Source organism: Equus asinus, chromosome 2 (assembly GCF_041296235.1).
Source record: "Equus asinus isolate D_3611 breed Donkey chromosome 2, EquAss-T2T_v2, whole genome shotgun sequence".
Classification (NCBI taxonomy): Eukaryota; Metazoa; Chordata; class Mammalia; order Perissodactyla; family Equidae; genus Equus; species Equus asinus.
Window position 1 is genome coordinate 162,504,341 of NC_091791.1, and position 72,089 is coordinate 162,576,429.

Sequence of the window (72,089 nt, forward strand, 5' to 3'; positions counted from 1 at the left end):
TTTGATTATTTGTAATCTTAATATAGGAGAACATGAAATAAAATCAATGATGGTTAGGTCAGATTTGCCAAAAGTCATGTTCTTGTCCACATGATGCTAGTCAATTTAGCTGACTTGAAAAAAAAACAGAATAGGAAAAATTAATGTGTTAGGTCTGGTAGATTTATAAGCACAAGGGAATAACAAATTTTTTTGAAAACAAAAGTGAAGATTACATTCAGCCAGTTTCTTCTTCTTAAGTAATCACTCTTTGGCATGGATTGGGAATGCTGTAAAATTTTGACTGGTAATGATGTTGACATGATGTAGTTTAACATGGAAACTCTTTAGCAGATGCAAAATAAAGTCACTTGAAGTGTATCAAAGTATACAACTTTATTTAATTTGTCCATTATCACCCTTATAATGAGAATATGCTATATTTCTATAACAACTAGAATAATAATGTCCTCTAGAATTCTATAATTTTATCATATTATTCAGCTTCTAAATGACTTTTCAAATTTAATTCTACTTATGGAAAATGTGATTAAAAACCAGTATCTAGAAATGATTCTCTATTGTTTTACTGTAAGTTAAAATGTGTGCCATGACTTACCACTTCTACAAAGTATTTCAGAACATTCCTTGACTCAGGAGACGTTGAAACCTGGAGAGCTTCTGTTTTCAAATATAATGGTATTATCCCTAAAATAATGGCAAATATGAATATTTTCTCTGAAAAAAAGGGTCATGAATATTGAGAGGCTAGTAACAAAGAAATGACGTATTTTGAGACCTGATAATACCCAACTGATGATCAAACACCAGTGGGAATTATTAAAGATGGCATGTTGTTTTCCCTGAATTACAAGAGAAAATTCTTTTCTGGCATTGCATAATTACAGAAATTTATGTTTTACTTATGGAAAACAATTAAGAGGAGCAGTATAAAACCATATAAAAATTTATGTACAGAGTATTAAAAATCCATCAATCACAGAAACATAACTAACATTTACTGTATGTTAACTTCAGGCTTGGTGTTATTTTAACCACAACTGGTCCTATCAAAACAGAAGACACAAAAGGTATAAAGCTCCTATTTCCTCATTCTCATCTCCAGTTCTAAGAAAATTTCCTGTCAAGTATCCCCTTTGTTCGTTCTTTCTTTTCTTTTCTTTTTTTTTTTTTTTGAGGAAGATCAGCCCTGAGCTAACTACTGCCAATCCTCCTCTTTTTGCTGAGGAAGACTGGCTCTGAGCTAACATCCATGCCCATCTTCCTCTACTTTATATGTGGGATGCCTACCACAGAATGGCTTTATTGCCAAGCGCTGCCATGTCCGCACCCGGGATCCAAACCTGCGAACCCCGGGCTGCGGAGAAGCAGAACGTGTGAACTTAACTGCTGTGCCACCAAGCCGGCCCCCCCCCCCCATTTGTTCTTTCATATCCAACTGAAGAACACATTTACCCAATAATTTCAGCCGGACTTTTCATGCCGTTATCCACTTCTGTTTGAAGTAACTTTAAATTGCTTGTTTCAGTTTTCAATGAGACTACTGCTCTAAGAATGATGAGAAATGTGAACTAGCCATATAATCCAATGTTTCTTTGCTCAATTTTGTATACTAATAACAGTGAAGTGCCTTTCTTGATCAGAGGAATTGTATCCACATAAAGTACACTGATAGACTCTCCAGCGTTATAAACCTTTAATTGTATTCTTGGTGATTTCTTCTGTTAGAGGATAAGCAAATCCTAGAGCTGAACAGGTGTCAATTCTATTGAAAACCCATTTTTAGACTACTGGGGTTTCTGGAAGGAGTCCAAAATAATCTGTTTGCTGGTTCTGCATAGCCCCTTGTCTTCAGAGAACTCTGCTTAAAATCATCTTCAGATTTTTTCCCCACTGTGGATGCTGATTTCAGTCCAGGGTAGTGTCTTCATTGGGTGTGAGAGAAGGATGTCATCACTCAGTCCATCTTTTCTTTGTTTGGATGTTCCCATGTTCTTTTATTTCATGATCCCAAGTAACTGGTTCCAGGAATCCCTAAAATATCTGACTAGGACCTTAGCATTCCAATCTCCTGGCTCAGCATCAAGTCTTTTTTGGGTGGTTTCTACGTGACTTGTCTTAATCTTCCTCTAAGTTCCCATAAAGGTTTCCATGACCGAGTGCTCAAGATGAGAGTGGTTTATTTTCCATTATCTAGGGTCAATTTACTTGCAAGACCACTAGCATAAGAGACTGTCAACATCTAAAGATATCACTGAGCCTCTGAGTCTAATTCCTTCTGCCATGCTAAATAAGGGGCCCTTGATAGGATCTACCATGAAGATTTCCCCTTCCCTTTTTCCATCTGAGTTTTACTGTCTTCAGGACTTATTGTGGCGGATTTACAAACAGCAACATGGCCTTCATTCTGGAAACCCCATCAGTAACCAAAGCACCTATTTTGATTTGACCAGGAAAGAATCAAATTATTTAGACCTGGCCTGACCAAGTTAGTAGTCACTAGCTATACATGGTTATTTTAACTAAACTCTGCTTTGTCTGGATGTTTTTCTCTTGGTCTCAACATTTTTCAACCCTAACTATAATATTGGCTAATAGTTATTGTTACTACCTTTAATCAAATTGTGGGAGTTCCCTCTACTTTTAGATTACTGAGAAGTTTTTTTTAATTATAAATGGGTGATTGAATTTTATCAAATGGTTTTTAAGCATCAATTATAGCAATTATATGTTGTTCGCTTTTACTCTGTTAATGTGATGAATTACAATAATTGCTTTTCAAATGTTAAGTGAACTTGGTCATGACATATTTTATATAATTGATTTGTCAATATTTTCTTTATAACATTTTGCTTTATGTTCATGTAGTTTTCATATCTTATTATATTTTCAGATGCTTCTTAGGTTTAATATCAGATTTATTATAGACATACAACTATTTGTGAAGTGTTTCTTCTTTCTCTGATAGAGTTTATGTTATCTTATCAAACATTTTAAATTGTGGTTTTAATTTCTTTAATACATACACAACATCAAAATTTTTTTTCTTCTTTTGTCAGTAGTATAAGTTTTGGTTTCAAGGGATTAGCTTATTTCATCTAAGTTGTCAAGAATTCATAAGGTTTGGACAAAAAGTTCAAAAGATAATTCACAAAAGGCAATATTTAAATGGTTAATAACCACATGAAAAGGTGTTTGGCCTCATTAATAATCAGAGAAATGTATATTAAACCACAATCAGTACTGCAACATGCCGAAAGAAATAGCTAAAATTAAAAAGGCTTGAGAGTATGAAAGTCTGTTAAGTATGTGGAACAACTGGAACCCTTGTACATTGTTGGTAGGAGTGTAAATTGGTACAACCACATTGAAAACTCTTTGGAAGTTTCTAAAAGATAAGCATACCCCATGACCCAGTAATTCTACTCCAAGGTATATACTCCGGGGGATCAGAATTGTCCAACCTAAAATGTGTCTCTTTGGCATAAGGATCATTTTGGGCTGGCTAATTTTAAGAAACTGCAGACAGGAGGGAAGCTCTGAAAAGCAGAATTTGCCCTTTATAAGATACATTTACATTTGTAAGGGAAATTTCATCAAAAACTCTCCCTCCTTCACTACCAAGCTATCATTTACTTCAAAGATACTAGCTATTTTCTGTTCACTTAATATGTCAGAATATTCTATACTTCCATACCTTTCTACATATAATTATCTCTGCCTAAAGTTTTCTTCTTGCCTCTCTGTACAGTAAAATTTGTACCTATCATTACAACATCAGTTGTCTCTTTTGGGAAAGGTGGCCTCTTTTGTGAGAAATTCACAAACTCTATAAAGCAAAGTTTGACTTATTGCATACCTGTATCATCACACTTAGTATTTGGCTATTTGGGGTCAGTCATTAATAATAAGATTCTGAGATCCCAAAGGGCACATTCTTGACATACAGTATGGGCCCAAGAAAGGTTTGATTCTTACTGAATTCAATATGTATTTCATGGCCCCATTTTAGCCACTTGAGAGCTAGTCATGAATAAAGAATTTCCTTATTTCTTGGAACAATATCTGTACTATAAGCAATTATGCTCCCAGAAAACAAATTTGAAATTAGAACATCTAAATTTTGTCCTCCAGAATTTTCCTTAGAGGAAATCAAAGGATAGTATATTCAACACTAGAGAGTTGAAGGAAATTAGAGAATAGGAAGCAAATGCACTCAATAAATCAACCAAAATTAAGACATTAAACTAGAGGTAGCAGTGTACGCTAAATACAATCCTTGGTACCAGAGAATATACAGTAAAGTTAATATAAATTGAGAGTATTAAACCTTTGAGGACAGAGAAGGCATATTTCAATAATAACAGAATTTTGCCCTGACCAGTAACTTAGGGTGAATATTTAACCAAGAAGTAAAGAACTAATAGTACAGAAACTGGAGGAATATTTAATTGGGTCAGAATCCATAGTTGAAGTAAAAGAGAAGACTGACTTACACAGTCATTAAAAAAGTTATTTAGGAGCTCACCCCATGGCTGAGTGGTTAAAGTCTGTGTGCTCCACTTCAGTGGCCCAGGTTCTCAGGTTTGGATCCCAGGCAGAGACCTACTCCACTCATCAACCATGCTGTGGTGGTGTGGAGGAAGATTGGCACAGATGTTAGCTCAGGGCCAATCTTCCTCAAAAACAACAAAATTAAACCCATTATCCCAAAGGAAGATGAATACATTTTAAGCTGGCTGTAACCAATCAATCAGGTATGGGAAAAAAATAGGAACATCTGTATATGACTGTTTAACTTGAAAAGATAGGTTAAATAAGTTTTATTAATAATTAATGCGCGGAGTATTTTGGGTACTCTAAATTAATCTACATGTTACCTGGTCATGTTCTATATGATATTTAAAGTTTTCTGAAATGTGTGAGTTTTGGAGTCATTTGCTTGGAACATACTGCTGTGTATTATAGCCTTGGTGACCAAAGTAAGGGGGGAGGAGAGATGAACTCTATATTATCTTATTTTAATCCAATTTGTTCTTCAAAACTTTACAATAGACTTACAAAGAATTCTGCAAATAAACCTTGGATAGAAGATAATTCTAATTATTAAAACTCACCTAAATGATTATAAAATAGCAGAGTTGACAATTCTACCCATAATATAAACTTTGTCAGCTAAACCACAAAGTAAAAGAACAGTGACTATCAGAACTAACTATAAAGGGGACTAAAAACATTCTAAAGTTTTAAGAAACATTTCTTTACAATATGGATGTATTTCCATTATTATTAAGAATGAACTTGACAATCTGTACTGTACCTTGATAGATTAGCTAGTGATCATGATTAGCAAAACATTTATAAAAGTAAATGTATAAAACATAAAATAAATCTCTATAGTTTTCTTTGCAATATTAATGGTCATATGATAATCAATGGAAGGCTTTGAATTTTTCACTAAATATATTAAAAAGTGCTGTTGAATGCTTCTTACTAATAACAAAATGACAAAAGCCACATTCCATCAGGAAAAAAAAAACATGTTTCCTGCCACTTTAAACATGGCTAAAATAAGCAATAAGATAATAAATAAAATGCATTCCTTATTATCAAACTCTATAAAAAAAGCACACAGAAACCGTTTGTAATGATTTGCAAATCAAGTGATAGAATAATTATGTCTTGTGGGAAGGACTTTTGCCTTATATAAAAGTATGGATGATTTTTAACATTTGTAGATAAAAAATTCTCATCCACTGTAATGACTCTTGTAATAAAAGCAATGCCTATGACAAAAATCTACATTAAGCCATGGGTTAAGTGGTGAGTTTGACTGGAATTAAGTAAGGACTTGGAGATTACTGACAAAGTTGTCAACCAATTTGAAAGTTACACATGACATCCTTTGACGGCAAGCTATTGAAACAGACTTTGAAGTCGGTGGTGCACTGTACACCAGGATCATCAGTATGACTAATTTTGTAAAAGCAACATCTTGTAAAGCAGGAATTTATTTTATAGTAAAAGGGGTAATGATTATAAAACTATTTTGTGCCATATAGATATTCTCTGAAAATCTCATAGGAAGGTAATTCGATCCAAAAAAATAATGATTAATATTTTAGTGAGCATAAAACAGTTAGTAGTGCTATTAATGCATAATATCAAATGTTAAATTATCTAACATAACTCATTTAAAATTTTTAAATTTCTATTTCCTGAATATGTTAATGCTGTATATAATACATCCTTTTAGTTGTAAATTTATAACATATACAGATCAATTTTTATGTTGAGGATGTTATATTCAGAAAATTTTGGAGATTATTCCTCTAAAAATTACCCACCAAGTTGTTAGAAGGAAGGTAAGAAGATAGCTTGGTAGGAATGTGAGGGGAAGGAAGCGTCTTTTAAATCAAAGATACCTAACTTACTATATCACAAGCAATCAACCAATGCTCTCATGCCTAACTATTTCAATCAAGCCAATGCTCAGAGAAAATGACAGCATATTACAGGTCCAGAAATTAAGTGTAAACATCTCTCCTGGTCACACTCAGGCAGCAGCCTCAGTGTTTTAACAACTCCCACTGAAAGCTGGATTCCCAGCGCTCCAACAGATCTGCCTCCAAAGGGGTTCACATCTTTATAAAAGAGACAGAAAATAGTATGCAGAATCATATACAGAGCAACACAGAGAATGAAAAGTAGACTTTTAATTTTGAATAATCCCCTGAATGTGTTATTCCTTGTACTGTGCCTTTAGAACAAGTAAGTGAAAATATTGTAGAGAGTAAACTAGTTAGAAGTTTACATAATGAAGATGGCATTTAATTTTATGTTAGTTGGAAGGAAAAGGCAGTAGCTTTTGAAACATCAAATCCTCTCTCACTGGGAGATCACCTAACTGTTTTACAGTGAGCTATTACCAACAATTTCCATGAAAATTTAAAGGATATATGCTCTCAAAATAATATTGCAGAGTAATATTTGGCACTACATGGTGATTAAGAATGATGAATATTAAGAAAAGTAAATCCCAAGTATCCAAATAACTCATACTATCGTTGATAATCACAGAAAAACTAGCAACTCGTAATTGTTAGTAGAATGGAGAGGGCTTTCTTTTCAAGTTTCAGGTGTTGGCAGAGCATGTAAATAAGAATATTGCAACTAGAGAAAGAGCTGGCGAAGGAGAATTAGTGGCTAGAACTAGAGATTTAGAAAATCTCTGTATAAAAGTTACCTTTAGAACACAAATACAAGTGAGAGCTAAAAGGAAGAAATAGAGAGAAGTCTTTACAAGATGCTCATATTCAAGAGAATGAAGAAAAATGTGAATAATTCAGGAAACTCATTGTGAGTATTCTAAAAAAGTAGGAAAAATATCAGGAAAACTTTGACAAAACAGAGAATAGTAAGTTTCCATGTATAGGGAAAAATGTCCAATCTATACATTTAAGATTTATTCATCTTAGCATTTGTAAATTATTTCTCATATATAAATGCAATCTAAAAACAGCAGGGTGAAAAGAAAAAGAATAACAGAAACAACAAATAAAGTTGTTAAAGTAAAATTGGATGGTATCCTTTCAACAGTAGTGACAATAAAAGAAAACTTTTTACCACATTGTGGAAATGATACTAATTATTATAGAGGCATAACTTACTTTGTTTGTCTACCAGAAATCTCTTTTTTCTCTCCTTTGGTGAGTTTCTAGCCAACTACAAGTTCTTACAGCCAATGACTAATTACATTCTCCAAGGTAAATGTAGGTCTGAGGGAAAGGAATTCTGTTGGCTTGCCTATTAATAGATAATCTTGTTTGTTTCTTATATTCTCCACTCTTTTGCACTTTTGGTGCTTTATTTGTCTCTAATTTTGTCTCACATGTTAAAATTAAACATGTCTATGTCTACTTTTCTACCACAGGAAATAAGGACTTCTTTGTAAGCTACCAAAGAGTTCCTTAGGTCTGTATAGTAGTGCACAATAATTAATAGTATTTTGCAATTCATTATTTTCTTTTCAGCAAAATAAATCCGATTCACTAGTAAATTATTTATTGTGTAGTTCTTTCCTTTTCCCTGGCACTGAAACCTCAATAAATGATCTTATTTTATAAATTAAAATGTAGTGGAGAACATTTGGCTCTTAGTCTATATTTGTCTATAGATGTCAACTTCTCAGTTCAAACTGAGGAATATAATCATTAAAGACATAGGTTGTTTCATATGACTAGATAGATCTCTAGTCTTCTTATTTGACAAGGGAATGTGTCAAGCTTTTGAGTGAAACAGAATCCTGTCACAATTTCATTATAGATAAAGGTGAATGACTAATAAGAAAAATCCCAGAGGTTCTATTTATCTAAAAATATTTTAATTATTAATCGAAGACTTAGTTTGCATATCAAAGTCCATTGTGGAATTGTAGTGGTTCTCTCATATTGAATTATCTCCTATGATGATCTGCTTCCCTCCTCAATACTATTTTTGTTTTAAGAACCTGATAGCTGGTTTTGCGTTATGATTTCTGAATATTGAATTGATTTCTTTTTACCTAGAAATGATAAGACAATTGGCTTCTCAATAGGATCAAACATCCATCTAATAAAAAAAGTGAGACAGAAAGAAAAAAAAAGAAGGAAGGGGGAAAATATCTATACATATAAATAATAAAATGATAAATTCTATTTTTATCTTGTTACCTTAACATGCCTCCATACGTAAACAAGCTAGACTTGAACTTATTTTGTTACTCTATATTCCATACAACTAGTATTAAAGTCCACTAGAAAGATACCACTGCCTGATATGATCTTCAAATTCCAGTGTACAGCTACTACAAAGGGATATTTTCTTAAAATTTTCAGCTTGCAATAAACAAGAACAGATAATTGTAGAGTAATGAAGTATTACTAAGTTCAGAACAACATAGAGATTGAGGAACTAAAATAGAAGAAAGAGAAGGAAACTTCTGGAATGCTAGAAAGCACTGAGTTAACTTGAATCATGGAGGACATGGTTGGAATAGAAGCTTTGGTAAGGCAGGGTAGCACAGGAGAAATAGGTACCAGAGAACCAGCTTGTAGCTATTCCTTTCATTTGTATTGTTGCCTCAGAATCAGCCTGTAAACCTCCCAGTGAAACACCAGACTTGCCAACTAACTCCCATCTCCCCGTCTTCTCTTTAAATCGTTTTGGGTTTATTCTCTCTTTTTTCCTCAAACTACTGATTATCTTTTGCTTTCAGTATCAGCAATTTATGGTAAAATAAAACAATATTTTAAGCCACAGATTGTGTTACACTATCAAGAACCCTTTGACTTGACTAAAATATTAGAATCTCTGTCACCTATTCATACCTTATTTGCTAATCAGAATATAAACACGATAGATTGTTTGCTATTACATCTTGTAAAAATGGAAATTGATTGTTTTTCAAAATAAAGATATTGATCCTTCAACCACAAACTAAAACAGCAAATTTTACTAAAATTAAAAAACGTGAAAAAGAAAAGAAGAAAATAAAAACTATCCTAGAGAAAGGGACTTTTCATTATCAGGATTTGGAGAGATGTAACCCATACAGTTCCCTCTGGGTAGTAATCTAGTTGGTCACTCATGCATCACTCCAGAAACTAATTACCCATTATTAATTAAATGTATGTAGCAGTGAAGCAAAGCCTAAAAACAACCTTCAGGCAAGACAATGTAACCCAAATATTCATGTTTGGGAAAACTGCCACACAAAAGACTACAGACAAATAATTTTTAATTTATTTGCTGAAATTTAAATTAAATTTGTTGAAATAACTCAGCAAATATTCTTTCTAAGGAATCTTTTAGAAGAAATCAAGAATAAACTGCATCTGATTGTGGTAGGTTGCAAAAAATGGCCACATTTCTTTGAAGCTATTCTCATCAAGGTAGAATCCATCTGGTCCGGTTTTGTGACTTAATTAGATAAATGAAATTCAACAAAAGAGTTTTGTACTACAAATTTCTCCCTTCTCTATGTGAATGATTCCTTGCAATGTGATATTGTCATTCCCACATTCAAAAGGTGGATTCTATTTCTCCATTCCTTTCAAATTGTCACTGGCTTTGGAACTGCTTTGATTAACAGAACATAGTGGATGTGGAATTCTGGATTTTCCAACCTTAGGCATAAAGTGTCTTTGAAACTACTTTTTCATGGCCTTAGACATCTGAGAACATCATGTTACAGAGAAGCCCATATCAGCCTTCATTAAAACGAGAGCCCACATAGAGAGGTCCTGAATGATGAAAGAGCACATAGAGTAAGAGTCCAGTCATACCCCAGCTGATGTGCAAGACACGTGAGGGAAGCCATCTTAGGGCATCTGTGCCGAGTTGACCAACTTAGTCACCACCACGTGAAGAAGATTTGGATGTTCCTGTTGAAATCTTGCTCAAAAAACTTTGTGCCTTTCTTGGGAAGCATTTTGGGATTTAATTTATGCTCCAAAAGCCACATTCATAATTCTTTCTGAGACAGATATTTTTTTACTTTAAGTATACCTGGCTCCTGTGGGACTAAATCTGTCAGATTTCTAGAAGGTCTACTTTCTAGCCAAGATGTTCTGCTACACACTGCCTTAAGTCTTTCTGAAGTCTTAACAAAGTGTATTGGAGCCAAATCGTTGATTTATTATTTATTCAGAGGTCATTTCTTACATGGAGAACTTTTTTTTCTGCCATTTGGAGAGAATGTTCTGGGCCTTCTACATCTTCTCTAAAATCTTTTGAAAACTAATCCTAAGCGTTTCTTCTTAAGTTCTCTCTCTCTCTCTTCCTGTATGAGGTGCAAAATATTGTGTATGATATGTTTCAAATGTATGTTCAAAAGGAAGGAAAAAGAATGTATATAAACATTTTACTTATACAGTCACATTTTTGAAAATTCACACAAATGATAGTTTCCTCTCTTGTAGCATGGATTGTGGGTGGGAAATTGCACTGGGAAGTTTTCTCACTGAATATAATTTTTACTTTTAAAAGAATGCTTAACTTTGCAAACATATTTCCTATGCAAATATTAAATCTATGTGTAAAACTTCTTGTGTTTGTCCTATCACTCATCTCATCTTGTCTGAGTCATTTCCATGTCATTAAATTGCAATATTATTCATAGTTACACCACCTAAAATCTTTTGAGTTATTTCAGATTCCTCTTTTCAGACATCATGGCTATCAGTAAGTCCAAATGTCTTGACCATCGAAATATATTCCGAGTTCTCTTTATTCCTTCTACTGTTCTCTCCTCCTCCTCACCCCCTCAACCCAGGCTAAGTCACCAACATCCCTTGTGCATGAGACTGCAAAATCTCCCAACTATGTTCCTTGCTTTTACACTTGTGTGCCTCAAATCCATTCTCCACACAGTAGCCAGAAGGATCTTCAGATTACAAAAGTCCTCATTATAGTTACACGGTTAGAATAATGACCAAACGCCACATCCTATGCAACATCTCTGCCTTCCTCTCTGGCATTGCCTTATACTCTTCTGCCATTTGCCCACAGTCTCTCTCTACCCTAGTCTCTTTTCTCTTCCTGAATGCACCAGCATTTTCCGCCCTCGTGGCCTTTGTTCTTGACCTTCCTGTTACTAGGAATGCCCTATCCTCTGATCTCCCCATAGTTAGATTTGTCTAGTTATTCAGACTTCATTTTAAATATCACCTTCTCAGAAAAGACTTTCTTAATACTCAATAAAAAATAACACCCTATTTGTCTCCCTTCATTCTCCAACATAGTACACTGTTATAGTCTTTTATTCCCCAACATTTCATTGCCTACTTTCTTTGCTTTTTGACTGGTTCCCTCCGCTAGAATGTCAAATCTCTGAGACCAAGGACCTTGTGTTTGTAATGAGTATTAAATGACTGACCCACCAATACAATAAGCCTTCCAAATGATAGATGCTCAAAACTTTTGGTAAAATAAAGAAATTCATTTCCAATTTTTCTGGAAATCCTGGAGGAAGTTTATAAAATTTTCCCCGGAAACTACTATCATGGGTGAAGCCAGGACACTAATCTTGTCTTTGAGTTACATTTTTGTGGTATTTTCACCATTACTGGTGAACTTGTTAGGCAAAATAATTCCGGTAAATCTGAGAAACACACACACACACCCCCCCTTCTTTTTAATGCTATAAAATTGCGTAAGATAAAACACTTTCTAAGCAGAGAGGAGAGGACACCTGCAGACTAGTTAAGATCTTAGTATTACTTTTAATTAATTATAAAGCATTGTGGTAAATTCTGAGAAGTCTATAATTATGTAAAACACAGCAAAAACAAAACAAACACTGCCTTTCCAAGATCTCTCATCCTTTCTCTCCCCCTTCATCTCTCCTCTTCTTTCCCTCCCCTCCTTGTGCTGTATCTTTTTACATGGCTTTGCAGTACATGCGTCTCTGTGGATATGATTTCTCTGTCCCTTCATCTTCTCTCCTATTTCTTCTATGTATGTCTTTCCACTTTTTCCCTCTGTTCTTTTCTCTTTTCCAATTATCTTATATTTCTAGCTTTCTGTCTCTCTGGGAAGTTATCCTACAAATAAACTTTCACATAGGCAAAATGACTTATGTTCAAAGATATTTATTTGTAGCACAGATTATAATAGGAAAAAAACTGAAGACAACATTATCTCCATCTCTTTACCTCTCTCTTCCACTTTTCAACATCTCCCATGACATCTCAGGCTGAACTGAACATAAATTTGAATGAAAGTATACTTGACTGTATATTGTATTTCTTTTTGTGGAAGTTGTTTGTTACATTAATTGTAATGTGACTCAGATTTATCCCATGTTTCTTTCTAAACTAAATTAAATGGATTTTTGTGTGATTAAATATTGTTTCTTCTATGTAGAATTGAAAAACAGAAATGTCCTCATTTTGCTATAGTAGAACTCAAGAACTACGTATTCAAAAGAGTGAATAAGTGTAAATACCAAGCTTTCAATAGAGTAATTCTTTTTTTTTGAGAGGATGCATACCTAGAGGAACTAGTTCACAGAACACCATGAAACTGTCTTATTTAAGGAGAATTATTCGTGAAAAATCTTTTTTAAGTGTAATATATTCTCTCTCTAACCAACTATTCTCTACCAAAAATATGCAGATACTACCATGTTTACCATGAACTTAGTCTCACTACTTACCTTCTTATTAAACATCAATGCCTTCTTATTACTTATATGATCTATAAAATAAGATCTAAAAAAACCTCTTCAGGCTTACTACTTACATTATGTCTAATAAATATGTGTGCCATTCTGTTATCACTGACACTGATAAAATGTCAAATTCAAAATCCTAGCATGACCCAGCGGGGCCTTAGCTGGCACATGTTTTGAATATTTAATCCTTAAAATGCCCTTGTCTTGTCCTTTTCCTAATTATAGATGACATTCTAATAATTCCCGTTGGAAATATTCTGCAAGGTAAAGGTGGCTACAAAATCCCAAAGCACATTTTCTGTTGCATCACACATTAGTAGAGCAAATTTCAGAATCTGTGATGTTCCACCATGAGAACATATATTTAAAGAATAATTGCGGAATGATCAGTTAATCTCCTTTTTGTCAGAAGGAAGGGGATAGCCATTTGTTTGGGGGTAGCACTGGACCCCCAGCAAGGTGAAACTTTTGGTCTTTCTTCATATTTAAAAGAAATTGAGAAGAAGAAGAAATTCATGCTATTCATCTGGAATAACTGCTGCCTTAAGATGCATGAGAATAGAACAATGCTGCAGAAACAGAAAAAGGGTGAGATCTAAATTCAGATATACAGCACTTTCTACCCTGTCTCAGAAATACACCTCTTGCCATATCATCCTCATGGTTAGTATCATTTTAAAGGGGTAAAATATTTAATTCCACTATTATAAAAAAGCAAAAATACTAGTAGCTTTGGGAGATTCACCATCTGGATTTAAATTTGATATCATTCAAATGGCTTATTGTTTTCCCCCTTGCTAAATCAGAGATAAATGGGAGGAGGAAATCAGGTTGCAAATGAGAAGGGGGAGGCTGAGTCCAAGAGATAAATTTCCACTGACTGCACAATGTTCCAAATCTCTTGGTTCCCACACTCAGCTGGCAGGAGTTTTTTCTCTTGCATATGGTCGTAGCATACACCAATATAAGGCTCAGAGTTAGGGATCTTCCAGCAAGAAAGTCTTGATTCACAAACCCTGGCTGACTTAGACAAGAAAACTTCACATGAACCCTTCCTTGAACATCCAGAAGCTCTTATCCTGAAGTAACTCAGATTTAAGCAGTCACTTCTCCTCTGGAATTAAATCCAGGGCAGCAACAAAAGATTTACTGACATAGTGTCAGTTTATCATTTTTTACTGGAATTTGTCTAATCACTGAATGTTTCTCAGTTCGGTTTAAGTAGATATGAATTGGCTACTCTCATTTGCACTTCATGTCAAGCAAGTGGAGTAGAAAGAATGGATATATTATTTTTCCTTTGTAGATTAAAAAAATTCAGATTTTTAAAGACTAAATGACTTGCCTAAAGTTATATAGTTACCAAGTTGCAGAAATAGTGACTTAAATAAGATAGAATAATTTCCAAGCCAGGGTTCTTCCTATAATGTTTCTGATACTGTCTAAAACCTTAGAATATTAAAGGACAATAAAGGTTTCCATTATTCAGTTTAACTATCCTATCTAATTGATAAGTAATTGTCTGCGTAAAGATTTGTGAAATTGAATGTTTCATATGAACTTCAACACTAGTATCAATTAGGTCTTTTCCATGTTCTTCTGCCTCATCTACATTTTTCAAAAACTTGAAAAATATTATTTTTCAACAACTTGAAATATAGAATCAATACAGTAACAGATACTACTTTTTTGAATTTTCATTAAGTTTATTCATGTTGGCAGGGGTGATATTAAGGAGATTTATTTTAAAGCACAAAGATAAATTACTTCACTTTTAATAGAATGAGTTAGAGACAAAATATGTGAAGTAACTAATAAATGGTTGAGGCTGAGTAAACTTCAAAGAGGATAATGTTCAGGAGGAAAGACGCAGCACTGAGGAGCAAGTTAAGCATTTTCAATTTGTAGAGAAATTCATCGGAACAGAACACTTAGGAGGCACCTTCTCACTCTACCTTGGAAGGAGAAAAATAATCTATAATCTCAGAATTAATAGAAAGACAGGCATTGAATTTAATGAGGTAGAATGCATGTAGAGAACAAAGCGATAAAGATCTAAGATTGAAAAACTGTGGGCAAATGAGAGAAAGAAGAAAGAATGGTAAGGAAGAGAGCAATGAGGAAGGAAAAGCAAAGGATATTGGGAGAGACATGGCAAGAAAAAAATAAAACAATAAAAGAAGCTAAAGCAAATGTAAAAAGAATAACTGAGAATATGAGTGTATGAAGATACAGTAGCAGGAAGGAAATGGGAAAAGATAAAAAATACAAAGTAAGCAAGAAGAAAAGAATGAGGAAAGATGAAGGAGTGAGACACTTGCATGGTGATCAGGTCCGCAAACACTTGGCTTCAGGAGCTGGCCTGATAGCAGTTGGAATCCAGGTATGCTCAGTGTTGCCTGCAGATGCTGTGTGTCTACACTCTGAGAAAGGGGAAGGATATGGGCACTCTCTCTACCTGCATGTCTTCGGGGCCAGATGTGTTTTTGTGTCAGAAGAAATAACAAGGAAGGTTAGAGATGATGAAAGCATTCAGGTCTTAGTCTACTCTGACAATATTTATTTGCCTTATCTGACTAGAATTAAAAGCTTGTCCCTGTGAGATCCATTGTTTTGTACAATTTTCTGGAATTCATTTTGTCAGAGTAATGTCCATCTGAAGCACATCTATTCTCAATCTCCTTGATGAGAGCAATTTGAGAATCACTGGAACAAAAGATACGTAAATAAGAATGGGAGAGGGAAAGTGGATTACAGACTTTATGTGGTTTGGGATCCCATCTGTTAGTAACAGATAGGGGATAGAGATGGATGACAGAAAATAAAACAAGGGAAGAGTGCAACAGAGTATAATTCTCAGTGCTCCCTGTGTCTTGGAATTGTCAACCCAAAGAAGTGTGAAATAACTCTAAGTGAGCACCTGGAATGCAAAAAATGTAAGAATAGGTGGGGGGAACTATTGACTTACTTTTCTAAGAGCAAGTTTCCATAGGCTGATTAAGGAATGAATGCAGAGGCCAATAGGTGTTGAAGTGGGTAGAAGACAGAAGGAAGCTCCTAAGCTAATATGAAGGGCACCAAAGAGTTTTTTCCTGTATCAATTTGCTTGGACTCACTATATATGTGTTTCTAGTGAATATGTATTTGTACTCACAAATATGTGCCCACGTGTTATAAATTCTTTTTCCATAAAGTTTGGTTGCTAGTTACAAATGTTACTAATCTCCTAGAACCAATGTTCTGATGTTTCCTAATAGGAGTGCCCTAGAACATCAATGTATGGCCTAAATTTCCCATGAGTTCTCTTTCTGGACTTTTTAAGGTTGATTTTTCTTTATTCTTTTCCTTTTTTTCCTCTTCCTGGCTCCTCTTTCTAAGGATGCTACTAACAATTTCTATTAAAATTCAATTGGGAATTTTTCTCTCTCCAGTCTTCCCCTCTTCATTCATTAGCACTTAAAAAATTTCTTGCGATATAATCAACATATAAAATTTACCATTTTAAGCGTATGATTCAATGGTTTTAAGTGTATTTAGAGTTATTCAAGCATCAACATGATATAATTTTACAACATTTTCATCACCCCAAAAAAGAAACCAACCACATACTCATTAGTAGTCAATCCCCATCCCACCCTAGGCCCAAGCAATGATTACTCTACTTTCTGTCTCTACAGATTTACACTGTGTGGACATTTTATGTAACTTGAATTATACAATATGTGGTCCTTTGTGATTGGTTCCTTTCACATAGCATAATGTTTTGATGCTCATCCATGTTATAGCATATATCAGTAGTTCATTCCTTTTTATTGCTAAATTGTATTCCATTGTATGCATAGCACTTTTGAAGAACAAATATTGTATGTAATTAAAAATCAAGGGATATATTTTTGTATGTTGCATATAAAATGTATACAGCAATCTTTATAATCTTATAACTAAGTCTTTCATTTTTTAAATCATTCATATCAACAGCCAAAGAGGCACAGATATCACAGTGTATTAATATTTATTTATAAAATATATTTCTATAATTAAAGTAATATAAAAACTAGAAAACAATCATAAATACAAAATTTTTTAAAGCATAATTTATAATAATAGAGAAGGTCCGCTATTTTTATGTACACCAATGGATTATCCTGTGCACTCCTCAGGGGTAAGCACACCCTACTCTGGAGACCACTATGTAGACTACACTTTAATTCTGGATGTCTCCAGAATGAATAAAATTCTTATTTAGACCAGATTATAGCCTGAAAAGGGGAAATATTTACACAAGCAATATCATGATTAATGGGAATTATATCATTTGCTTATCATTCTGAGATATGAGGAAAAGTAGGTTATGGATATAGGGTGAGCAAATAAGACTGGATTAGTATTAATTAGGATTTAAGAATAGGGTGTGGAGTAGATGCAGATTTGGGATACAATCAGGGGTGTAACAAGGGAATACCTCTAAGTTAGATGAACTGCAGAGTTCTTGCTTGAGATCCTGGTGACTAGTTTGGAGTAAGAATGCACAAGCATGCCAAAGCAGAACAATGTGATGGGAACCAGTAAGGCACAGATTCAGAAAACAAAGCCTATAGCTACCGACCAGGGACTAGGGATTCTACAGGAACTGAAAGAAAGAAGCACCTGCAACACACTGCTCTGTGGGGATAAAGAGAAGGGACCAAAACCTAGAAACTATTCTAAATAATAGAGACAGTACACCACCACTAACAAGAACAGAAACAAAATAAAAACGATAGGAAAAACCCTGACAAACTTGAAAATAGTTAAGTTTTGTTTCAATCAAGAAATTTCTAAAATACCTCAAACAAAGTAGCCCAGACTGCTACAAGAGGACAAATATATAGAAGCACATGGTTACATGAGAAGGAGAGATTCCTTGGAAGGAATCAGGAAAATAAAGGAGAGTTACAGTGCACAAGTTATTTTCAAGTAGGGAAGTGTTTGATGTAGCAAATATTGTTTTCATCCAGAGAAGAGCTATGGAATAGGTGAAAAGGTGGTTATAACAGATAATATTTTGTCCTTTGTTATTCTGCAGACTGAGAGGTGATGGAGAGGGAGAACAGCACAGTGGTGACAGAATTCATCCTCCTTGGTCTCACCCAGTCTCAAGACGCTCAACTCCTGGTCTTTGTGTTAGTCTTAATTTTCTACCTCATCATCCTCCCTGGAAATTTTTTCATCATCCTCACCATCAGATTAGACCCTGGCCTCACAGCCCCCCTCTACTTCTTTCTGGGAAACCTGGCCTTCCTGGATGCATCCTACTCCTTCATTGTGGCTCCCAGGATGCTGGTGGACTTCCTCTCTGAGAAGAAGGTAATCTCCTATGGAGGTTGCATCACTCAGCTGTTTTTCTTGCATTTCCTAGGAGCAGGAGAGATGTTTCTTCTTGTTGTGATGGCCTTTGATCGCTACATGGCCATATGTCGCCCTTTACACTATTCAAATCTCATGAACCCTAGAGTCTGCTATGCCTTGCTGTTGGCTCTGTGGCTTGGTGGCTTTGCCCATTCCATTGTACAAGTAGCCCTTATTCTCCACTTGCCCTTCTGTGGCCCAAACCAGCTAGATAACTTCTTCTGTGATGTGCCACAGGTCATTAAGCTGGCCTGTACAGACACCTTTATGGTGGAGCTCCTGATGGTCTCCAACAGTGGCCTGCTCACCCTCCTATGCTTCCTGGGACTTTTGTCCTCCTATGTGGTCATCCTCTATCGTGTAAAGGGGCATTCCTCTGAACGGAAGAACAAGGCTATCTCCACATGCACCACACACATTATCATTGTGTTTCTCATGTTTGGACCTGCCATCTTCATCTATACACGCCCCTTCAGAGCCTTCCCAGCTGACAAAGTGGTTTCTCTCTTTCACACAGTGATCTTTCCTTTGATGAACCCTGTAATCTATACTCTTCGCAACCAGGAAGTGAAAGCTTCCATGAGGAGGTTATTGAGTCGGCACATGGTTTGCCGAATGGAATAGCAAGAAAAAGAAAAGCCTAATTGGAATTAATTATATCACTTATTCCTGAATGCACTGAATCAGTCAGTCATTCAGCAAATACTGTATTTATTAATCACTTCCAATTTTTAGGCACTATTCTAGTTGTATGAATGAGACAGGTAAGATTTCACATCTCCTGGGGTTACATTCAATTGGATAAAGACAGGTTAAACTATAAAATTGAAAAAAACCCAATAAAATCTGAAAGATATAGTACTTTGAAGCAAATAAAACAGAATACTGTGATAGAGTTCGACTGAGAGATGGTAGTTACTTTACTTTTGGTTATTAAGCAAGTTCTTGTTGAGTAGTATTTAGCTAATATCTAGATGACTTGAAAAAACCAACCATTCAATTACCTGGGGACAGAAAATTGTAAGCGGATATGATGACCTGTTCAAGGACATAAAGATCTTATGAGCTTGGTACATTTGTGAACCAGAAACAGGAATAGAGTAGCTGTAGCATAGTAATGAGTGTGAAAATGGCAGAAATTGAAGTTGGAGAGGTTAGTAAGGGCAAAATGTTGTATTCTAGGTGAAGGTAAGTTCAATTTATTCAAATTTCAAAGAAAGGCCTTTATGAGGCATTAGGCAAGAGAGTAACTATCTGATGTTTCCTATTGACTTAAGGCAAGATGCTCAAGAGTCTGAAGAAAGGGCTTTGTGTGGTAAAATATCACTAAGTAGAAAGTATCATGCTGTTAAGTGTTTTTTATAGACCCTTAAAAACCTAGTTATTTTTTCCTAATTTGATGGAGGGAGGAAAGGAAGCTGTTATACTCCATGGGAAACTGTCATGAAACTACTTAACTTTATATTTTAAAGTTTTGGGGAGTTTGTGGTTATGCCTAATGGTTATTTTTTAAATTTTAGGGAGAAATTTGAGTTCACTGAAAAATCTTTTCACTCTGAATGCAATGACAAGCATTTGATGTGTCAGTCATTATTTGGGTACAGATAACTAAACCATTTTTTTTTTCTTTTTCTCATTTATTGATTTAGGTTTCTTTGAGGGGTGGTACATGGCATTAGGTGCTTACAAAATCATGGAAAAGCCTTTAGGAGTACCCTTTGAGGTGGCATCTAGTAATAAATCCTAAAACATCACCAATAAATTGGTATATCAAAGGAGTTACTGTCTTCATAGCAATCATAGAACTGGGAAATACAGAAGCCATTTTTTGACTGCTGGCTCTAGGATCACAACACTTGGAACATGGCCTATGATCAGGAAAATACTCTAGAGTTGCTCTAGTACTACTAAACATCCCCACACAAAATGGAAACCTTACGTCCTGTTCTCTCTATGCTCACTTCCATCATTTCTAAATTTAAATCTTACATAAGTGAATCAGAAGTCCTGAGGGTTCAGTTTTAATCCTGGAAGTCTATGGATGAACCAGAGATGGACTGAGTCTATGAAGGCTGCAAATCAGTTTAACCTCAACAAAATCTCTGATTGGATTAAGGCAGGGTTTCTCATCCTTGGCATTATTGACATTTGGAACCATTCATTTATTTTATTGTGGGGGATTGTCCTGTGCATTACAGATTATTTAGCAGAGTTCCTGACCTCTACTTACTAGGGACGATTAGCATCTCATTAGTTGTAACAAATACAAATATCTCTATGCTTTTTCCAATGTCCTCTAGAGGGCAAATTTGCCCTCAGTTGAGACACATTGGATTAAGAGAATTAACATCTGCTATATGGATCTACTAATGAGATGGATGAATCTTATTTTGGGGAAAGTAACATGATATAATTTTTAATTTTAAAAATCCATAATTTATTATAAAATCAATGTAAACACCAAAAGATAGAAATACATTATAAAAATATGAGAAAAATATAAATGGTTAAAATATAAGCAGAAATCATCCAGAGTATGAAAGCAAATAAAACTAACATCCTAATTACAATGATAAGTATGATTAAGACAATAGAAGGAAAAGTGTAGCAAATAGGTAAGAAAAATAAAACTAGAGAATTTCAACAGAGAATAGGAATTTACAAAAATAATTAAATAAAAATTCCAGAATTGAAAAAGTTCTGAAATGAAAAATTCATTAGATGAGCTTAAAATCAGATTAAGTACGGATGACTAAAAAGTGAACTGAAAGTTAAGTCAATAGAAAATAATACAATTGAAGTGCAAATAGGAAAAAGAATAGAAAATATAGAAAAAAACATAGGGTACGTGGGATACAATGAAAACGTCTTACACACATGTAATTGCAGTCAAAGTAGGATAGGGAAAAGGGAGAATGGGAGAGATGCAATATTTGAAGAGATAATCACCAAGAACATTTACAAACTGATAAAAGACATCAATCCACATGTACAAAAACTCTGTGAACCACAACAGAATAAAGACTAATAAAAGACTCAAACACATCAATGTAAGATAGATGAAAATATAAGATAAAGAGAAAATTTTAGAGGCATCTTGGGTGAGTAAATGCATTAGATTTGAGAGAAACAAAGTGGGACTTACAGCTTTCTCCATAACAGAAACATGGGAGCCAGAGGACAATGAAGTGACATCTTTAATGTGCTGAAAGAAATAATACAAACCAAATTGTCTATATGAGATCAAAGCATAGTGTTTAAATGAAAGTGAAATAAAAACATTTTCAGAAAAATAAAAATGAGTGAATTTGCGGTCTAAGAAGTTGCAGTAAATAAATATCAACAGCCTTTCCTCAGGTAAGAGAAAACAATCTCGGGGGGAAACGCTAATTTGAAGGAAAGAATAAAGAACAAGTAGATTGTCAAATACGTTGGTCTGTGTAAATAAGTATATAGTGCTCATTGAGTATAGAAAAAATATTGTGATGTCTTGTGAGGTTTGTCATACATTTATATATATATTCTTTTGTCATACAAATATAAATGCAGGACTATAGTTGTGAAAAAAGTAACAACTTACATCTAATAGGAGTGTTATTGATATGGTTGGATTAAAATTTGCTTTCTTGCCAGATGTTTCATATTTATTTACATCTTTTCCAATTTTTCTGCTTTCTTTTGGTTTAATTGGAAAAAGCAAAGAAATGGATTCTCTCCCAGAGCTTCCAGAAAGGAACGCAACTCTGCCAACACTATGAGTTTATCCCAGTGAGACTTGCATCAGACTCCTGACATAAAGATAATAAATTTTCTTCTATTTTAAGTCACTAAATTTGTGCTAATTGTTTACTGCAGCAAAAGTAAATTGATATACCACAGTCTGGTTAAATAATAAAAACCTAGTTTTTCTTTTTCTATCCTTTTACTTTTAGTCTATATGGGTCTTTATTTTTAATGGTAGTTTCTTGTGTGTAACACGTATCTTATCCCATACTACAGTCTCTGAATTTAATTGGATTATTAGGCCATTTACCTTTATCATGATTATACATATTGTTTGGTGAAAATTGATAATCTTTCTATTTTATATTTATTTCATCTGTTCTTTTTTTCTTTTTTTGAATACTTGAGTGTTCTTTTATATTATTATTCCTAAGTGTTTATTATTTCTTTAAACATTCATATTGATAATATTGTCTTCTTAGCTATTTCTTTTTCTTGTGATTTTTAGTGGTTGTTTCAGGGTTATAAATACATACTACACATTTTAACTTATCACAGTCTAACTTCAATATTACATCTTTACAGGTATCATATTAGAAACTTACAAGAGTATACTTCTATTTACCACCTTTTAGCCCTTGTGTTTGTATTGTTTTATATTTAACATCTAATATTCTACTGAGATAATTCATTCAATGATATAATGTTATTAGTTTTGCCTTGTGTGGCCATTTACCTTTTAAAGAGATTTATATAATAAAAATAGTCTTCTATTCTCTTCATCTTTCATTTTGTATAGTTCTATTTCTGTCTTTAAGTTGACTAACTTTTCTTCTGCATCATTTCTGTCATTAGTACCATCCAATGAATTTTTTACCTCTAAAACAGAATAGTTCAATTCCATGTGTCAATTTGAATTTTTTTTTAATATCTTCCATGACTCCACCTGACCATTGTATAGTAGCATTACTACGCCTTCTCCTGATGATCAAGGTAAATTACCCCTTACAAGATGATGGCATCTTTCCTTTTCTTTAAGTCTCTTGGAAAGAAAAACATAAAGTGATTAAGTGGTGGCGATAGCTTGAAGTTAATAGAAATCTTCCTACATCTCCAGGTGAAAGCATGTCCCCAAATTTCTAGAGTTAGAGCATAAAGTTGTGGGAAAAGAAAGCGCAAATTCTATAAGTGGGTTGTAGGAATCAAAGATACATGATGAATATTCTTGTTCCAAAACGTATAAATTCTTCCTATTGGGGACAAAACTACAGATAATAGTCATTGATTAAGAATGTAGGAGGTCAGTCTTGTGGCTGAGTTGTTAAAGTTCCACACATTCCACTTTGGCAGCCCAGGTTCACCGATTTTGATCCCAGGTGCAGACCTACTCCACTCATCAACCATGCTGTGGAAGCATCCCACATACAAAATAGTGAAAGATTGGCACAGATGTTAGCTCAGGGCTAATCTTCCTCAAGCAGAAAGAAAAGAGGAAGATTGCCAATGGATATTAGCTCACTGTGAATCTTCCTCACCAAAAACAAAACAAGTCAGTCCCCCCAAAAAGGGGCCAGCCCATTGGCATAGTAGTTAAGTTTGCACACTCCACTTCAGCAGCCTGGGGTTTGCAGGTTTGGATTCCCCGTGGCAGAGACCTAGCACCGCTCATCAAGCCACACCATGGTGGCATCCCACATAAAATAGATAGAGATTGACACAGATGTTAGCTCAATGGCAATCTTCCTCAAGCAAAAAGAGGAAGATTGGCAACAGATGTTAGTTCAGGGCCAATCTTCCTCAAAAAAAAAAAAGAAGAAGAAGAAGAAAGAAACAGATTGTATACTTCATCCTAGAGAATGCCATCTCAAGATAGCTGGTCACAGTCTAAAAATTGACACTTCAACTGTGATATCAAATGATTGCTCCAATGCTCTATCAACCAGCACAGTAGCTTCACTGTTATGCAGTAAATGATAAGGCCAGTAGGTCTTTGATAATTGGTCAACTCTTGAATCTCTTTTGCTGAAAAGTAAGTTTAATTAACTGAGTTATATTATAAGAAAACTCTTCGTAGATTAAACATTTTCTATATCCTCAGAGAGTGATGATGGTCAAAAGCCTGTGGACATGGAAAGGGAACTTGAACTTGTACATATGTTGATTCCTGTGAAGACAAATCATTGTCCCATCTATAATGGAATGGGTCAATGTATTCAACTTGTCCCAAGTGGCTAATTAGTCTCCTCAAGGGATAGGATAAGAATAGGGGCTCAGGTTGTCCCTTATTGGTGACAGATTGGACATTTATTGTACCACAGCAACATCAGTCTTGGTGAGTAGGAGGGCATGCGTAGCCTTCCTTTCTGACACTATGGATACTTCAACGATAGGGGGTAGCTTATGTCAACCATCCCAGCCATTATTTCTCCTTGGTTGTTTAGTGCCTCTTTTCTGATGTTCTCTAGTCAATATTAATATCAAATAGTGCAGCTCATCATGGACATCTCTGTTCCTATAGTCAGTTGAAGTTCTGCAATCAGACAGTCCCTTCCTACTCAGGCGTAGCAGAATGCCACGAGCTGATTTCCAACTCAGGATTAGGTCTCTGCTGCATATGGCATGGTCATACTACATGGTCTTACAGAATGGCATTATGATTCTTGTATTAGAATTTGTCAAAACTTATAAGTGGTGTATTTCCTAGCTTGGATAACTTTAGTATTGAGAATTTACCTGGGCATATGGCCCTAGTGGTAAGGCTACTTTTACTTTATACAGATCTTCTAAGATGACTTTCCCGAACTAAGTCACACTAAAAACTGGAAAACTCCATGTCAATATAAGTAATATTCACAAATTGGAGTATTTTGCCTCTAGAACTTGAAGAGGACCGTGAGACACTACACTTTATTCTTTGTGGTGTAGTGATTTAGGTACAAGATGCAATATTTTAACTTTGAAGGTGATGTCCCAGCATACTTTCCATGAATAGACTCTGAAAGACTTCACTAATTTGGCAGGACCCTGCCTTCTTAAGTAAGTGAGGCTTTCATCCTCACACGTGGCCCTTCGGAGTAACCAAATCTGAGAAGAGAAAATGTTTTCTTATGTTTTATTTTAGAGATATTAAAAATTTCACTTAACTACCCTCTAAATAACTGTACCACACATGTCCTTAACTAGAATTGTCTTTGTACTTGCTGGTGTGCTACTCATAAACTTTGATAGCAGTGTTATCAATAAATTATATAGAGATTTATTTTCTCGTGTAAAACAAATCCATATAATCTTAGTCCAGTGTTGGTATAGCAGTGGCACAAAATCACCAGGGACTTCAAAACCGCCTCTCTGCGCACTCCTATTTTCTTAGAATTTGTCCAAAAATGTCTGTAGGAATTCCACACATCACATTTGTATTCCAGATGGAATAACTAATAAAAGGATGTATACTGTTATGGGTCCATTTTCCTTCGAATCCATTCTTATCATTTCTCCAAATTTACTCTGTGTTGTAGGAAGCCCTTAGCCATTGAGATTGCATTTTCAGGTCCCTACATCATCTGGCATCCAGATGGCGACTAACAGTATTCATTTAAATACTGTAATACTGTATTTTTATTTCTGTAAATATTTACAGTATTTAACGTCAGTAAAAAAAACTGATATTTTTTCAGATTAGACCTAAAGAAACATGGGGTTGGGGAGAAGCAAAGAGCATAGCTCTCCAGTGAGTCAGCCCCTAAAGAGAATTTTCAGAATGTAGTTACCTGATAATACTGTTTTCTTTCATGTTATTTGCCACTTCTAATTGCAAGAGAAGCTGTAAAGTGTCTCTAAATAAATTCAGGTGTCTGTTACTAATGAAGACTGGGAGAAGGCTGCTTGACAGACACTAGCAGTCTCTGTGTCTGTGCTCATTGGGAAACTAGTGACTGGTGAGGAAAATGGAGGAGCTGTGATTTACCTAGGCTGGTGAGATGCAGCTTTTTAAAACAGGGTTTGAACCTCCATGGAGGCACAAAGGAAACTGATCCCAAAGAAAATAAGCTTTCATCATCAAGAAAGAACGAAGAGTCATGGTTGGGAAACTAACAAATTCTGCCAGAGCCAGCTATCATCACTGTTATTCTTTATTGCTCGAAAATTATAGTTAATGGAATACAGCACAAAACAAGTATTAAAAACATTATTAATGTTTTCAGATCATTTTATCAGTAACTAAATAAAGAAGAAAACCAACAAGGAAAAAAAGTTAAAATGTTATTTCAGCAATATTATTTATCACTTAAATATGTGAAAATTGAAAGTGATAGCAATAAGATTAGTAATAGCAATAAGATTCCTTTGCTAAGGAAAAAGACATGTTAAGGATAGCATCAAAAAAGGGAATATGAAAAATTATATTTAACAAAATATTTGTTACCCAAAAATGCGTTGATATAATGAAGATGGCAAAATTTTGTTCTGTCATAAAATTGGACCAATACTTGAAACATAAAATCCTCCTAGATGAAAAGACTCAATTTTATAACTCTGTTCATTTTTTCCACATTTCTTACATTTTGATAACAAAATGCCAGTGAAGTTTGTTTTATCTTTAGGAAGTAAATCCATTTAATTCAGAATAAAAAGATATGAAAATTGCCAAGAAAACATTGAATAAGTAAAGCAATGAGAAGTGACTTGTCCTTCCGCACATTCACAGATACTGTAAGACATATTGAACAAAAGTAAAATGTGCAGTGCCTCCTCAAATATTAGCTGGCCAAACAAGGAGGAAACTAAACCTGAAAGAGAGCCTACTGGATCTTAAAATGTAATGTTATAAAGAAAGCACAACAAATTCTTAGTGGGATGAATTGTTATTTAATTGCAACGATGAACTATTACCTCACATCATTTATCAATAAGTTTCAGACATACTAGAATTTAAATGTGAAAGTTTCAACCTTAATACAATTTAGAAATAAAATAATCTAGAATATATTTTTGCTAAATATAACAATTATCAATACTTATTGTAGAAAATAAACTATAATAAAAACTACAACTAGTTCAAAAAATAATTCACCTCTAGTAAAATTTCCCATAATGCACTATTTTTCCACATCCTCTTGATTCTTGATTGCTGCCTTTAAACTATTGGCATTTTGGTAGGTGAAAAACAGTGTCTCACATGCTGTAATGTCAAAAGTCTATTTTAACAACCCCAATTACTTTTTCACTGCCAGTCTCTGAGGAATCTAAAACAATCACATGATTCTTTTTCTTCGTGCCTCCTATCAAGGGATACATTTATATACTGTTGTCTTCTGAAATTCAGAGAAGAAAATAAAATCACTTGGTGATGAAGATTAAGCATCTAAGATTTCCTGTTGATATTAGTTCCGAAGTCCAAGTGCAAGCTGGTAGGTTACATAATTCTGACATGTTACTCTGCCTGTATACCACGCCTATCATAATATTTCCATTTACAATATTAAGTATGTCCATAAGTTATAAAAGACAAATACCAAAATAATAACTGAGAGGAGGGCTGGAAATGGAAAAATTAAACTGGATCAAATTTGATTTTATTATAACTGGAAAATAAATGCAAAAATCACCATACTGATGTGAATTGGGAAGTAAGATAATAATCCTGTAATCTAGGCCAAATAAACTATTCTTAGAGAAAAGGGATCTAAGTATATTTAAATTTTTTGTCTATATTGATCTGATTAAATAATTTTATTCTTTGAATTATTGCATAATACAGAGAATGTTGTGTAGTTGCTTTCAGGGATGCAAGATAAATAAAAGAACTTCAAAGATGAAATGCCTTATCCATCACTTAGAAAATCATAAAATTATGCCACACAAAATATTGATGCTATCATTACACTTCTTAAAAATTGTTGGAGGAACATATGAATAAATTTTATTTTCCTATGACAAAAATCAGAAAATAACCAAATATTCGAACACACATTCAGCTGGAAAGATCTTGAGAGAAATTGCTTTGTTTAGGACACTCTCTTTGTCAAGTTCATATGCTCCTGAAAAACCTGATTATTTGTATATCTTATTGAAATGTAGACGATCCAGAGGCCATAGCTGAACATGATGATCTTACTGTAAGAATACAAACAAGATGAACAAATAAATATTTACAATTTTATTTTTAGTTGAGATATAGTTAACACATAATATTGTGTAAGTTTAGGTGTACACATGTTGATTTGATACATTTATATATTGCAATATGATCACCACAAGAGTATTAGTTAACATCTCTATCATGTCACATAATTATCATTTCATTCAGATCTAGTCTTTTTAGCAACTTTGAAGTTTATAATACAGTATTGTTGACTTGCATAATCGCTATGCTATGCATTAGATCTCCAGAACTTACTTATGGTTATAAGTTTGTACCCTTAAACAAGGAATCCACGAAAGATTTACAATTGTGAATGAGAATTGTGAAATATTCCTTTCAAATTCTTTTAACTTCTGAAAGAAATTAGTTTTAAAGTCAATCTGAATGATGGAGTCCAACATAATGACTAGCATATGGGTCTCTTATGATAAGATGCTTGCCTTAGTGGTAGTATCCATGCAGAAAAGTGCATATAATTAAATATTCATTGGAATCTGGTAGAAATACTGTATTTAAAAAAATAAACTCTGATTAAAAAGTTAAAATGCACAAAGAAAAATCACATAGGTATGTAAGTAAATATATCGCATATATATATGATTTTATTCCTTGATAATCTGCATTTGTTCTGAGTCTAAGACTCTGATAAATACAAGAAAAAGACTAGTGATGAGCAACAGGCCTGGAATAATAATTGGAAAATAGATCTACATCCAGTCAAGCGGGAAGGTCTGAATGAAGTGGATTTATGGATTTTGGATTATCTGATTCCACCTCAGTCAGTGACACAATATTTATGTTTTATATGCATCCTGGAAAAAAATTAAGAGTAACGGAACTTGAGAGAAAATCATTGTGAGAAAACAGAGCTGGAAAGAGGGAAAGTTGCTTTCTGAAAGATTCTATTCAAGCAATACATCCTCGTTTTGTTTACTTTAGGTAAACATGTTAATGAGTCACCTCCTCTTTTACACCTCTTTGAAGGAGAAGAGTTGAACAAGACTAAAGTGGTTATCCTCATTAGTTCCTAGGCTTAAAGACAGTGATCTAGTTATTTCTGTCACCCATTATATGCGAAAACACATGCATAGCTGTAAAACCCTGTTCAAAATGTTCTTTTGATCTAATTTTCCACAATTGCACAAGAATGTATGCATAGAATACACTTATTTAGTCTGCTCACATAAAGTGAAGAGTTAGGCCTGATGTGAGATGGGCATTTATAGTTTGGAGAGTCAGTATGTGTCATTCATGTCTGAAAACTTATCTTCAGTAATTGTTTGATCTCTACGAACTACACAACGGTCTCAACATTCAACTTTATCACCAAAATGGTCCTGATCTCTAATAGGTTTAGGTTGTTCCCTTGAGGGAAGCATAATATACATTGTGTGATTTCAGCAATATGTTTTTTTAATATGGCAAAATATTCTGAGTTTTCATGCATACTTAGCATGAGACAAAAATGTGTCAGTAAGTGTACTTCCTGAGACGTGCAAAAGATAAAATATCCACCACTGATGCTTTTCAAAGCTCTTCTCTGTCATTCTAATGAATTAACTGTTCAGGCAGAGTCTGATCTGGAGCTAAACTTGAAAGGAGACCAAACTGACTCAAATGTTTACTGGACCTTGCTTCACATTAACAAAGAGGAAAAAAATTGATTAAATTAGCTCTCTATGAAACACACTTTCTATTGGACAGTGGTCATGTGCAATATGTCCAACTGCAAAATACAAAGGAATATCTACAAAGAAGTTGTATTGCCAAAATGATTGGTTACTGAATAAGAAATAAGAGGCTTAGGTAAAGATTGAGCTTACTTTCTTATTAGTCTCTATTATTTCCTGTGTTTTTTCCCTTGTTAGACAAAATTTGATGTACCTGTGTGAAAGGATGAATGGATCTCCTGAATAACAGATCAACTGTTTCTGAATTCATCTTGTTGGGACTTTCCAGTTCTCAAGCAATTCAGTTATTCCTTTTTACTGTCTTCTTTATTGTCTATGTAGCCATTGTGGTAGGAAACCTCATCATTGTGATTTCTGTGATATTTGATACCCATCTTCACTCCCCCATGTATTTTTTTCTGGCAAATTTGTCATTTTTTGACTTATGTCTTTCCTCTGTGGCAACTCCCAAAATGATTGCAGACTTCCTTAGAAAACGCAAGACCATCTCCTTGTGGGGCTGCATGGCCCAGATGTTTTTTACACATTTCTTTGGGGGTGGAGAGATGTCTCTTCTGATAGCTATGGCCATCGATAGGTATGTTGCCATATGCAAACCCTTACACTACAAGACCATCATGAGTCGCAGGGTGCTCATCTTGTTTCTACTGTTCGCATGGGCAATTGGGTTCATACATACCATGAGCCAGATGGTTTTCACAGTGGGTTTACCTTTCTGTGGTCCCAATATTGTGGACAGCATTTTCTGTGACCTTCCCTTGGTCATCAGGCTTGCCTGCACTGAGACCTATATCCTAGAGCTCTTGGTGATTGCAAACAGTGGACTCTTGTCCCTGATCTGCTTCATTGTCTTGCTCATATCCTATGTTGTCATGCTGGTGACCATCTGGCAGTGCTCCTCCAGTGCATCCTCCAAGGCCGTGTCCACACTCTCTGCTCACATCACTGTGGTCACTCTTTTCTTTGGTCCCACTATCTTCATCTATGCTTTCCCATTCAATAGTTATTCTGTAGATAAGTTTCTTTCTGTGTTTTACTCTATAATCACCCCCCTCCTTAATCCAATTATTTATACACTGAGGAATCAGGAAATGAAGGCAGCCATCGGGAGACTGAGCAGCCAGCATGTTGGTTCCTGGTTCATCCACTAAATATTGTCTGTGACAACTGGTTACTTTGTGTGCTCTGCTATTTTTTGGGTTTTGAGTTTTAAATATTTATTCAAATGTTTGAAATGAAAATGTTAACTATTATCAATTTTCTTCTCCTCAATTTTGTAAAATTAGTAAGAAATTTTTTATTTAAAATTGTAATGGAAGATGTCCATAACATAGACATAATACATAAAAATGTATGCATTCATTATGTACTTCTTTGTTTTAGAATTCAGGGAAACAGCCCTGATGAATGTTTAAAATATGTAAGGATAATGTCACTTTACAAAATTTTACAAGTGTCAGTAAATCACATTGTAAAATTAAAAAACGTTTCACAATACATGGTATTTAGTATAACTATTAAAACTGACGTTATTTATATAACTTAGTAGGTGTTAAAATATCTATAACTATATGTCAACCACACAGAGGCTTTAAAGAGGAAGTTTTATTTGAATGAGGATATGAAGAATATTTTTCCCTGGCTGGCCTCCATAGGCTAATCATCCTTAATAGAATGTTAAAATATGCCTAGAAATGAACATTCAAACATCTCTGTGAGTACCCATTAGTTTTCTAAGAATCAATATTAACTAAAACATTAAAGATTAAAACCATGAACTGATTATTGTATCTTGCTACACCAGACAACATCAATACTTCATGTTGTTTTAACTTAATTCAGTCATTCATGAACGCTTTTTTATAAAAGAAAATGAATTTAAAGGCACATAAAATCTTTCTTGATGACAACTCAATTTTGCAAAATTGTTCATTTCACCTATGTTTACTGTAAGTTTACTGCTACAATAATCAAAACCCCAATGGGATTTGCTTTAATTTCAGAAAATAATTCCATTTCATTGAAAAATATAAAGATATCTTAGAAATTTTTAAATGATCTAAACAAACAGAGGGGCCTTGCCTTTCCTAATATTGAAATGTACTGTATAATACAATGAGTAAAAGTAAAATATGTGCTACCTTGTCAAAAATTAACAGACAATAAAAGGGAGACTAGACCAATAGATCAGTAGAAAAGAATAGACGTGCATAAGTACAGTCAACTGATATTTTACAAAGGAGCAATGGCAACACAATGTAGAAAACATGATCTTTTCAACAAATAGTGTTGGGACAATAGGACGTTCAATGGAAAAACAATGAATCTAGACACAAATCTTACACTCTTCACAAAAATTAACTCAAAATGGATCACAGAACTAAATGTCAAATGCAAAATTGTAAGATATGCAGGCAATAATATTGGGCAAAATCTAGATGATCTTGGGTTTGGCAATGACTTTTCAGAGGCAACATCAAAGGCACAATCTATGAAAGAAAGAAGTGATAAACTAGATTCACTAAAAGTAAAAACCCGCTGTTTGAAAGACAATTGACAGAGAATGAAAAGACAAGCCAAATGAGGAGAAAGTATTTGGAACAGACACATCTGAAAAAAGCCCTACTATCCAAAATATGCAAGGATGTCTTAAACCTTAACAAAAAGAAAACACCTTAATAAAAAATGACCATATATCTTAACAAACACCTTCTTCAAAGACATACATCATATATCATCAGGATAATGCAAACTAAACAACTGTAAGGTATCACTACACAGCTAGTAGAACAGCCACAATCCAGAACACTGACAACACCAAATGTTGACAAGAATGTGGAGCAACAACACTCATTCATTGTTGGTAGAAATGCAAAATGGTACAGCCACTTTGGAGGACAGTTTGGCGGTTTCTTATAAAACTAAGTGTGTTCTTACCATATGATCCTGCAATTGTCCTCCTTGGTATTAGCCCAAATGCAGAGAAAATTTACATCCACAAAAAACTGCACATACATGTTCAGAGCAGCTTTATTTATAATTGCCCAAACTTGGAAGCAACCAAGATGTTCTTCAGTAAGTTTATGGATAAATAAACCGTGGTACATCCAGATAGTGGAATTTTATTCAATGCTAAAAAGAAATGAGCTATCAAGCCATGAAAAAGGCATGAAGAAAGGCATGGAGGAACCATAAATATGCATTACTGAGTGAAAGAAGCCAATCTCAAAAGGCTACACACTGTGTGATTTCAACTATATGATACTGTGAAAAAGGCAAGATTATGGAGACAGTAAAAAGATCAGTAGTTGACAGGGGTTAGTGGGAAGAAGGGATGACTAGGTTGAGCATGGAGGATTTTTAAGGCAGTGAAACTCCTCTATATGATACTATACTGGTGGATATATTTCACTATAAATTTGCCCAAAGCCATATAATGCACAAAGCCAAGAGTGAACAATAATGTAAACCATGGATTTGGGGTTAAAATGATGTGTCAATGGAGTTTCATCAATTGTAACAAACAGTTCACTCTGATATGGCTTGTTGACAATGGGCAAAGACTATGCATGTATGGTGACAAGGAGTACGTGGGCAATATCATTTGCTCAATATTGCTGTGAATTTAATACTGGTCTAAAAAATAAAGCCTTTTAAAAAAATAGGGAAGAAAAATAGATAAACCTGAAGTAGAGTCTTGTCTATCCATAAGTTTAAATGATAAAAGAAATATCATAAATTTTTAGTGGAATTAATTTTTATTTGCTTACATTTACATAAATAATTATCTCACATAATTTATCAATAAATTCCAGACAAATTAGAGTTTAAATTTTAAAAGATTTCAATTTTAATTGGAATTAAAATTGAAATAATCTGGACTGAATATTTATGCTTTGCTCATGGTAGAAAATAAACTATGACTATTACTAAAATAATTTACCTCTGGTAAATACACCTCTAGTAAAACTTCCCATATTGCATCATCTTTCCACACCCTCTTGGATTGTTGCTTTTATAATACTGTCATTTTGATAGGTGAAAATGGTGTCTCATTTTCTGTAACATCAAAAGTCTATTTTAACAATCCCAATTACTTTTTTACTGCCGGTCTCTGAGGAATCTGAAACAATCAAATGAGTTTTTCCTTCTGCCTCCTATCAAGGGCTACCTTTATATACTGTTGTCTTCTGAAGTTCAGAGCAGCAAATAAAATCACTGGATGATGAAGATTAAGCCTCTAGGATTTCATATTGATGCTCCTTCTGAAGTCCAAGTGCAAGCTGGTAGGTTATGTAATCCTGACGTCTCACTCAACCTGTGTACCGCATCTATCATAGTATTTTCAATTAAAATATTAAACTTGTCCATAAGTGATAAAATGCAAGTGCCAGAATAATAACTGAGTGCAGAGAGGAAAAGTAAACTGGAATAGTTGATTTTGTTACAACTGGACCCCCAAAAAAATACAAAAATCACTGTGTCAAAGTTTACTGAAAATTAAGATAATAATCCAACAATCCAGGCCAAATTAATTATTCTTCAAGAAAAATGCTCTAGGTATGTTTAAACTGTTTGGCTACACTGATAAGGTTGAATGATTTTATTCCGTGAATTATTGCATAATATAGAGAAGGTTGCCTAGATGATTTTAGGGATGAAATTATTTTTAAAGATTAATGAATCATAGAAATACAGGGATAAAATGCCTGACCCATGGCTCAGAAAACCGTAAAGTATCACCAGTCACCAAATATTGATGCTATCATTACATTTCTTAGGAATTATTGGAGGAACATATGAGGAAATTTAATTTTGCTATGGCAAGGGTCTGAAAATAGCCAAGGATTTGAACATTCATTCAGTTGAAAAACAATTCAGAGAAATTGCCTTGTCTAGGACTCTATCTTTGCCAGATTCATGTACACCTGAAAATCTACTTATTTTCACATCAGAGAAACAGAGAAGGCCCAGGGACTGTACCTTCCGTGGAGACTGTACCCTATGCAGCAAAGGTACAAAACTGAAAGAAAGAATAAAGATTCACATCTATATATGAGATATATCAAAGATTTGCATTTTCTATTCTGTTCCCTTGTGAAAGGAAGAAGCCTTTATGCAACTTTAAATGATGGTGTCAAACATAATGGTTTGAGAATGGACTACTTATGATAAAATGTATGTGTTAGTGATAGTAACCATACCTAGAAAGTGCATATGATTAAATGTTCATTATTGTTTACTAGATGTACTGTATTTTCAAAATTTGAAATGTGTCATTAAAATCTTAGAATGTACCCTGAAATCACACATACCCTATTTTCTTCTCTGATAATCGGTGTTAGGTCTGCGTCTAGACTCTGATAAGGGAGAAGAGAGGACTGGAGATGAGAAACAAGCTTGGATTAAGACCTGAAAAAAAGAGCTAAATTCAGCCAAACAGGGAGGCACTGAAATAAGTGGATTTATGTTGATCAAGAACTGACATATTCCCTTTAAATATACGTGTGTATTTTTAAAAATTTCATTTGGCTTAGCTAAGTCCATTTCAGTCAGTAACACACTATCTATGACTTATTTCCATCTTTGACAAAGTTAAAGGTTAAATGAACCTTAAAGAAAATCATTGTGAGGAAACATAGTACTAAAGCAGACAGATCACTAACCCGAAGACACTAGTCTGTTCAAACAACACATCACAGGTTTTGTAAACTTAGTTTCACAAAGGTAGATGATTCACTTCACTCTTTACACCTCTTTAAGTGAGAAAAGTTGAACCAGAGTACAGTGGTAAATTTCACTATTTCATAGTCCTAATGACAGTGATTTTGGTATTTCTATACACTCATTATATGTTAAAACATATGAATTAAAGAATATCAGATAAAAATGATCATTTGATCAATTTGGCAACAATTGGATCAGATTGCCCATATCTATGTCTAATTACATGAACAGAAGAGTTAGGCCCTAAGCGAGATGAGTCTGCAGTTTGAGCCAATCTGGGTCATTAATATCTGAAACCTAACCTTTCCTCAGTAATTGGGTTTGATCTCAGTTAACTATCTAATCGTCTCAACATTCAATTCATACCAAGAATATGGTTCTGGTCTCTAGTTCCCTTCAGGAAGTATACTGCACGTTACGTGACTTCAGCAATATTTTTTGAATATGACAAACTTTTTCCTGCATACTGAAGATATCACAAAAATGTACTTCATGAGAACTGCAAAATATAAAAATCTCCTCCAGTGATTCTTTTCAAAACTCTTCTCCATCTTTCTAATAAATTAAGTGTTTAATCTGGAGACAAGTTTTCTCAAATGTCTAACTGATTTTGCCTTGTACTAACCAAGAGACAAATTTGATTTCGTTGCCTCCATAGCTACCATCCTTTCTATTGTCTTGTGATCTTATGAAATATCTCCAACTGCAAAATACCTAGGGGGCAGTTGTATGGCCAAAACCGTTGTTTCCCTGAATAAGAAACAGGATCCTTAAGTAAAGATAAAGTTCACTGATTTGTTAATCTCTGTGACATACTGCATTCTTTCTCCTTTTAGACCGTTTCAGAAAAGTCATGCATAAGGATGAATGGATCTTCTAAATAATAGATCAAGTGTCTCTGAGTTCATCTTGTTGGGACTTTCCAGTTCTCAAGAAATTCAAATATTCTTTTTTGTAATCTTCTTTCTTGTCTATGTAGCCATTGTAGTAGGAAATCTCCTAATTGTGATCTCTGTAATATTTGATAAGCATCTTCATTCCCCCATGTATTTCTTTCTGGCAAATTTATCATTTTTTGACCTGTGTCTTTCCTCTGCGGCAACTCCCAAAGTGATTGCAGACTTCCTTAGAAAACGCAAGACCATCTCCTTTTGGGGCTGCATGGCCCAGATGTTCTTTATGCACTTCTTTGGGGGTGGAGAGATGTCTCTTCTGATAGCTATGGCCATCGATAGGTATGTTGCCATATGCAAACCCTTACACTACAAGACCATCATGAGTCGCAGGGTGCTCATCTTGTTTCTACTGCTCTCCTGGACAATTGGGTTCATACATACCACGAGCCAGATGGTTTTCACAGTGGGTTTACCTTTCTGTGGTCCCAATATTGTGGATAGCATTTTCTGTGACCTTCCCCTGGTCATCAAGCTTGCCTGCACTGAGACCTATACCCTAGAGCTCTTGATAATTTCAGAGAGTGGACTCCTGTCCCTGATCTGTTTCATTATCTTGCTCATATCCTATGTTGTCATGCTGGTCACCATCTGGCAGCACTCCTCCAGTGCATCCTCCAAGGCCGTGTCCACACTCTCTGCTCATATCACTGTGGTCACTCTCTTCTTTGGTCCTGCTATCTTCATCTATGCTTTCCCATTCAATAGTTATTCTGTAGATAAGTTTCTTTCTGTGTTTTACTCTACAATCACCCCTCTCCTTAATCCAATTATTTATACTCTGAGGAATCAGGAAATGAAGGCAGCCATTGGGAGACTGAGCAGCCAGCATGTTGGTTCCTGGCTCATCCACTAAATATTGTCTGCGATGACTGGTTATTTTGCGTGCTCTGCTATTTTTTGGGTTTTAAGTCTTAAATATTTATTCAAATGATTGAAATGAAAATGTTAACTGCTGGGAGCCGTGGCTACATCATTTGATCGGCTGTTTGACAGGGTCCAGCTGATTAACTCCGAGGGGTGCAGGGTCGCCCATTGGTGAAGAATAACCGGCCAGCCCCTCACATAGTTCTGAAACCTGTGCTGCTTCTAATTCCCCTTCATTCCTTTTCCTTTCTTAACCTCCAGTTTTCACTCCTTTGGGTGGCTGCTTGGGAGGCACTACCTCCTGGGAAAATTAGATATAGTAAGAGAATGTGACCACCTGCAGGTAACTTTCAAGATATTTTTCAGTTAATTATTGGAGGAGCACACAGTCCCATTTGAGACAAGCAGAAAGGAATCCTGCCCAGATAAGATGTCGAATTAGGTTTATGGCCTCTGTCTGGTTAATGTTTCCTTCTCCCTCCAGTTCTTTGTCTAAATATATATGCATCGTCGTTCTAAGTTTGTTGGTTAATTGGATGATCAAGAAGTATCTATATATTATTCTTGACCTTCTGCTTTCTGTTAAAATGTTATAGAGGTTTTCTCCTAAAAGCAATAAATAATAAATAATTGATGAGTAGAAGGGCCGAGGGGTGCAGGGATGTCCCTTGGTGAAGAATGGCCGGCCGACACCCCTGATATTTTCTGAATTATATGCACGCTTTCTAGCAAGGTTATGTCTATACTTATTTCTGTTTTTCATTCTTGAAGATATATAGTTTAGCTTAGCTTTTCAGCCCTTTACTTTACTAACAAAGTGATACTTTCTCAGGCAGTGTGTTTAAGGGACTGTTAGCTCCACAATCTAAAGGACAAAGGAATGCTTTCACCCCCTAAAGGGCGCGAAAATGTAAAGATGTTTAACTGCCCACTGAGAATGCAGATAGCCCTGGGGATAAGACACCCTGGAGTCGCCTTTTGTTCCCATTAAACATCTACACTAATGGCGCAAATGATTGAGGGAGGCAGGGATGGCTCCACCAGGATGTAACCAGATGGACTGCTGTCCTGTCCGGAGGCCTGGACCTTCTCTCTTTGATTTAACTTTACCATGAATTACAACAGACGCCTGGGTACCTATCTCCTTTAGCTTAGAGACAACAAACACTAGTTAATTGCAGAGAAGACTACCATTAACCTTATGCTCTATAGAACAGAATGCTAATAAATATTCTTGTGCTCGTTTTTTACTTCCTTATCTCTCTGAGAATATTTGTAGAACTATTTCTGTACTAATCCTGAAAAATATATAAACGACACTTGTGCACAGTAAAGTCGGACTTGCTAACACCAACCCAAGTCTCACGACCCCTTTATTTCCCCCTCAGTCATTGCGCCGACGCCGTCCATCCCTCAGGAACCTGGACTCCGCCGGGGCGGGACCCCGGCAGTTAACTATTATCAATTTTCTTCTCCTCAATTTTGTGAAATTAGTAAGAAATTTTTTATTTAAAATTGTAATGGAGGATGTTCATAGTATAGACATAATACATAAAAATCTATGATTCATTATGTACTTCTTTGTTTTAGAATTCAGGGAAACAACCCTGACGAATGTTTAAAATATGTAAGCATAATGTCACTTTACAAAAATTTTACAAGTTTCAGTAAATCACATTGTAAAAATAAAAAAAAGTTAGTAAAATATCACAATACATGGTATTTAGTATAACTATTAAAACTGACGTTATTTATATAACTTAGTAGGTGTTAAAATATCTATAACTATATGTCAACCACACAGAGGCTTTAAAGAGGAGTTTTTATTTGAATGCGGATATGAAGAATATTTTTCCCTGGGTGGCCTCAATACATTACTTATCCTTAGTAGAATGTTAAAATAGGCCTGGAATTGAATATTTCAAACATTTCTTTGTGTACCCATTAGTTTTCGAAGAATCAATGTTAACTAAAATATTAAAGATTAAAACCATGAACTGCTTATTGCATCTTGCTACACCAGACAACATCAATATTTCATGTCCCTTTAACTGAATTCTGTCATTCATGAAACCTTTTTTATAAAAGAAAATGAATTTAAAGGCACATAAAATCTTTCTTGATGAATACTCAATTTTGCAAAATTGTTCATTCACCTATGTTTACTGTAAGTTTACTGCCACAATAATCAAAACCCCAATGGAATTTGCTTTAATTTCAGAAAATAATTCCATTTCATTGAAAAATATAAAGATATCTAAGAAATTTTTAAGTGATCTAAACAAAGAGACAGAGCTTGCCTTTCCTGATATTAAAATGTACTGTATAATACAAGTGAAAATAAAATATGTGCTACCTTGTCAAAAATTAACAGACAATAAAAGAGAGACTAGACCAATAAATTAGTAGAAAAGAATAGATGTGCATAAATACAGTGAACTGATATTTTACAAAGGAGCAAAGGCAATATAATGGACAAAACATGATCTTTTCAACAAATAGTGTTGAAACAATAAGACAGTCAATGGAAAAACTATGAATCTAGACATAAATCTTATACTCTTCAAAAAAATTAACTCAAAATGGATCACAGAAATAAGTGTAACATGAAAAATTATAAGATATGTAGATGATATCTTTGGACAAAATCTGGATGACCTTGGGTTTGGCAATGACTTTTCAGATGCAACACCAAAAGCACAATCTATGAAAGAATGAATTGATAAGCTGGATTCACTAAGAGTAAAAATCCTGCTCTTTGAAAGACAATTGACAGGGAAGGAAAAGACAAGCCAAGTGAGGAGAAAGTATTTGGAAAACACATGTCTGAAAAAAGCCCTGCTATCTAAAATATGCAAAGATATCTTAAACCTCAACAATAAGAAAACAAACAGCCTTATTAAAAAAATGACTAATTATCTTAACAGACACCTTCTTCAAAGAAGATATACATCATATATCATCAGGATAATGCAAACTAAGCAACTATAAGATATTGCTACACAGCTAGTAGAAGAGCCCCAATCCAGAACACTGACGACTCCAAAGGCTGACAAGAACGTGGAGCAACAAGAACACTGATTCATTGCTGGTGGAACTGCAAAATGGTACAGCCACTTTGGAAGACAGTTTGGTTGTTTCTTATAAAACTGTGTTCTTACCATATGATCCTGCAATTGTCCTCCTTGGTATTTACCCAAATGCATAGAAAATTTACGTCCACAAACAACTGCACACACATGTTCAGAGCAGCTTTATTTATAATTGCCTAAACTTGGAAGCAACTAAGATGTTCTTCAGTAGGTTTATGGATAAATAAACCTTGGTACATCCAGATAGTAGAATTTTATTCAATGCTGAAAAGAAATGAGCTACCAAGCCATGAAGCAGGCATGAGAAAAGGCATGGAGGAACCTTAACTACACATTACTGAGTGAAAGAAGCCAATCTGAAAAGGCTACACACTGTGTGGCTTCAACTACATGATGTTCTGAAAAAGGCAAGATTATGGAGAGAGTAAAAAGATAGTAGTTGACAGGGGTGAGTGGGAAGAAGGGATGACTAGGTTGAGCATGGAGGATTTTTAAGGCAGTGAAACTGCTCTGTATGACACTATACTGGTGGATATATTTCACTATAAATTTGTCCAAAGCCATAAAGTGTACAAAGCCAAGAATGAACAATAATGTAAACCATGGATTTTGGGGTAAAATGATGTGTCAATGCAGTTTCATCAATTGTAACAAACAGTTCACTCTGATGTGGCATGTTGATAATGGGCTAGGGCTATGCATGTATGGTGACAAGGAGCATGTGGGAATTATCATTTGCTCAATATTGCTGTGAATTTAATACTGGTCTAAAAAATAATGTCTATTAAATAAAACAAGGAAGAAAAATAGATAAACCTGAAGTAGAGTCTTGTCTATCCATAAGTTTAAATGATAAAGGAAATATCATAAATTTTTAGTGGAATTAATTTTTATTTGCTTACAGTTAGATAAGTAATTATCTCACATAATTTATCAATAACTTCCAGACAAATTAGAGTTTAAATTTGGAAAAATTTCAATTTTAATTGGAATTAAAATTAAAATAATCTGGACTGAATATTTATTCTTTGCCTGAATATAACAATTATCAATGCTCATGGTAGAAAATAAACTACAATTATTACAAAAAATAATTTACCTCTGGTAAATTCACCTCTAGTAAAACTTCCCATAATGCATCATCTTTCCACACCCCCTTGATTATGGATTGTTGCCTTTATAATATTGTCATTTTGATAGGTGAAAATGGTGTCTCATTTTCTGTAACATCAAAAGTCTATTTTAACAATCCCAATTACTTTTTTACTGCCGGTCTCTGAGGAATCTGAAACAATCAAATGAGTTTTTCCTTCTGCCTCCTATCAAGGGCTACCTTTATATACTGTTGTCTTCTGAAGTTCAGAGCAGCAAATAAAATCACTGGATGATGAAGATTAAGCCTCTAGGATTTCATATTGATGCTCCTTCTGAAGTCCAAGTGCAAGCTGGTAGGTTATGTAATCCTGACGTCTCACTCAACCTGTGTACCGCATCTATCATAGTATTTTCAATTAAAATATTAAACTTGTCCATAAGTGATAAAATACAAGTTCCAAAATAATGAGTGCAAAGGGGAAAATTAAACTGGAATAATTGATTTTGTTACAACTGGACACAAAAAAATACAAAAATCACTGTGTCAAAGTTTACTGAAAATTAAGATAATAATCCAACAATCCAGGCCAAATAAATTGTTCTTAAAGAAAAGGGATCTAAGTATGTTTAAACTGTTTGGCCACACTGATCAGGTTGAATGATCTTATTCTGTGAATTATTGCATAATATAGAGAAGGTTGCCTAGATGATTTTAGGGATGAAATTATTTTTAAAGATAAATAAATAATAGAAATTCAAGGATAAAATGCCTGACCCATGGCTTAGAAAACCATGAAATATCACCACTCACAAAATATTGATGCTATCATTACATTTCTTAGGAATCATTGGAGGAACATATGAGAAAATTTAATTTTCCTATGGCAAAAGTCTGAAAATAACCAAGGATTTGAACATTCATTCAGTTGAAAAAAAATTGAGAGAAATTGCCTTGTCTAGGACTCTATCTTTGCCAGGTTCATGTACACCTGAAATCTACTTATTTTCATATCAGAGAAACAGAGAAGGCCCAGGGACTGTACCTTCCGTGGAGACTGTACCCTATGCAGCAAAGGTACAAAACTGAAAGAAAGAATAAAGATTCACATCTATATATGAGATATATCAAAGATTTGCATTTTCTATTCTGTTCCCTTGTGAAAGGAAGAAGCCTTCATGCAACTTTGAATGATGGTGTCAAACATAATGGTTTGAGAATGGACTACTTATGAGAAAATGTGTGTCTTAGTGATAGTAACCATACCTAGAAAGTGCATATGATTAAATGTTCATTATTGTTTACTAGATATACTGTATTTTCAAAATTTGAAATGTGTCATTAAAATCTTAGAATGTACCCTGAAATCACACATATCCTATTTTCTTCTCTGATAATCGGTGTTAGGTCTGCGTCTAGACTCTGATAAGGGAAAAGAGAGGACTGGAGATGAGAAACAAGTTTGGATTAAGACCTGAAAAAAAGAGCTAAATTCAGCCAAACAGGGAGGCACTGAAATAAGTGGATTTATGTTGATCAAGAACTGACATATTCCCTTTAAATATACGTGTGTATTTTTAAAAATTTCATTTGGCTTAGCTAAGTCCATTTCAGTCAGTAACACACTATCTATGACTTATTTCCATCTTTGACAAAGTTAGGTTAAATGAACCTTAAAGAAAATCATTGTTAGGAAATGTAGTTCTAATGCAGACAAATAACTGACACAAAGACACTATTCTGTTCAAATAATACATCATACTTTTCTTTTAGTTTAGTTCCACAAAGGTAGATGATTCACTTCACTTTTTACACCTCTTTATGGGACAAAAGTTGAACCAGACTACAGTGGTAAACTTAACTATTTCATAGTCCTAATGACAGTGATTTTGGTATTTCTATACACTCATTATATGTTAAAACATGGAATTAAAGAATATCAGATAAAAATGATCATTTGATCAATTTGGCAACAATTGGATCAGATTGCCCATATCTATGTGTAATTACATGAACAGAAGAGTTGGGCCCTAAGAGAGATGAGTCTGCAGTTTTGAGTCAATCTGGGTCATTAATATCTGAAAGCTAACCTTTCCTCAGTAATTGGGTTTGATCTCAGTTAACTATCTAATTGTTTCAACATTCAATTCATACCAACAATATGGTTATGGTCTCTAGTTCCCTTCAGGAAGCATAATGTACATTATGCGATTTCAGCAATATTTTTTTAATATGACAAACTTTTTACTGCATACTGAAAATATCACAAAATTGTATTTCATGAGAACTGAACATGTAAAAATCTCCTCCAGTGACTCTTTTCAAAACTCTTCTCCATCTTTTTAGTAAATTAAGTATTTATGTACAGTTTAATCTGGAGACAAGTTTTCTCAAATGTCTGATTTTGCCTTGTACTAACCAAGAGATAAATTTGATTTTGTCGCCTCCATAGCCACCATCCTTTCTATTGTCTTGTGATCCTATGAAATATCTCCAACTGCAAAATACCTACGGAGTAGCTGTATGGCCGAAATGGTTGTTTCCCTGAATAAGAAATCAAATCCTTAAGTAAAGATAAGGTTCACTGATTGTTAATCCCTGTGACATACTGCATTGTTTCTCCTTTTAGACTGTTTCAGAAAAGTCATGCAAAAGGATGAATGGATCTTCTAAGTAATAGATCAAGTGTCTCTGAGTTCATCTTGTTGGGACTTTCCAGTTCTCAAGAAATTCAAATATTCTTTTTTGTAATCTTCTTTCTTGTCTATGTAGCCATTGTAGTAGGAAACCTCCTAATTGTGATCTCTGTAATATTTGATAGGCATCTTCATTCCCCCATGTATTTCTTTCTGGCAAATTTATCATTTTTTGACTTATGTGTTTCCTCTGCGGCAACTCCCAAAGTGATTGCAGACTTCCTTAGAAAACGCAAGACCATCTCCTTGTGGGGCTGCATGGCCCAGATGTTCTTTATGCACTTCTTTGGGGGTGGAGAGATGTCTCTTCTGATAGCTATGGCCATCGATAGGTATGTTGCCATATGCAAACCCTTACACTACAAGACCATCATGAGTCGCAGGGTGCTCATCTTGTTTCTACTGTTCGCATGGGCAATTGGGTTCATATATACCATGAGCCAGATGGTTTTCACAGTGGGTTTACCTTTCTGTGGTCCCAATATTGTAGACAACATTTTCTGTGACCTTCCCCTGGTCATCAAGCTTGCCTGCACTGAGACCTATATCCTAGAGCTCTTGATAATTTCAGAGAGTGGACTCCTGTCCCTGATCTGCTTTATCATCTTGCTCATATCCTATGTTGTCATGCTGGTGACCATCTGGCAGCGCTCCTCCAGTGCATCCTCCAAGGCTGTATCCACACTCTCTGCTCACATCACTGTGGTCACTCTTTTCTTTGGTCCTGCTATCTTCATCTATGCTTTCCCATTCAATAGTTATTCTGTAGATAAGTTTCTTTCTGTGTTTTACTCTATAATCACCCCCCTCCTTAATCCGATTATTTATACTCTGAGGAATCAGGAAATGAAGGCAGCCATTAGGAGACTGAGCAGCCAGCATGTTCATTCCTGGCTTACCCACTAAATATTGTCTGTGACAACTGGTTATTTTGTGTTCTGTCATATTTTTGGGTTTGAGTCTTAAATATTTATTCAAATAATTGAAATGAAAATGCTAAATAAAATCAATTTTCTTATCTCAATATTCATGGAATTAATGACATTGTTTATTTAAAATTTTAATGGAAAATGTTCATAGCAGTGATAGTACACAAATAAGCATGAACTCAATACCTTCTTGTACCTCCTTTAATCTTAGAATGCAGGGAAACTGCCCTGTTGAATGTTTAAAATGCATAATCACAATGTCTTCTTAGACAAATTTTATAATATTTCAGTCATTCAATATGTAAAAATAAAGTTTTATGTAGTAACTTAGTAGGTGTTAAAATATATGACAGCCATATGGAGGCTTCACAGAGGAGTTGTGATTTGAATGAGGATTTGAAGAATATTTTTTCTGTGGATGGCCTCATTAGGCTGATCATTCATAGCAGAATGTTAAAATATGCCTAGAAATAAACATTTCAAACATGTCTTTGAGTACTAAAATAGTTTTCTCAGAATCAATATCAAGTAAAATAAAGACTAAAATCATGAACCGCTTTTTGTACCTTGCTACACCAGAAAACATGGATTCTTGACGTTCTTTCAGCTGAATTCAGTCACTAATGAAACACTTAAAACAGTATTTACCAAGTATCAAACACTGTCCAAGCAATATGGATACGTTGTTAATGATACAGACCTGGTCCCTGCCCTGGAGAGAGCAACAGGGAGAAGGATCTATGTTGGGCATCGTGGACTCAGAGAACCACCATAAGGAGACATTTAGAACAATACATTACAAAAGCTAAAGAATTAGACATTTGAGCAGGGAAAAGAGCATTCCATGCAGAAGGGCCAGTGTATATAGACATTGTTAAGTGAGACAGAGATTGTAGGTAGTGAAGGTAGAACTTTATGAAGGAAGTTGAAGACTAGAAGGAAGAACAATGTATGCTGAGATTTTATAGAAAAAAAGAGACGAGTATTCAGGCCGACTGGATCCTTTGTTATGGGTGATATGAAGTCATTAAAGCATTTTGACATTGTGAGTGATGGGAGTCTCTAGACGTTTAAAGTTTGGTACACTTCTGCCTTCTTAAATGAAGAATACAATGTAGCAAAGTAAAAGTAGAGAGAATATTAGTGGGCTGTTTCAAGTGGTAAGCCTGAATTTATTAAAAGATGCAAACGGTGAGTTTATGGAAACAGTGCAAAGAGGCCTTCCAAAGGCAAATACAAAACCTAAAATTATGCAAATGTCTTGGAGACCATGTCTTTTGGTGTCTTTTATTTTACACAACAATCTAAGTTGAATTTTCCCTCTTTATCTCCTTCTTCCTTTTTAAGTAACTTGCCCCACTTTAGTTTGACTCTAGATCATGTGCCCTTAACATTTCAACTTTATTCTGAAAATGTCTGGGTGTACATCCTTACCAACTAGTTTGAGTAATCTAGCCTGGGCATCCAATACTGTGCTCATATTATCTTTCTAATTTTATATTTAAGAATCCTTTTCTTCCTGAACACATTCCCTCAAATGACACACTAAACTGTGGCATATATCTATCTCCTCAGAAGAAATATTTTTAAAATTTTGTTTTTCATGGCAATTCTAATTGCTGGTGGCTGTATGGGAGACTACATTAAAAGAAAAACAATCAGAGGCTCAGTTAGAGTGAGAAATCTACTAGCAATGTCTGCCATGGGCTTTGGAAATGAATGTGGCACCATGTCTATCATATATTTACTACCCTCACATCCTTGTAATCTTTTCACTAGTATTATAGTTGGAGAAACATGGAAGAGTTACATGTAAGAATAAACACAGAAACATCCCTATAATAGATGAACTCATGTGTAATCATGTATTGTTACTCAGTTAGCCTTTAGAATTTTATTTGCTTAATTACATTGTTTTACCATAAAATTCCTACTAGAATTGTTGCCCAGATCTTCCTTTAATACTGTTGAGTCATCATAAAGTTCTACATAATTGTAAAGGACCTGGTGAAATTCTAAATCTTCAGAGTGGTTGATTGCTAAACTCCAATAATTAATCATTTATTGATTAATATTAATCATTCATTGATTACCATAGTGAAAGCCTCCCCTGCTTGCTCTCTCTCTGCCTCTCACTGTCTTTCTCTTTCTCTCTCACCCTCCTTATATGGTACAAGGAGATTTTTCTCTATATTAAGAACTGGTCTATAGTCTGTGTGTTTCCTTACAAGTCTTGCTCAGTGTGGACATGGTTTATTTTAGTTTTACTTGAATACACGCATTCAATTATCAAATTAACTACAAATATTCAGATTAATAAAGTCAGATTAATGGAATTATAATTCCCTCAAGTCTATCATCTATGTTAGATCCATTTTCTATAAATATGCTCACCATCCACCAATCAAAACACTTCACTTGGTGCTCTCTCTGGAAAGTAGTTACTAGAGAAAGTTCACATACTTGATACACTTGGTGAATTCACAATCCATTTAAATAATGAGAGAATAAGTCCTTGCTGAGGGTTGATCACCAGTCCGCATGTTACGTATGCTTCTTGTCCTTTTTTTTTTTTACCTGCAAATGATTGTCATGTATATTCATGGAGGTAAAAAAAAATGAACAATATATATTCAAAATCTTACTGTGTCTGCACGTCTTTGAAGAGGCCACTCCTTCGCTAAATCTGGTAGGTTTAAATAGCAGTGCTAACAACATATTGCAATTGTATACTTTAATAAAAGAGGAGATATTTTACAAGGAACTTGGAACTGAATAAAAAACCATATTATTTTGCTCATGAGAGCACCAGATAATTTTGGTCAACTGGCATCTGGACAAATGTATCTAGTTTCAGTAAGAAGTAGAGCCAGTCTGTGACAGATAAATAAATACCATTCACGTTCTTGATTTGAGGGGTCAGTTTTATGGTTTAAGTTTGTGTTTTAGCACATACACTTGGGTTGATTTAATCTCTATGAAATAGAAAAATAATAATTTAGAATAGGGTAAAATAATGTAAAAATTAGTTCTGTCTTGGGTAAGTTTAGCATCTGTGACAAGTCTGAAATGTAATCTAATAAAATCTCAGATCAAGAAAATAGGAAACATTGACTTATTTTATTTTATATTAATTTAGTAATCTATGCTTTTCCTTTCCTACACTGAGTATTTATTTCAACACAGAAGACCCTTACAGAATATTAAGTGAGATAAATGATTAATTTAAATCAGTGTTTTTTTAATTTTTCCAAGTCTATAATTATCATCTTGATTAAAGTCACATAACTTTCTATTCAATAGCATTGTCTAATTGTACTGCAAATATATTCATGTTTGGTAATTTTGCAACTCAAGGACTATTTCCTATTTTTCTAAACCTGCCAGCCATTCCTTACCAACATTTAAAACGATTATTTTAAAATTTTAAACTTGATCAATATAGGAGAACCAAGTTTTTGTGCATTTATAATGTTTAGCTTTTTCTATTAAATGTACAAGTTTATTTTTTTAATTAGAAGATATTTATAATGCTTATTTTAGCAACAAATCTGATTTTTCACATTCCAAACATTTTTTGTGATAAGTGAATATTACCCACGGGTTATACAATCCACACGTGGCTTAAAATTCTCATGAAAAGAAATCATGAAAAAAACCACAAAACATCTCAAGATCAAGAGAAACTGTACAGCCTTTATACTTATCAAAAAAGCTGTCAGTTACACATTTCCACATACACTATTCAAGTACTTTTGTGGGAATGTATGGAAATGACTTTATTACTGAATATAGACACACAGTGTTAAACATCCTGTATATTTTTTTCCCCTAGCAAGCAACCACAGTTGAAAGAGTGGAGTTATTTTTCATCTTTTAGTCACATGAATGGTACAGAAAGTGCTAGGCTACCCAGTCTCAGGCCATCCATCCCATCTCAGGCAAAGTGTCTGCTGGAGAAAAACCAAACTCTACCGGATCTAGTTTTATTCAATTATTTTTCATTCCTTTTCAATTCACTACTATTTGTATAATACATTCTACTCAAAAATTTAAATTTTCCACTTGAGGTTTAACTGTGGCTTAAGTTAGGAAGAATTCTTTTCTTTCTTTCTCTATCTTATTTTCACCTGTTTCTAAGTACAAAAACATGTATTTCAAAGATATTTCTTTTCTAATCATGCATACAAACTGTCATAATGAATGATTTCATCTGTCATAACAGATTTGAATCCATCTATATGTATTCTTAGCTACATATTTTGTAAATATTTATATATATTTTATAAATATGATTGTAAATTTTTAAAAGCCTAAATTAATGTTTTGTTTTAATTTTCCAATTTTACATATTAAACTATAAAAATTACTTCTGTGATTCTCCTCAAGATTTTCTCCTGTTAATATTTTGAGACTGAGGACAGAAGAGTTTTGAAAACCATTTCATAACTAGTCTGTAGACTCAGTTACTGCATGAAACTGTATACCAATGGTGATGACAATAATTCCTTATAAAGAAGACAACTAGGTAATTAAATCATTCCTATTTAACAGAGACAAATATTTCCATTAACTATGTCTTTTTCTTACCGTCTTCCATAATAAAATTGTTTTGTCATCCTTGGTTTGAGTATCCTTATAATCCCCAGAAAATGAGTTAATGCTAAAGATAGAATTTTGCAAATGCACATACATAGCACCTATCTGTATACAATGAAATATGAAAATATATTCAGTATTCGTTAGTCTTTAGAGCCGCAAAATAATCTTTGAAGGTGAAAAGTAGGCATTAATTCATTTTCATAGAAAAATAAATCAATGTTCAAAAGAGTTAAGAGTATATTTGCCTAGTAAATGTTGAGCATTGGACTAATTAAATCTTGAATCTTGCATCAGCCTTTTTTTTTAGTGTATTCTGATAGTTGAGTCAAACAATAAGTTCTGATATTTCATGAACTATTAAGCCAAAAAGTGGATTTTCTGTGCTTTTCTTGTTGATTTGCACTAGCCAATACAGGAGCTATTACCATATATGGCTATTTAAATGAATAAAATAAATAAAATTGAAATTTTAGTTCCTCATTCACATTAGCCTTGTTTCAAGTGTCTGACAGCTATATGTAAATAGTGACCACCATATTGGACAAGGAAGATACAAAACATTTCCATCATCATAGAAAGTTCTATTGAACAATAGTGATCTAGATATTACTCCCTTGCCAATTTAATATATTACAAATATTTCTTTTGAATCTATCATTGTTTACTTTTGTCTCTAGTTCACTTCACTGGACAAACATTTTCACTATTTGTATTCTGATATTTATCAAAAAGTTGCCTTTTTATTCATTTTAAAAGATTTCTTTATAAGATATCCTTCCATAAATACAAGTTGCAAAGATATTCCTCACATTTTCTTCTATACTATCATATCATATTTTTCACAATTTCTTGTTAAATATTTCTGGAGTCCACTTTTGTGTATATGGAAGGTAGGGGCCCAACTTTATTTAAGAATTAAATTTTGTTGATTAAAAATTTTATATGAATTAATTTCCCATTCTTCTGCTGCTGATGTTTTATTCTGTAACTAATTCAAAATACAAACACTAAAAACTGCTCCCCACATTTCTCATTCACTTTTAGCATGATCAGACGAAGAGGAATGAACAACATTTAAATTCCTTGAACATAATCTGATCACACCTTCCCTGGGCGTGTGGGGTAGGAGGTAACACGTTTGTGCTTTTATGTCTAAAGTCATTAGAAATTATTATATACGTACAAAACTTTGAACACCTTCACATTTTGACAATCCCTTTAGAGTAACCATGCCTCACCAATACATATTTTTTTGAAGAGAGTGTATTTCCCAACCACCCTCACTGCCAAGATGCAGGTATATGACTTAGCTTCCACCTATCTGATATACCTATCTGTGGGAGACTTTTATTTGAAAATAAGTCACATAAATAATAAGCCAGGAAATAGTAATTCATTTTTATGGTACCAGTAACAACAAAGGTTGTTCAATCTCTTTCACAACATAAATAAATAAATAAATAAATAAATAAATAAATAAATGAATAAATGTCTCACAACCAGCTGAAGACAAAAGACGGAAGGAAGCCACCAGCTCTAAAAGTCTCTTCAATCTCCCTAGTGGATCTAACTTCTTCTATTATGTTCAAACTATAATTGATGCTAAGGGACCAAGTCATCACAAAACACTTTTTTTGTGAAGGATCATTCCATCAACAGACAGAATTCCATTAGAATCACCTACTGGGAATTCCTAGAATTTTCCAGCACTTATTGAACACTACTTAATCCTAACAGAATCTATATTCGGAAGTCTCCAGGTTGGAGTTTATATGTCTTAGTGACCTGTTCCTTCTTAAGGAGCTGTGAATTCAGAGGGCTCCTTGCCATGCTGATATTTTCCCATCTGAACTCATTGTCTGTAACTGCTTCTAAACTGGTAAGTAAAAGAGACATTGCAAAAATAATAAAGTCAATGTCTTTGCCTGTCACAGCTCGCACAAAATAGTAAATGTTAACTTAATTTGTTATAATCAGCCCTGAAAAGGCACAGTGTCTCGTTTGGGAAATTGTGTCAGAGATTCCGGAAAATTAACAAGAAAAAGAATTAAACTCAGAGTTATGAAAATTAAGTGAGATGATTTATGGGAAGTTTCTAATACAAAATCTGGCAAATAGTAGAACCTCAATGAATGATTGCATTTATTGTCATTGAAGAAAAAACTTGAGCCTCTATATTATGTCAGGTACTGCTAGGTGCTAAGATAACTATAAATAACTCAAAGAACACATAATCTTGGAAGATAGACAGAAATATATACAAATAACTATATCATAAGTTACTAGTGTAGTACTGTGGGAGCACAGAGAAAAGAAGCATCAATTTTGACTCTGTTTGCAGAAGATCCACTGAGAATGTATTATTTGATTTAGGAATTGAGGGTGAATCGGAGTTAGAAATTCAAGAAGATTCATTTATGTAGATGAATGTATTTCTTCTTAACAAGGAGTTAAATTTCCCAGAATCATCCTTTCAGGACGGCTTTGTAAAGAGAACTAAGCTGATGCTAAATTAAAACTATGGAACAAACAACCAATTCCTGATAAGCCATACTGATTTAAGAAAATCTACGCATTTTTATGCCCCAAGAGGTGGCTGTATTTGGGGTTTTGTTTTGGTGTTGCTTAGGCCCCAACTGGATCCAGGAAAGAAATTGCTTTCACTGGAATTTCTGGTCTTCCTAGCTCTGGTGGAGAGACTGGGTCGCTTAAAAAAGAACTTAGAAAATATGTGTTAGGCAAAAATACAGACCTGTCCTGCACTACTCTTAGAACCTGCATAAACCCCAGAAATAAGGAGATCACTTGGGTTCAGCTTTACTCCAGTGACCCCACTTGGAATTACCTCTACTTTCCTGTGCCTAGGCTTCCTTTTACTGTGTGATCTGCTCAGCAGCCCTGTCCAATTCCTCTCCCCAGTGAGAAGAGCAAAAGTTCGATATCTACTTTCTCTTGATTGTAAATTGGGCTGGAAGACAAAGGAAAGAAATGGAGCTCTGGAAAGACTGGCTAGGTCAAAGTAAGGAAAACAATTTGGACTTAACCATTTATCTGAGGAAAACAATGGGAGGAAAGGACTCAAGAGAAGAGTGACAGTGTGTTTGTAGGCAGTTATTGGGAACGGAGAAGTTATAGTGAGGAAAGAGATTCAGGAATCTTGAAAGCTGGCAAGTGTTAGTTCCTTCTTATGGAAGTATGACTTCAGAAATAAAGCGTTAGTTCCTGCCTTTTTTTTTTTTTTTTTAATATACTATACAACACATACTCTTGAGGGGCTCAGCAGGGTCACTTAAATGGACCAGAATCAGATGGCAGAGTCAGTGCTCTCACTTCATAAAGCTGTCCAGGAAAGGTATTTGATCAGGAAAGTAGACTCCTTTTTAACAAGGAAAGCACACATCCGTTAGCCTCTTTGCTCAGGAAACCTTTAGTTTCTGTCCCAGAGTTTACAGAGGATTGAAATACATTCAAAAGGCAGGTGGGCAGAATGGAATCATGGCTCCACAGATAATAGTAATCAGCCCTAAGCAATGTGTGCATAGTCACGGTGGGAGCCATAGTGTCAGAAACCAGGAAAGCACCAGTATCCTAAAGTAAGACAAGCTAATTAACTGAATCTTTAGCCCCAGACCAGAAACCAAAGTAAACATGGAGATCAGCAACCTAATTTCAGAGAAGACCAGAGCATCAGCTCAAGTCCTTGAACTTGAAATATTTCTTTTCCCTAGAGAATGTTTACAAAATATTTCTGCCTCAGCAAGACACAGCAGGCCAGAGTAGATGAGCTTGTTGTTCTGGTATGAGAGGTGTGCGGAAAGTGAGAGGCAACATCCTAACTTAATTAGTGTTTCCCTGAGTTTTAGAAGGTTTCAAATAAAATACAAATGTATGAAAACTTCCAAGTTTGTAGCTGCAAATATGAATCCTATGATGCAAATATGAATCCTATGATACAATAATGAAGAAAAAATTCATAAGCTTCCATTATGCAAAACTGCTTTAGACATGTGGGGACTTTCAGTGGTTGTCCAATGGTACTCTGGTAAATCATCAAACTCAGATTAATGTTAGAAGTGTATTTTTTGATGCCATTAATGATACTCTGTCACAGTGAAGGGTAAGGGACTATGATTTAGAGTATAATATAACTTGCTGTGAATAAAGTGAACAGAATCATGGCATAATATTAATTTCATGCCAAAGAAATATTACACATATACTAGATCATGCAAGAATTTTGCCTCAGGGCAAGAATCAGTTCTACTCAAATTGCCGCATGATGTGGAAAATGACCAAATGTACTACTGTGATTGCAAGGCAATGTTTTCAATTATCAAAAACTTTCCTTTTTTTCTTTTTTTATTCTTTTATTAAATGAGGTACAATAGGTATACAACATTGTGCAAGTTCCTGGTGTGTGACATTATAATTTGATATTTGTATACAATACAAAGTGATCATTACTGTAAGTCTAGGGATAGATTACCAAAAAGTATTCAAAGTGTCTTTTTCCCTTTAATGGGTAGTACTAAATTTACTTCCAAAAAAAAAATCTGTAGTAACATGAGTGTCCTTTTCATTGCATCCTCAAATGTGAGTTTTACCTCTCTTCTAATGTTTGTCAGTTATGTGAGAAGTGATATCTCGTTATTATTTTATTTTTCATTTTTCTAACTACTAATGAGATTATTCATTTTACCCACAGGTTTGTTGGTTATTTAGAATTACTGTCCCATGAAATGTTTATTTATATTTGTTTTCAATTTTTTTTTTTTTTTGAGGAAGATTAGCTCTGAGCTAACATCTGCCACCAATCCTCCTCTTTTTGCTGAGGAAACTGCCCCTGAGCTAACACCCAGGCCCATCTTCCTCTACCTTATACGTGGGATGCCTATGACAGCATGGCTTGACAAGCAGTGCAGAGGTTCCCACCTGAGATTCGAACTGGCAAACCCTGGGCCTCTGATATATGAACTTAACTGTTGTGCCACTGGGCCAGCCCCCTGGTTTTCTAAATTTTTAATGGTTACCTTTTAAAAAAATGATTAAGAGGAATTCTTTCCAGATTTTGGATATTAATTTTTTTTTTGAAGATTAGCCCTGCGCTAACATCCGCTGCCAATCCTCCTCTTTTTGCCGAGGAAGTTTGGCCCTGAGCTAATATCTGTGCCCATCTTCATCTATGGCTTGATAAGTGGTGCCTATGTCCCCAGGCTGCCGAAGTGGAACACATGAACTTAACCTCCAAGCCACTGATCCAGCCCCTGGATATTAATATTTTATCCATTGTATGTTTTAAAATCATTTACTGATTAAAACTTTTGCCTTCTCACTATTTTATTATATACTTTACTACTTTTAAGTAGGTTGTCAAGTATATTGATATTTTCTTTACAGTTTCTGAGTTTTTTATCTCCCTTTAATAACTTTCCAAACCCTAAATATTTTTTATTTTTATATTTAATGTACCAGGAGTCTTTTCCACATAGAATGAAGTGAGAAAAAATTTTGTTTTCATCCAGGAAGACAGCTTCTTCTGCCACAATTGAGCTGTGATTGTGATTGTGACTATAAAGATAACTGGCAGAAAATACTTTTCAAACCTACAATATAATTCAGTGACAAGATTCACAGAAAGAATTTCAGCATCAAGTCACCAAGATTTCCTAGAAGATGTAGGATTATAGCCAAAGATATCTAGAAACAAAATCTGTGGCAGAAGCTTATAAATAAGTCTATGTGCCCAATATCTCTGACAACCCTCAGAAGGTTGACATTCCCAACCCAAACTCTTCATTCCCTCAGTCCTGTCCTGGGTCCTGTGCTGACTATTCTGAAACAGATAAGTGAAAGTCCTTAGTATTTATTAAACAATACGAAGACTATTTTGATGCTCAATGTGTTTGTCATGTTTTTTCATGTCATAAGAATCTATAAATGATACAGATTCTAGTTATAGAAACATGACCAATATCAAGAGTACTAGAATTACTATGGAGAGTGAAAAGGACAAAGCAGTGGTTTTCAACCAGGGACAGTTTTGTCCCCCATGGGATATTTGGCAATGTCTGGGTACATTTTTGGGTGTCACAACCGAAAAGGTGCTACCAACTAGCAAGTAGAGACTAGGGGCACTACTAAATATCCTAAAATGCATTGGGTAGCCCCTACAACCAAGAACTATCCAGCCCAAAATGTTAGTGGTGCTGAGAAACCCTGGGGCAAAGAAATATAATACAATGAGTCATAAAAATTTGGGTATGCTGAAATGTTCTAGATGGAATGTAAATTAAAATATTGCCAGGGTTTTCTTAATCACATTAATATCAGAGAGCAATAATTTGTATGTTTTAAAGAACTGGCTTATAAAATGCATTTTTAAGTAATTTTGGGTTGCAGTGGATAATTTTGTTTGTAACGCACATGCTAGTTGACCGGATTCAGCCTCCTCAGGAGGGAAGTTGCTGTGCACAGTCATGGTTTAGGTGGAACCTTAGGGCTGCCAGTCAGGATAAAGGGAATCTAGATGGGTAATTATGGGGCACATACAGAAAAAAATAAGGCATTTATGAGCTCTTCTTCTGAGAGCTTTGTTCTGGTTATTTATTGTCACATAACGAACACCCCGATGTTTCAAGGTTTAGAGCAATTGTTGTTAACTTTGATAATTCTTCAGGTTGATTGAGTTCAGCTAGGTAGTTTAGCTTGGGCCCTTTAATGCCACTGGAGGTACATGACAGCTGTGGCTGGAATTAACTGAAGGCTTGACTGGGCTGAATTTCCAACATGGTTCACTTACATGCCTGGAAATTGATATCTTCTGTCTTCCAAGATTTCAGTTGGGACTGCTGAGCAGAGCACCTGTATGTGGCTCCTCTATGTAGCTTGGGATGCTCATAGCAGGGTGACTGGTTTCCAGAGGGAGTGATCCAAGAGCGAATGTTACAAGAAGCCTAGAGAAACCCTATAGAATTTCATGATTAGACTTATAAATCACACAATATAACTTCACCACATCCTATGGGTCAAAGGCAAGTCACCCAGCCAGCTTAAATTCAAGAGGAAGGGACTACACATGGGATGAAATGCTGGGATATATGGCTCATTGGAAGGTCATATTTGGCAACTAGATACCATAACCTTGACTCTAGAAACTCACTTTTGAGGAATGCTTTAATCAGAAGACCTGAATCTTGGGAATGACTATAAGTCTTATAATCAGAAGTCTGGGGATCATGTAAATTAACTAAGGGATCTGAACTGAAGCTAGAGAAGAAGTGCAAGGAGAAGGAGGAAGGTTTGGGGGAGCATCTGTCAGGAGGCAGGCAATCAGACATGCATATCTTAAAACTCCATGATAGTTAACATTTTAACAAAGGGCCCAGTACACCGTAACTTTTTATCAAATAGGTACTGACTGATTTTCAGGCTTATAGATGTTTTATTCTACTTGCAGAAGGGTTTTTGATGAATAAAACTAAGTTTTGAGAATGATTTTGTCAGTGAGAACAATATGTCTCTTCTCTTAATTTCTGTAGTCTATACAACTGGGCACTATTACATATTTTCTTCAGTTGTTCTGTGATTGCTTATTAAGAGCAGGCTATATTTCTTCAGTCGGTCTGTTGTGCTGATTAGGGTTGGAGATCACAAGCCCTTTTTTCATTCATCACACTCTCCCATTCTCACTTATTAATTATCACATAGTATAAAGTTCTTTGAAACAACAGCCTCAGTATCTCTCCTAAAATGGATCTTGAATGCATCTTATTTCCTTGAACAGCAGGCAATGATTGTACTACTACAACCAGACACAGTAGTAGAGACTTCCTTTTCACTCCTTCTATCTCTTACTAACCTAGGGCTTTGTATTCTCAGCATAATCTCCCTGTGTCCTTGTTCACCAAATTCTTTAATCCTTAGAAATATTTTAACTGGTGTTATACCATATTTCAGCCAAGAGTCAAGAAATTTTGAGTGCAAACAAAATGTGGAACATTTAACAGTATCTGGTAGTTACAGTATCTCCACTTTGGAAGTATAGGCAAGAAGGCATTCAGTCACTCTTGATCTTCTGAGCGTTTGGTCTCTTGGCAGAAAACACACAAAAAGTAGCTGACTTGGGGCCAGCTCAGTGGCATAGTGGTTAAGTTCTCATGCTCTGCTTCTCCACCCAGGGATTGTGGCCCACATCTTGGGTGCAAACCTTCACACCGCTTGTCAAGCCATGCTGGCATAACATACCACATAAAAAATAGAAGATTGGCACAGGTATTAGCTCCGTGACAATCTTGCTCAAGAAAAAAAGCGTAGGATTGGCAATAGATGTTAGCTCAGGGCCAATCTTCCTCACCAGGAGAAAAAAAAGAAACATGCGGACTATTTTGCAGCTTAAACAAATAACCCTTTAACAGAAGGGAGGCTTTGCATGTTCTAAAGCTTCTATAGTGTTATAAAAGTTATGTGTGTGTTCTACATGCCCTCTTTCCAGGTCCAGACTCTGCATTCTGGTAATGTAAGCTACTGCTTCTACAAAAGCATCTTATACCTCACTCTCACATTCTGACAGTCACCCTGACTACTACCCACCGTCTATGACCCTGGGATTGATCCTTAGTTGCAACAATCTCTCACACTATTTCTACGGCGCAGCCCCTGGTCCTACTGTGGTTACTAAGACTGCTATCAAAGTCCTAAATCCATGTGTCACTGTTCCCCTGTCTGTGCTATTACATTTTGCCACTACTCTTGAGTCGCTTTCCTGCCTTCAAGTCCTAGAATAAGCTATAACCTACATGTACAGAAGGTACCAATGAGAAATACACTAAATAATAATCTTACCTCTTGTTTTATAGAAGTTTAACCTCATAAAGCATATTCATATTTATCTCATTTACTCTACATTGGATTTTTACATTACTTTTCTCAAGTTTTCAAGGTGAAGCGAGCTACCTAAAGGCGAAGTGTGAGTCAGTGGTAAAGTCCAAGGTATGACCCCACCTTCATGCTAGAGAGAGCTGTTTCCACTGCCCACACCTGTCACAACCATCTTTAAGTAACATCTTGCCTATCTATCTTTCTGCTAATATAAATCATCATATCTAATTATAAGTTTTTAATGTCGGCACATAAAACATACGCTTGCTTTTTGAAGATAGAATAGGGTAGGACTAAAAAAAATCTTTTTTTATAATAAAAAAATCTTCCGAAGCAAGTCTTTGTCAAACTTAGACAAGAAGTTCTAAGGTCTTGATCTTGTATTTCTTTAGTCAAACCAGTGACTGCTTACAGACTTCCTTGAAAACCCTCAAGCATGTTATTTCCTAAATTATGAATGATTGCAACAACTTGGAACTAAAGTAGGTTAAGGAAAAAAAAAAAACCCACAAACTTGCCTATTCTGTTTTATTATTCTTCATTTCTAGATCGCTACTGAACGTTCTCTTACACCAAAAATATAAATACGAGCACAAACATTTTCAGGTCCCATAGGAATACTATGAAGGAATATTTAGGTCTTGAACTTCTTTAGTTGCTGTTCATGTCACAACAAGCAAAATATCTCTTTTTTGACAGTAGTTACATTGTCCAGTATTTTATAAATTATATAAATTTTACATGTTTATATTTATACATTCAATGTTTAAAAAATGAGATCATAGTGTACAAAATGTATTGCAAATTACCTTTTTTCATTCAAATGATATGAATATTTTCCATGTTCTTAAATAGTTTTCTGAAATGTCATTTCATTATTAGTGTAATATTAGATTCTAAGATTCCTATGTTTCATTTAAGAAGGAAAGCCCCAATTGCAGGACATTTAGATTCCTCCAACTTTTTTTTACATATCCAGTAATGATACCATGAAGATTTTTTTGCACACACGTAATCAACGTCTTATGATAGATCTGAGAAGTGGAAGATCTGTCTCAAAAGTTCTGCACATAGTAACGTTTTGAAATATAGACAGTGGACAAATATTTTGGCCCTAAGTTACTTTTAGGAGGGCAACCACAGAGAGATGACCAGAAGCATGAACATTTGGGAGCAAAACAGTGCAATACGTACCTAGAGTAAGGAAAATGTCACAATCAAGGAAAATACTACCTGAGAAAAGAGATAAAAGATCTGTCACAGAGAAACTGCTAGACAACAATTTGTATCTGATATTTATATCTGAGTTGATCAAAAGTTAAAATTAAACTAGCTAATAAGTAATAAAAACCTGAAATTGGACTAGACTAACAGACCCATAAAGGATAATAATAGATCCATTAATAACAGCCCATCAAGTTTGGGGCCTGAAAAGGAGCTCAGAGACTTAGCTCAAACACCTTGTTTTATTGATCAGGAAAGAGACCCAGAAAGAAAGATAAGCCAGCTCCTGGAGGCAAAGCTGGTTCTCAGTCCCAGTCTTAACATCTTTATTTCAGTGTTCTTACCAAACACCATGCTAATTCTTCTCACAGCTTAATTTATAAAAGCACAGAAATCACAGCATTCAATCTGATCTCTATGCCTTGTGTGATTAATTTTCTACTTTTTACTCAAACAGGGTTTTTTGCAACATCACACACATACACATGCACACGCACACACACACACACACACACACACACAGCAGCAGCAGCAGCAGGGGCAGCCTCCAGGTTGAGCCATAATGGTCTACCAGTTCTGTTTGTACTAAGTAATTAGAGTGACATCTTCAGCCTGAGGCTCCAGTATGGGGGCTGTGCCCCACCCATAACTAGGTCAATATTGCTTTCCATGGATGTGAATGGAGGTCTAGTGAAAAATGCTGATATATGAATTGTAAAACTTGGTTCACTAAAAGTATGCAATTTTATAAAGACAGATGGGATATGGCACAGGATCTAAAGCAGGAAGGAAGGCATTTAGATGTCACAAGTAACGTCACTTGTATTCATAGTGTCTTGCTCCCTCTGTAATATGTGGCCCTGCTTACAATGTTACAGGACTACTCAGAGACTCAAAATACTCATTCCTGCTGACTAACCACAGCTGCCTTTGCAATTTATGGACTTTATAAGACGTCTCTAAGAATGGTTTTAGCCACAGCAGCACATAGGTAGTGACAGTCACATTAGGAAAAACTTACAATGTCAGAAAGACTTTCTAGGATTGTGAAGAGATCAGAACCCACTTACAGGTTGCTGGGAAAGACAGCAATCTGGTTCACTCCAAACCTCACTTATTCACTTATTCAGAACAGCTTTATATGAGCTGGATCACAGGCCCTTCAAAACTCTGGGGCTGATTCAAAAGTAAACAACAATTTCTTAAGGTTGTTTGGGCGGATAAAAACTCTCAGATTGACTCAAAATTCGAACTTTAAAGAGATTGTGCTGAGTCCCTCTGTCCTCAGAGGAATTCAGACTAAGGTGTCAAATCTCCTACAAGAACACATAGCTTCAGAAGATGGTAGTACCTCCTTTGACCTATGAAGACAAAGCACATGCCTCTGAGCTCATGGATTGCTTAGGGGAAGCAAGACATACGAATAAGATATTGCTTATAAGCTAGGGTTAGAGGTAGACAGTTTAGACTATATGTCCTCCGTCTTAGAGGTAACAGAAGATAACACTAAATTTTAAAGCCAAATGAGATTATTAAAGGACTCAAAAGAATGAAAAAGCTTGGCAATCTCCATGGTATTAGTGCTGTCTTCTTTCACTCCACAGGTCATCCCTGAATAAACCATACAATGGAGTCCATGGAACAATTAAATCAGTCCCAAGTGTCAGAGTTCATTTTGCTGGGACTGACCAACTCCCAGGATCTCCAGTTTCTTCTCTTTGCACTCTTCTCAGTTATCTATGTGCTCACAGTTTCAGGCAACCTTCTCATTGTGGTCACAGTGTTTTACATCCCAAACCTGCACACCCCCATGTACTTTCTCCTTGGAAACCTCTCCTTTGTGGATATGACCCTTGCATCCTTTGCCACCCCTAAGATGATTGTGAACTTGGTAAAAAAGCAGAAGATCATTTCCTTTGCTGGATGCTTCACACAGATCTTTCTCCTTCACTTACTGGGTGGAGCTGAAATGGTACTTTTGGTATTCATGGCATATGACAGATATGTGGCTATTTGTAAGCCCCTACATTACATGACCATCATGAACAAGAAGGTGTGTGTTTTGCTGGTAGTGACCTCATGGTTCTTAGGTCTCCTTCATGCAGGGCTTCAGATTCCCTTTGTTGTGAACCTGCCATTCTGTGGTCCCAACACAGTGGAAAGCATTTTCTGTGATCTCCCTCTGGTTACTAAACTTGCCTGCATAGATACCTACATTGTAGAGATAGTCATTGTTGCCAACAGTGGGATGATCTCTCTGAGCTGTTTCAGTATTTTGCTTATCTCCTACAGTGGGATCCTCATAACCATCAGGAGTCGCTCTTCTATTGGGCAGTCCAAAGCTCGTGCCACTTTGACTGCTCACATCACAGTGGTGATTATTTTCTTTGGTCCATGCATCTTCATCTATATCTGGCCTTTCAGCAACCACTCTGTGGATAAGTTCCTTGCTGTTTTTTACACCATTGTCACCCCTATCTTGAACCCAATTATCTACACTCTGAGAAACAAAGAAATGAAGACAGCCATGAATAAATTATGGAATGCTTTTGTGACTTCTAGAGAGGATACTTAGATTAAAAATATTGTTTAGATAGAAATAGGATATCTTTTAAGTTTTTTAGATTTTCCTTTAAAAATTGTTATTTATCCATACAGAGTAAGTCAAGTAAAACACAGCAAAATTATAAAAATCAGACATTCAGTGATTTTTTAACATAGTACCCACAAAAATTAATTAAGTGGTTTTAGATTTTTAAATGATGCTGACTGAATTATAAAAATTGTCAAGTAAAATCTCACTTGTATTTAAGAAGAGTTGGTAAATATATGCTTTATAAGTTATTAAAAATGATACTCATTGAAAGAGAAAATAAAGTGAATCCTCAGAAAATTTACCACATTTTTCTGTAGTGAGAATAATTTGGCACTTATTGTGGGCCCAAGATTGGTTCTGTCTTCTCAGCAATATTAAGGTCTGAGTCAGTAATCACATGTGGTGCCTCCTAAGAAAACGGTAACTCTGAGTTTCATATCCTATCAAAGTATACTCCTTTTACTTGTTGCCTCCAAAATGAGAGTTTTTTTTTTTTTTTGAGGAAGATTAGCCCTGATCTAACATCCATGCCCATCTTCCTCTACTTTATATGTGGGATGCCTGCCACAGCATGGCTTGATAAGCGATGCATAGGTCTGCACTTGGGATCCAAAGCAGCAAACCCCAAGCTTCTGATGTGGAGTGCATGAACTTAACTGCTAGGCCAGCGGGCCAGCCCAAAAATGAGAATTTTGTAGATGTCCTTAAGGCTTCTAAAATTATCAAATCTCACCCTCATTTGCCTACCCCAAAATTTCTCAATTTCAGAAACTATGTTCCTCACTCCAACAATAAGATTACAAAATTCAGAAATAGAATAACGTTTTCCTTAAGAGTAAGTTGAACTTGAAATATATTTTATAATAAATTACATTATGCATGCTATTATTTTCTAGAGGATTAATGTAATAACATTTAGATACCATCACGTCACTAGTAATTTCCATTAATAAAACATAATTTAGTGGAGTTTCTATAGCTGTGAGTTTGAATAAATTCATTCACACTTGTCATTTAGGCTGGTCTGTAATACGTGGCACTGACATATGAAATAACAATCAGCAGCTATAGAAAGTTGTATTTTATCTTTTTAACAAGTCTAGTTGTACGCAAAGTGAAGTCCTGACAACAAAAGATCATTAGTACATTTTTTTGGTAGATTATTTCCTATACTTTTACATACCATTTGACCACAATCACAAAACTAGAATTTAATGATGTTGGAGGACACTGAAATCTTAGGGAAGAAATTTCAGGTAGTGGCAGCAACTGTGGTTATAGAGACAAAAGGGAGTAGGAAAATAATCCTGTGTATTCACTCAATGAAAACAAATAATCTGAATAACACAACAATGAGCAAATGTTTTGTTTAACAAATCGCAAAAGTTGATAACTAAACTCAACTTTTATAATAGATAAGTCTATTATAACATGATGAAGCTATCTCAGAATGCATTTCAGATAAATTTCAAATTCTGTAGGAATTGTTTCCTTATGTTTCATTAAAAAAGATAAAGACATTTTCCCATTCTACAAAGCCAATCCAAAGTTTGTGAACATGAACAATAATGGAATTAGAAGCATCATAATAGATAAGTGCACACATTTACTCTACTATAAATGCACACATCTCAATGCCTCCACCGTGATCCTCCCAGTCAAAAGACAAATACATTAAAAAATAGCCAAGGAGCTATAGTAGGAGATTTTCTGAACCAGCCACAAAACTACCAGAGAGTAGGAAAGAAGCCATGACATTTGGAGAATTCCCTTGTGTCTCACAAACATCAGAGTTCTATTTGACATGGCCACGTCATGTATTCTTACCCACTGCCAAAGGAGGAAGCACAAGGATAGCTTTATACGTAGACCACATACAAATTTACACATATTTGGTGATGCTCCATAGTGCCTGGAGAAATCCCTTACCAAAAATCTTCAGTCAGTAGATGCCACTTGACCTGAAATTACACTACTTTTTTGTCATTCTTTAGTGATAAAACCATTTCCTTTCTAAAGATACATTATTTAAATATACAAAAACACAAACAGTAACATATTTGCTTGTTTTCATTTATGCATATCATACTACGAGTGAGTTTCACTACTGTTTTCTGTGACAACAAGCTGAGATCAAAGCCCTGGGGAAATGATGTCCTGATGAGTATTGAGACTAGGAATAGATAGAGAAAAAAGTGGAGAAAGGCAGAAAAATGGCCTAAAAGACAGGTACATTTTACACATTTTATAATTTTTTTGGATATGCTTTGATCATACTGTAATGAGATTTAAGAGCATTAATCAACAGAGGAAAATAACCTCGAAGAAAATTCTGTTTGTGTAACTGGAAAATAGGTCTAACTCTGACACTGCACCTGGAGATTTTGGGTTCTAGCTGAAGTCCCAGAATCTGCAGGCATTGCTATCCAGTGCAATCACATTCCGAAAGGAACCAATTATCTCTGTCCCACACAAAGGCTTTGCAAATTTTCGTGAAAGCTCATTTCATAATCACCAACACTTGAAACAATCTAAATAGACAAGCAAATTGCGATCTGTCCATACTTTGAGCAATAAAAAGGAATAAACTAGAGGCAGGACATCCAAAATGGCTGTATGAGAAGTTTGGAAAATCATTTCCCAGAAAAACTGCAGTAAAACTGGACAAAATTTTCAGACAAAAACACTAAACCATTTAGAGTCTCTGGAAAATGACCAGAGGGCACACAACAAATTGAGAAATAATTACTAAAGAAAATCTACTAGGTCTCGGTAAGAACAGGAGGAGTCTGATATTTAAGCCAGAGTTGGCTCCTATTTCTCCCAGCTCTGTGCTGTGAAAGTTCTTCACTGAACAGGTAGGGCATTCTATAAGTACAAGAAGATCCTTCAAGCTCCAGACCTGCAATGAAATGATTCTATCCCAGGTGGACCAAGGCAGGCTTTAAAAACTGGTGATTCTCATCTCTCCTCTTGGCTCTGGCTCTGTGTTATGGAAGTCTGCCCAGGGTAAACATGGCAGAGAGGATAGCTTGGAAGCTCCATGGCCCTGACCAAGGAAGATGACTTTATTTGGAGAACAACATGGAAAATCCATGTCCAGGGCCTATTATTTAAAATGATGAAGATTAAAGTGGGGACACTGCTAACAAGCTTACAAAAAAAAGTATTATAAAGGAATACTATGAAAAAGTGTATGCCAACAAATTAGATAACTTACATGGAATGGACAAGTACCTAAAAAGTCACAAGAAGAAATAGAAAATCTGAAGAGAAATATAAGAAGTACAGAGATTAAATTAGTAATTTTAATACTTCTCAAAAAAAAGAAGTAGGCCCTGATGGCTTCATTGGTGAATTATAAAAACATTCAAGAAGAAATAATACCAATTCTTCATAAACTATTCCAGAAAATAGATGAGTAGGGAAGAACACTTCACAACTCATTCTATGGCAGAAATTTTACCTTGATACCAAAGCCAGGAAAAGACACCACAAAATAAGAAAATGACAAGGCAAGATCCCTCGTAGACAGAGACCCAATTATATACTACATACCAGAAACACGCCCTAAATATAAAGACATAGATAGGTTAAACATGAAAGGATGAAGGGGAAGAACAAAGTCAGATGACTGACTTCATTCAATTTCAAGACTTACTGTAAAGCAAGACTTACAGTAAGCAAGACAGTATGGTATTGGAAAAACAGTAGGCAAAAATCAAGAGAACAAAACAGAAGGCCCAGAGATAGACTGACATAGAAATAGACAACCGATCTTTGACAAAGGAGCAAAGGCAATACAATAGAGAAAAGACAGTCTTTTTAACAAACGTTGCTGGAACAACTGGATATCTATATACAAAAAGAAAAACTGAATCTAGACATAGGATTTACACCCTTTACAAAACTAACTCAAAATGGATCACAGACTTAATGTAAAATGCACACTATAAATATCCTAGATTATAACAGAGGAGAAAATCCAGATGTTCTTAAATATGGCAATGACTTTTTAGATACAACACCAAAGGTATGATCCATGAAAGAAATTATTGATAAGCTGGACTTCATGAAAATTAAAAACTTTTTCTCTGCAAAAGACAATGCTGAGAGAATGAGAAAACAAGCCGCACTGGGAGAAAATATTTGCAAAAATTATATCCAATAAAGGACTATTATCCAATAAACACAAAAAAACTCTTAAAAGTCAACAAAAAGAAAACAGCCCAGTTAAAAATGAGCAAAAGACCACAACAAAAACTTCACTAAAGACTATGCATAGATGGCAAATAAGCTTAAGAAAAGATGTTCAACATCATGTATCATTAGGGAATTGAAATTAAAACAACGAGATACCACCCACTATACACGTATTAGAATGACTAAATCCAAAACATTGACAACATCAAATGCTGACAAAGATGTGGAGCAACAGGAACTTTCATTCATTGTTAATGGGAATACTGAATGGTACAGCCACTTTGGAAGAGAGTCTGGCAGTTTCTTACAAAACTAAACAAACTTTTACCATATAGTCCAGCAACCATACTCCTTGGTATTTATCCAAATGCTCTGAAAACTTATGTACATCCAAAACCCTGCACACAGATGTTTACAGTAACTTTATTTATAATTGCCAAAACTTGGAAGCAATCAAGATGTCCTTCAGTAGGTGAATGGATAAATAAACTGTGGTACATCCAGAAAATGAAATGTTATTCAACAGTAAAAAGAAATAAGCTATCAAGTCATGAAAAGGCATGGAGAAAACTTAATTGCACATTACTAAGTGATAGAAGCTGATCTGAAAAGACTGCATAGTGTATGATTTCAACCATATGACATTCTGGAAAAGACAAAACTATGGAGTCAGTAAAACGATCAATGATTTCCAGGAGTTAGCGGAGTGGGAAGAATAGCACAGAGGATTTTTAAAGAAGTGAAACTATTCTGTATTTTTAGGGCAGAGTACGTAATGTAATGGTGGATAGACGTCATTATATATTTGTCAAAACTTATAGAATGTAGAAGAGCAAGAGAGAATCCTAATGTAAACTGTGAACTTTGAATGATAAAGATGTGTCAATGCAGGTTCACCGATGGTAACAAATGTTCCACTGTTGTGTGGGATGTTTGTGGAGGAGGTGTTGTGTCGGGGGGACAGGAGGCATATGGGACCTCTGTACATTCCACTCAATTTTACTGTGAACCTAAAACTACTCTAAAAAATAGTCTCCTTTTTAACTTAAAAAAGTAAAATGATGGAAAAATATACTCCATACTAACACAAATCAAAAGAAATCTTCAGTGGCTATATTAATATCAGATAAAGTATATTTTTAGAGCAAAGAATATTACTAGGGATAAAGAATGCCATTTCACACTGAGAAAGAGGTCAATTAATCAAAACACAGCAATTTATTTATGTCCCTAATAACAAAAGTTTAAAATATAAGAAGCAAAAGTTGATAGATCTGCAAGAAGAAATAAACAAATAACAAATTATAATAGGTACTTCAATACCCCTTTGTCAATAATTGATAGAACAAGTGGACAAAAATTTATCAGAGATGCAGTAGATCTGAATAACACTATGAACCAATTTGACACAACTGACGTTTACATATTACTTTGACCAAAATCATCAGAATCCTCATTCTTTTAAAATGTACAAAAAATATTTATCAAGTTAAGCCATATTCTGGGCCATAAAATAAGTCTCAATAAATTTTAAAGGATTCAGGCTATACAGAGATTTCTGCACAAATATTCACAGTACTTTTATTTATGATAGCCCAAAAACTGGAAACATCTAAAATGTCCCTTAGCAGATGAGCTGATAATAAATTGTGGCATATACATACAATGGAATATGATTTAGCAAGAAAAGGAACGCACTATTGATACAACAACGTGAAAATTATATAAGTATGCTGTGTGAAATAACTCAGACAAAAAAAAGAATAGATACCACATGATTCAACTTATATGAAACTCTAGAAAATGCAGACTAATGTACAGTAACAGAAAGCAGAGTAACAGTCATCAGGGGAGGAGGATGTGTGGAGGGAAGGGAAGGAGGATTATCAAGGAACACAAGGGAGCTTTTAGGGGCTAATGGATGTGTTCACTGTCTTTATTGTTACGATTGTTTTCCTGGTTGAATACATATGTCAAAATTTATCAAATTGTACATTTGAAGTATGTGCAGTTTGTCATAAATTAATCACACCACAAGAAAGTTATTTCAAAAATCTAAAAGGTCAAAATAAATGTATTTTAAACTCACATCAGTGTCCTTTTCTAAAAAATAAATCTGAAGATATCTTAATAATTTGACACAGTGCAGAACTGTCAGGATGTCAGGTAATCATAGATAATATTGAAACAGATCAGTCAGCTGACCAGGATTACCTGCTATTTAGATAGTGTTAAGCATGAAAAAGGGCACTCCATCCGTATCAGGGTTTTCTGTTGGTTGTCATATGTCACATTGGTCAGGATATGACTTCTCAAGCAACTGGAACTAAAACCTTAGTTGAATTTGATGTTATAGATCTAGTTAGAAATTCAGATTGTGTAAGACATCTCCTTACTATGTACAGGTTAAATGAAAAATAATTTAAAACTTCACTAAAATGTTTAATGCAAAGCTGCTTTATATGTGATTTTTCTTGTCTCCCTGTTCTGATTTCCATAATACGCAAAAGTTATCACCCTTGACAAAAAAGTCCCCAAGACATGTCCAATGTAAACTATTTTCATAATTCTTTTTCTGCCCAGAGCATAGAATAGAAAAATTTGACCTGAGGGGTTTTTTCCAGTGGTGAATATATATCAGGCTGAAGGAAACGTCTTCCACAGAGACCGTCTCCACTCAACAATGGATGTCATCTCAAGCATACATCAGAAGAGAAGAGGGAAAAATAATCTGGTCTTAGAGAAAATTTGTGTTTAGTAAGTTATCTCACGTTTTCTGTGACTCTCTTCTTTAAAATATTTTTAAAAATATTTCCATGTATCTGTTTCCTGCATGCCCACTTGCTTGGAGTAGAGTATGGCTTGTTTAGCTTCTGACCTTTAAAGAGGATAATTCACAGGTTTTCTCCTCCTATCCTATTCCTACTGGGATTTCTATGTTCTCTTTAAAAGAAGTCTACATTCCACTATAAGGCGGTGCCTCAGAGGTGCTCTCAGGTCTTCTTTGGGAGATTACAATTCCTTAACAGATCCTTGATATTAGCAACTTCCAACTATCCTGGCTCAAATGGTCCTTGCTATTAAAAAAGATAAAGTTTTTCATATCAGATCGAATATTGCATGCTAAGATACCTTCTAACACAGAGGTAGCTGCAAAAAATGTTATATTTCCAGTGAGAAGTGATATAAAACTCAACTACTATAGACATAATATTAAAAATCATAACCTGAGAAAAAACAGAAGGCAGCTTGAGCTCATGGAAGGGTCTTGAGCTATTTCCCCTAGCATGTGACCTACTGTATATCTCAGGTTCTCTATTAAATTCTCTGAGTCCAAACTTCTCATTGTAAAAATATAAATGTTGAGAATCTTACATTTTTAGGATTATTATTATTGAAAATATCTTAATAGAAGGACATTCCACCTAGAAGGAGATGAAATATGTGTTGCTATATTTTAATACTACAAAAAGAGTAACTCAATTTGTCTACTTTCCCTAATTTGTCACTTTCACTAGTCCCCAAGTTATTATCATGCCATTTTGAGAATTTTCCCCCTGAGTTACAGGTAAGAATTTCTAAGGTACTTCAATAGAATGTGCTATTGCCTCATGTAGATCTTATTAAAATCTTAATATCCCTCTTGGACAAAAGCAGAACTGAAAGGTGGAAAAGTTGTTAAGCTACTGGAAAGTTGGCAGCTTGTCTGGTACTTCTTTTGCATCTCTACATCCTTTAGGGTTGCTAAGTATAAGCATGCTAATTTAGAGAAAATGTAAGAAGTTAATATTTTAAAGAAAGGTGATTCTATATATTTTACTTACAGAAGGTGTTAGCTGTTCACTAAGGTTGGTACCAGTAAACTTTGGAACTTGTTCTGCTTTTGGTTGTGTTTTAATGAGTAAAGAAGAGAAGTAACTAATATTTATTAAACACGAATGGGGTACCAGAAAAATTTAGTGCTGTCTGTATTTTTTCTGAATCATATTCATAGCAAGCCTATTAGATTGAGTGCCCTCTTTTGATAGATGAGGAAATGAAAACAGAAATAGATTTAGCTCAAGGTAACTAGGTCAACAAGTAATAGAGTTAGATTTCAGAACAGATCTGACTAACTAAAAACTTCATGGTTATTCTACTAATTGTCCTAAACATTGGATTAATATTAAGAAATATACTAATCCACCAATATTATAAAATTTTAACAATTTCAAAACTGATGAAAAACACTATGATTTCCTATTGGTAAACTGTTTCCTAGAAATTTACATATTCATCTTTTAGCAAATTCCTCTCTCAAACACAGATGAAATGCTGCTTTTACTATTAGCTATTGTCTATGTCATTCATTCCAACAGATACAGAATGAGTTATTGAAAAGTAATCCTGGAAAGGTTTGCCTTCACAAAAATTAAGTTTCAAGGTAAAGGTCAAATTATTCACTTTTCTCATGGGACATAAGTCTATTGGGTATAATATCAGGATATTTTCTTTAGAAATTAAACAAATCTCTATTATGGAGGATATGTCTATTTGTAAGTTGTGAGACTACTATCACATGTCCCCTTTTCCACAGCAAATGTGTGCTTTACATAATTTCTTTAGGAAGATGTTCTTTCTTTCCATCCTTAACCTATACTGCTGAGTTTTCAGCAAAAGAGAAGGAGAAACTAGTGCTCATGAGAGATAAGGGTTTTTGATGTTCACCTGTTTTCCTTGGCACCATGCTTGAGATTTCAAAGAGTAAAATAAAGCGAGACACTCAAAACATAAAACAAAGCTAAGAGAAAGAAATAATAAGGAGGGAAGAGAGATATGCAATTATCTTTCTGGTATCCAGCCTGAAAGGAATTCTCAAGTTACTTAAGGATGAATATAAACAATATCATTAGTATATTTAGAGGTAAATAATTGGTGATCTCTGAAGTTTTAACTTCATGTTCACTCAGCACTACCAAAGATATACTTTGCTTACATGTCTGTAAAAATACTTTTTTTAACTTTTATGGTAATATTTCAAAAGCTAGGAATTTCCTAGCACCCACTGATATAATTCAAGGCAAATATTTT

The 72,089-nt window shown here is 34.8% G+C and overlaps 5 protein-coding genes across 5 annotated transcripts; all 5 read left to right on the top strand.

Moving 5' to 3' along the window:
• Window positions 1–18,292: 18,292 nt before the first annotated feature.
• On the top strand, window positions 18,293–19,228 carry LOC106833439 (olfactory receptor 4N5). The gene has a single exon (XM_014844630.3). The coding sequence runs from the start codon at window positions 18,293–18,295 to the stop codon at window positions 19,226–19,228; it is 936 nt and encodes a 311-aa protein (XP_014700116.2).
• Window positions 19,229–30,369: 11,141 nt separating this feature from the next.
• LOC106833362 (olfactory receptor 4K13-like) lies at window positions 30,370–31,311 on the top strand. Its single transcript, XM_014844552.3, has one exon. It carries the CDS (start codon window positions 30,370–30,372, stop codon window positions 31,309–31,311), a length of 942 nt encoding a protein of 313 aa, XP_014700038.2.
• Window positions 31,312–36,754: 5,443 nt separating this feature from the next.
• Window positions 36,755–37,696, top strand: LOC106833361 (olfactory receptor 4K13-like). Its single transcript, XM_014844551.3, has one exon. It carries the CDS (start codon window positions 36,755–36,757, stop codon window positions 37,694–37,696), a length of 942 nt encoding a protein of 313 aa, XP_014700037.3.
• A 6,856-nt stretch (window positions 37,697–44,552) lies between these two features.
• Window positions 44,553–45,494, top strand: LOC106833360 (olfactory receptor 4K13-like). Its single transcript, XM_014844550.3, has one exon. It carries the CDS (start codon window positions 44,553–44,555, stop codon window positions 45,492–45,494), a length of 942 nt encoding a protein of 313 aa, XP_014700036.2.
• Window positions 45,495–61,793: 16,299 nt separating this feature from the next.
• On the top strand, window positions 61,794–62,795 carry LOC106833438 (olfactory receptor 4K17-like). The gene has a single exon (XM_014844629.3). It carries the CDS (start codon window positions 61,848–61,850, stop codon window positions 62,793–62,795), a length of 948 nt encoding a protein of 315 aa, XP_014700115.1. The 5' UTR covers window positions 61,794–61,847.
• The last annotated feature ends 9,294 nt before the right edge of the window (window positions 62,796–72,089 follow it).

Excerpts from the sequence above, each read along its gene's own strand:
- LOC106833439 (XM_014844630.3), top strand. The coding sequence starts at position 18,293 with ATGGAGAGGGAGAACAGCACAGTGGTGACAGAATTCATCCTCCTTGGT.
- LOC106833362 (XM_014844552.3), top strand. The coding sequence starts at position 30,370 with ATGGATCTCCTGAATAACAGATCAACTGTTTCTGAATTCATCTTGTTG.
- LOC106833361 (XM_014844551.3), top strand. The coding sequence starts at position 36,755 with ATGGATCTTCTAAATAATAGATCAAGTGTCTCTGAGTTCATCTTGTTG.
- LOC106833360 (XM_014844550.3), top strand. The coding sequence starts at position 44,553 with ATGGATCTTCTAAGTAATAGATCAAGTGTCTCTGAGTTCATCTTGTTG.
- LOC106833438 (XM_014844629.3), top strand. The coding sequence starts at position 61,848 with ATGGAGTCCATGGAACAATTAAATCAGTCCCAAGTGTCAGAGTTCATT.